The sequence below is a fragment of the Molossus molossus genome, unplaced genomic scaffold (assembly GCF_014108415.1).
Source record: "Molossus molossus isolate mMolMol1 unplaced genomic scaffold, mMolMol1.p scaffold_m16_p_19, whole genome shotgun sequence".
Classification (NCBI taxonomy): domain Eukaryota; kingdom Metazoa; phylum Chordata; class Mammalia; order Chiroptera; family Molossidae; genus Molossus; species Molossus molossus.
The window spans coordinates 5,857,548-5,926,706 of NW_023425354.1; the positions used below are offsets into that span (position 1 = coordinate 5,857,548).

The 69,159-nt window shown below is 57.6% G+C and overlaps 2 protein-coding genes across 2 annotated transcripts; both read right to left on the reverse strand.

The window, feature by feature from the left end:
- Positions 1-1,497: 1,497 nt before the first annotated feature.
- TTYH2 (tweety family member 2) lies at positions 1,498-32,801 on the reverse strand. Its single transcript, XM_036269390.1, has 14 exons — positions 32,642-32,801; positions 25,435-25,592; positions 21,262-21,373; positions 16,285-16,505; positions 13,401-13,496; positions 12,839-12,911; positions 8,967-9,036; positions 8,718-8,773; positions 8,108-8,200; positions 7,793-7,885; positions 6,331-6,494; positions 5,590-5,775; positions 5,047-5,125; positions 1,498-3,359 (listed from the first exon to the last, which is right to left on the reverse strand). Exons 1-14 carry the CDS (start codon positions 32,771-32,773, stop codon positions 3,279-3,281), a joined length of 1,614 nt encoding a protein of 537 aa, XP_036125283.1. The 5' UTR covers positions 32,774-32,801; the 3' UTR covers positions 1,498-3,278.
- A 4,602-nt stretch (positions 32,802-37,403) lies between these two features.
- RPL38 (ribosomal protein L38) lies at positions 37,404-41,113 on the reverse strand. Its single transcript, XM_036268710.1, has 5 exons — positions 41,079-41,113; positions 40,838-40,868; positions 40,645-40,705; positions 38,049-38,171; positions 37,404-37,467 (listed from the first exon to the last, which is right to left on the reverse strand). The coding sequence occupies exons 2-5, from the start codon at positions 40,838-40,840 to the stop codon at positions 37,442-37,444; spliced, it is 213 nt and encodes a 70-aa protein (XP_036124603.1). The 5' UTR covers positions 40,841-40,868; positions 41,079-41,113; the 3' UTR covers positions 37,404-37,441.
- Between the last annotated feature and the right edge of the window lie 28,046 nt (positions 41,114-69,159).

Genomic DNA, 69,159 nt, shown 5'->3' on the forward strand with positions numbered 1-69,159 from the left:
TTTTTTTTTTTAGTTTTCTATATATTTGGAATATTATTAATCCTTTACCAGACATATGATTTGTAGATATTTCCCCCCATCAGTGGGTTGCTTTTTCCTCTGTTGACAGTGTCTTTTGGTGCACAAATATTTTAAAGTTTCAGTTGTTCGGGGTCTCTGAGATTTTATATACATTTTAGAATAGGTTTTTCTATTTCTGCAAAAAAATGTCATTGGAATTTTGATAGAGATTGCATTGAATTTGTGGCTCTTTTTTTATTTTTATTTTTATAATCCTCACCTGAGGATATTTTCCCATTGATTTTTAGATACACTGGGAGGGTGGAGAGAGAGAGGCATCAATGTGAGACACATTGATTGGTTACCTCCCACCAGATCTCCAACCAGGGCTAGGGACTGACCTGCAACCAAGGTACATGCCCTTGACCGGAAATCGAACCCACAACTCTTCCATCCGTAGGCTGATGCTCTAACCACTGAACCAAGCTGGTCAGGGTGAATTTGTAGCTCTTAATCATCTACAAATTGGGTAGTATATTCATTTAATGATATTAAGTCTTCCAGTCCATGAACATGGGATGTCTTTCCACTCCAGGGGTACCCTAGTTCTGATCTTGGCTCCGAGGGACGTGCAGTTGAGCCTGGCATGTTCTGTTGCACAGAGCCCTCTGCACTCACCTCGAATGCACCCGAAGGAAGCAGAAGCAGCCCTGGCCGGTTTGGCTCAGTTGTTAGAACATCGGCCTGCGGTCCGCAGGAGGCAGAAGCTGCTCTCTTCAGGAAGCTCTTCCCGGAGCTTAGGGCCATGGGTGGAGAGTCCTGCTGAGCCAGTCCAGGCTGGCTGGGTTGCCCATCAGATAAAGGGTAGTCTGCAAAGCATGGAGAGTGCAGTGCCTCTCAGGTGCCCCTACTGGAGAGGCACCCCATGGAGGTGCAGAGTTGAGGAAGAGGGTGCAGCAAGGACCCACAGCAAAGTTGGGGGAGGCAGCCCGCTGTGTGACCACCGCCCCAACCCCATAGCGTTGCACAGAGGCGGCAGCTTGGGCTCTGGGTGGACATCTGGGCTCTGGCACTCACTCCAAGTTACCCTAAATTACCCTCTCTGTGCCTGTTGGCCTATTTGTAAAATGAGTGACCCCATAGGGTTACTATGGTTTGAGTAACAATGAACAGAAATACTCAGGACAGTCCCTGGTACATTGCAGGTGTCCAATACGTGTTATTTATCATTAGCAACATTAAGAACAATGACCTTTATGGGAACTTCGGAGAAAGACTAGAGCAGAAACAAGGTCTGAGTATGAGAGTAGCTGGGGGCCACACGAGAGGCCCCGTGACATGCATTCAGTGGCCCCGTCTTCCAACTCTCCCACTGAAATCGCTACTGAAATCCGCTTTGAAGCCCTCGGACCACAGAACCCAGCTGAAGGGACCCTTCAGTCCTTCCTTACTCCCGCAGCCAAGAAAGTTAGACACTGAGCGTGCATTTTAGTACGAGTGGTTTATTTGTCCCCCAGATGAGGGCGCACATGTACCAGGCAAGGCGTGCCACCTAGCTCCTGCAGGAATCACCCAAGGGTTCTAGTTTAGTCTACATGCATTAAGAACAGCCCTCTAGTCGCCAACAATGAGACATTAAGAAGCAAGAGCTTGACGTCACAGTTTGTATCTGCACATGACGTGGCCGCCCACAGGTGTCCTTATGGTACAGGTTCACACGGGTTAATAGTGCAGGCGAGTCCCGGCTGCCCTGTGGCCCCATTCCATCACAGGGTTGGCTGGGGGCCGAGAGCCACTCCGCTGTCAGTGTTTGGATGAAAAGGTGGCTATTCCCAAGTGGAAAGAGAGCCCTTGTCCCAAGCCGTGCCACCCCATGTCCCTGCTTTGGCAGTTGAAACCGTGGGGGCTTCAATGCTGGGCACTCCGAGTTGGCAGGATGTTGGCAGCACCAGAGACCCTAACCCTGGCTCCTCAGTGGGCAGAAAGATGGGTCATTATTTTCCTCCTGGTTAACAAGCTCCTCCCCTAGCAGGCAGTGCAGGGGCCTGGGACAACGGGGTGGTGGGCAAGACGCTTATCTTTGTATCAAGACACAGTTGTCTTTGCTAAAATCTTTACTGAGAAACTTGCTTGAAGACAGGGGAGGGGACCGCTGGCCTGGGCCCCCGGCATTCCCCTGGATGGGGCTGTCCATGCTGTTTGCCCTTCCTTCTCCCTTAGTGCCCCCCAAGTGGGATGAACCCACCTTCCCACCAAACAGCAGCTTAGGACACGATGTCTCGCTGATCTTTATTTTGTTTTAAAAAAAAAGAACCCCCCTGCACCCCCAGATCCTTAAAGACCTGACCGGGTCAGAAGATGTGAAAAGGAACGGAATACAAACCAGGGGTAAGGAGCCCCAAATCTATTGTAAAAGCTGGCTGTGTTATGAGGCTCCATTCTTTGGATAATCAAAATATCTAAAATACTGGGGGGAAAAAGAGTTAAAGTCGCTCTGTTGATACCTGAGACCGTCCCTATGGGCAGGGAAGAAGCTCACAGCATTGAGTTTGGGGTGGAGGAGGGGCGACGTTGGGTAAAGGCAGGGACGAGCGGGCTCCCACCCACATTCCCGCGGGGTGTCTGCAGAGGCTCCAGGCTGTGGTCCCAGGCCCTGCAGCCACCAGCACCGTCCCTCTGTGGCCCAGGAAGAGGCCCTCAGGCCTGGGAGACTGATTCGGACAGTCCCTGGTCTCACTGGGGACATCACCTTCCTTATGAGCATCCCCGGATCAGCTCCTCCACCTTTACCTGCAGGAAAATGCTACCATTCTGTGCAGCCAGGAGGAGACTGGCCACTCGGAGTGTCACCTGGACTTCTGGCTGTGCTTGCAGGAGGCACAGTCCTGGCAACGGACCCTGGGGCCTGGTTCGGCCCCTCCTCACTGCCATTGCCCCCTGTAGACGGTGGGGTGCAGGAGTGAGCTGACCCGGGCTCCCAGCTAAGGGACAGCCGGGCAGCTGGGGGCCATTTCCGGTGTGGAGATGAGGCCAGAGCGGGAGAGACTGGTCCAGGTCGTGGGTCCTCCGTCTGCCTTGGGCTTTGGTCAGGATCTCAGCCGAGCCCCGGCGGATGCTGCCTGCCCCTCAGCGGGTCCTCCGCGGGGACAGGAGCCTCCTGGTCCTGCCGTCGGGCAAACGGCTTCCAGAGGCCTTTGGTTTCTACTGAAGAAACGCCGCTTTCACGTGAATTAATGCCAAACCAACGTGGACCGAGGGAGCAGGAACCGCTGGGGGCGCTAGGCTGGAAGGTCATTGCCGTAGTACCGCAGGTGCTCATCCGCCACGGACAGGTAGGTGGCCCTCATGCTGGGCGAGTACTGCGGGGGAGAGGGGACAGCCGGGACGGGGTCATACATGTTACCAGTTACACGGGACCCTGCTAGCGAAGGTGCTGGGGCTTTCTGAGGGATACCGGGCCGGACACAGCAGCCACGCACCAGGTTGTGATGCCGGGGAGTCACGGGGATTGGGGGTACTAGAGCGGCCTGGGCAGGCTTCCTGTCTGGTGATGCTTCCCCATGCTGTTGGCTCTTGGGTCTCCGCGAGCCACTTGCAGTGGTGGGCAGGGGACCGGTGGGGTGGTCTCCCCAGGGCAGGGCGGTCAACACTGCCGGAGCAATCAGGGTTTCTGGGCAGGTCTTAACTCTAGGGAGGAAGGTTGGTTCTGACCTTGAGCCTTGCAAATAAGGTCAGTTCTTGATTGTCTCTGCTAATGGCAGGGAGAGTGGTCTGGATCTTTCTAAACAGAAGGTAATCCAGCCCGGGCCGGTTTGGCTCAGGGGTTAGAGCATCGCCCGTGGACCAGAGAGTCCCGGGTTCGATTCCAGCCAAGGGCACGTACCTCGGTTGCAGTTCGTCCCCGCCCCAGTTGGGGTCGTGCGGGTGGCAACCAGTCGATGTGTCTCGCTCACATCATTGTTTCTCTCTCTCCCTCCCGCCCTCCCACTCTGTCTGATAGTAAAAATGTAAATAAATAAATAAATAAAGCTGCTAAAAAAAAAAGGTAATCCGAAAATCACTTTTATCTGGTATCACGGTGCCTTGAGCGATTCATTGTCACAGCAGCAGACTTCCCCTAATTATCTGTGCTCAGATTAACGGTAAAGTCAGCCTGTGTTCCTGGGCCCACGACAGCTGGTGCCAAGGACAAGGAGCCCCGGAGGCTCCCGGTGAGAAGCCTGGCAGGGGTTGAACAGGCTTCCCCCCGCCTGGTCTGGGGGCCGCAGGACCCTGGACGTGACAGCTGACTGTGTGCCCAGTGCTCTTATCAGAGGGCGGGGGAGGGGCTCTGGGCTAACACCAGCAGGGTGGCTCACAGCAGGGAAGGACAGGCGGTGGGCGGGGGCAGCTTCTCGACCACAGTACCCGGGACACTTGGGGCCCGCATTCTTTGTGGTGGAGGTCGTAGGTGTGCCGTAGGGGGCTTAGCAGCACCCCTGGCCCCGCCCACTAGATGCCAGCAGCGACTACACCCAGATGTGACAACCAAGAATCCCAACACCTTCCTGTGAGCATCCCAATGAGGCCAAACGTCCCCGGGGCACCATTGCCCAGAGCAAGACCCACCGCTCTAAGGTACGGCTCAATGCCATCTGCGCAGGCTCAATGCCATCTGCGCAGGGGAACTTCTCCCTCCCACGGAGCAGCAGGGACAGGTCCTCCCTCCTGGTCCCCAAGTACTGCGGGGCGCTCACTACAAACAGCTTCCCTGATGCCCTCCTGCAGATGACACCCCTCCGACCGGGCTGGGCCCCGCCTCTCCTCCCCCAGGCCCAGCACTCGCTGGACACCTGAGAGCATCCCGGTCCCCGGATCCAGGCCTGTCCTTGAGTCCACGTCCTTGTGTCTCCAGTGCTTCTAGTTTACCAACTGGATGGTCCCTTCCCAGCTACCTGGATGGTCAGGGAAGCACCGTGTCCAGCCGAGTAAAGGCAGAGGCTCCTTCCCCGACAGACCTGGCTCAAGACTCTGCTGCCCACCCGCTGCGGGAGGAGCCCCGGTTACCGTGGGCGGAGGGGAGCCTCTCCCGATGAGCGGCGTGTTCTCGTAGCGCGGGTTCCCACCGAAGAGCACAGCCTGGTTCCTGGGGACCGAGAGGAGAGCTCAGGAGGGGACGGCGTGGGGAAGGGGCTCTGATTTCTAAGGAGGGTCCCGTGGGCGTGCGTATGGGAGTGAGGATGGACAGAACAGAGGGAGTGTGGGCAGGAAGACAAGAGCACTCTGGGTGGCCCAGGAAAGAAGCAGCAGACGGCTGACAGGGCCCGGGAGCGGCGTGGCCTGGAGAAATGCAGATTCTTGGCCCGAGACCCCCCCTGCAGGCTCGTGGAGAGGCCTGGCATCTACAGTGGGTTCTTCCCTCCGCACACGTGGGTACGCAGGAGTCATGTGACTAAATGCTCCCTGGGGTCTTCCTGCCAGATCCCATGGCTGCAGAGGGGACCACTGCTGACCTCTGACCCCTCCTCCCCACTTGGCTCTCTAGACCCACAGACCTATCTCCCCTCGGGATTGGAGGTACAGGGGAGCCCCCAGGAGACCATGCCGTACATGTACTCGGAGACGGGGGCATTGGAGATGGTCTGGGCCGGGGGCTGCAGGCTGGTCTGGCTGCCCAGGCCGCTGCTGTAGCTGCAGTAACTGTGCAGCTGTCCCCGAGAGGGGAAGTGGGCGGCGATGCGCCGGGCCTGGGGGTTGAAGGGGTCGTCGTCATCGATGTCGTCGTAGTCTCTGTCCCTGGAATGACATGAAGGATACGGCCCACCGTGAGGGAAGGAGGCTCCCAGGAGTGGGATCCTGGCCTGCTTCCCAGGCTTCCTCCCAGGACTCCCCCTCTGGCCACAGGTGTGTCCTTGGGTTTCCTGCAAAACATGGTCCTCTGCCCTGGCTCCCAGAGATCACTCAGCCCCTTCCCAACTCCACATCACCTCCTCCAGGCAGCCCACCATGCTGACCACGTGCACACGGAACCTCCCTAACCTGCTTCCTCTCGTCTGATCTACCATCGCATTTGTCTGTCCCCTCAATGAGGCGGCAGGTGCCCTGATAACAGTGCCACAGTCTGTGCTTCCTGGTATTCCGGGGGCACCCCTCCCAGCAGTGGAAGCTCCCCTCATTTATGTCACACCACAAAGCTCTGCGGAAGAACAAGGATGCCAGGTTGTGGTGTGACCCTGTCACCATCCTCGGACCCGGGAAGCTCTGCAGAAACCCAGGAAGCCTGTCGGGGCTGAACGCCTGGGCCCTGGGCTGCTCTCGCCTGGCAGGGTATCAGCTCCACCAGCCTCCCACCTGCTGCCCCAGGGGGCGCCCCCGGCGGTGACGTGCTCCCAGGCCAGCGGGCCTGCGCGGATCATGCAGGAGAAGGCCAGCACCACGAGCAGGGAGAAGAGGCCCAGGTAGAGCAAGCCCTCGATGCCATCGTAGCAGACGCCAGCGAGGGCGTCCAGGTAGTCCTGGAGGAGGAGAGGGACAGTCAGGGAGGAGCGGGGCGCAGCCGGGGTGCGGAGCTCCCAGAGCGGTGGGGCTTCGTGGGTCCACGCTGCTAGGCACAGGGGTCGGCTCTGCACCAGACAGGCCAGGCTGTGGGGACTTGGGGGGGTGCAGAAGACGGGGCATTTACTGGACCAGGATGGCAGGAAGGGGCGGCTGCGCCTTGGGCAGTGAGGCAGAGGTAAGCCTGGCATGTCCCCCAGGGAACGGCCAGGGGGTGAGGTGGCGCCGGGCCTCGCAGGGCAGGTGAGGAGCCTGCAGCTTATCATGTGACGGGACGACACCAGGGGGGTTGGGATAAAGGGGTGTGATCCGATTTGTTTTTAATTTAAACCACTCTGGCTGCTGGATATGAAAGGACCTGGGTGGGGAGTGGGTGGGAGAAAGCGGAGACCAGTTAGGAGGCCGGGGCTGGAGGGAGAGAGGAGCGGACAGACTCAGGACATACTCGAGAGTCTGGCTGCGGTACTGGCTGTGGGACTGGACGTGGAGGGGGGGGGAGAGAGCGTACAGGGGTGACGCCCATGCTCTCAACTCTGAAGTCAGACTGCCAGGGCTCAACACCCAGGCCTTGGCTTGCCAATTCTGGACTCTCCAGTAAATCTCTCTCTCTCTCTCTCTCTCTCTCACACACACACACACTTTCCTTATCTGTAAAATTTCCCATGAAATGCTATGCATTCCACAGTATAACTGTGAGGACTAAGTGACCTATTAATATCAAGCACACAGAACCAAGGACTCAATAAATGGCAGCCATGGCCCTAAGCATGACTATTTGCACCACATCCCCATGGGATGGGAAAGCTGTTGGCATATGTTGGCTTATTGCTTTAGTGTGTGTGTGGGGGGGTGTCACCTGCAGTCAGTGGGTCCCTGCATTGTTGTCTGGTAGTTCAGATTCCTGGAGCAGACCCGGGCAATGAGTCTGGGATGTCCACTTGCAACCCAGGGAGATGGATGGGTTGACCAGAAGGCCGGGAGTCTGGCCAATGGGGAGCAGCCTCCCTCATCTAGGCCCGGGTCCCCAGTGCTCTAGAGGTGACCCGACCTAGACCTGCCACCTTGCCCCCTGGAACTTCCACTGACTCTCCTCGTCTCAGCCCCTGGAGAGAACCAAGGAGCAGGCACTTCTTCCAGCTGCCCGTGCCCAGGCCCGCAGGCCCCCAGGCAAGCTCTCGTCCGGCCTCTCCTGGCTTCTCTGGGAAAACGTGGCCAGCTGGGGTGTCCCCCCCCCCCGCCCTCAGGGCCAGCCCAGCACCTTGTGCAGCCCTCGGCAATCCAACAGGGCTGTCAGCTGGTGGAGGCTGGACTCCGAGGAGTTTAACAGGAGCTGGATGCTGAGCAGGTCGTTCTGAAGCAGAAGGAAAGAGGAAACATGTGGACAGACAGGCAGCGGACACTGCCGGAGGGGGCGGGGCTTGTGGATAAAACCACGAACAGCAGCAGGTGCACTCAGGCCTTTACAGCCAAAGGAAGGAGCCAGACTACCGGGAGGGAACCCTCTCCACAGCCTGGCTCTCCGAAGCCCGGGGCTGCCCCGCTTCTGGCGTGGATGCTGGGGAGACGGTCTTACCTCTGCCATGGGGAAGACGGGCACAGCAAACTGCAGCAGGTCCCCCACCTGGGTCTGCATGGCGGTCAGCGAGCGCTGGAAGACGGTCAGCGCCTGGGCGAGGAGAGACCGCAGCCCACCGTGAGGTCTGTTTCCCAGGGCCTCCCAGCTTTGGACGGCCGGTTCCCCCTGCGGTCCCTCCCTCCGGCTGCATCTGCACCCCCTGACTGTGGTCCTTCCTGCCTGCAGGAAACCTTCCCCTCATCCCTCAGGCTCCTTGAGAGCGGCAGGTCCTCTTGCTTCCGGCTACTCCACGTGTGGTCCTCGGACCAGCAGCACAGGCCCTGCCTGGGAGCTCGTGAGACACGCAGACTCGGGCCCCAGCCCAGACCCTCTCACAGCATTTGCATGACAACCACACCCCTTGGTGATGGGCATCGTCCATGCTGACGTGTGAGACATGCCGATCGAGAAGCTGCTGACCAAGAGCACTGACCCTTCAGAGGACCACAGTGAAGCAAAGGACACCCGGCCACCTCCACCTGCCCGGTCAGTGCTGGGGCTGGGGTCTAGAGGGAGCATGTGACGCAGGGCACTGCGGGCAGGGTGAGGGCCGGGCTGATGGCTGTACCTGCTGGAACGGGCTGCTTACGCTCTGACTGCAGTGCAGGTAGTAACGGGTCACCTCTGCAAGGCAAGGACGACGTCAGGCAGGAGCTCACAGGGGACCGGGCCACTCCCGAGCTCCCAGAGGCAGGTTCTAAGAAACAGCCCAGGGGTCCAGCTGGTCCTGAAGTGTGGGCTTTGGGAGGGACTGGGTGACTACAGGGCTGACAGGGGTAAGCAGAGGCACAGTCTGGCTGGCCCACAAGCTCGGTACCTGTGCTGAGCTGACCCTCCGTGATGTTCAGGATGAAGCTGTCAGGAGCCGCACAGAAGTCACTGGTGCCCTAAGCCAGGGAGAGACGGGAGGGGTGGGGGAAGGTCACGACACCAGGGCCCCGGGAGAAGCCCTGTGCCCTTGGCCCCAGCCACTTGGGGCCCTCAGCTCAGTCCTGCGTGGACAAGTACCATAAGGAACCAGCCCCCCTGGGCTTGAGTCCCGGCTCTGCCCCCTCCTAGCTCCGTGACTCTGGACAAGCGACTTGTCCTTTCTGTGTCTCAGGTGTCTCATCTGTAACAGGGAGAGGAACACCGATTCACTCTAGGAGTTAATCTACATAAAGGACTCCATCTTTCCGATGCCTCTTCTGGGATGGACCTCGGCGAGCTTGGGCCAAAGGGAGCTGCAGGATGGGTGTCTGGTGGGCTATTTGCCCCACGGCCTCAATTGCTCACCTCTATTTTATTTTAGGCCGTGCTGTTATCAAGCCCCACACCCTTTGGGGGTGTCAATCTATGAAGCCGTCCCTGGACTCTCTCTAGCAGGGGTGGGGAGCGTCCAGTCCGTGGGCTGTGTAAGGCCCGTGGAATCCATGTCCGCTAACCTCACACGCCTCACCAGATGAGCCTGACCACATACAGCAGGCTCGCTTTCAGTCGATCATTCTGTATGGCCCGCGAATGATGTTATAAATATCCAAATGGCCCCTGGCCGAAAGAAGGTTCCCCACCCTTGCAAAGAACTGTGTTGGTGCCGAATCCATCCTGAGCTCTGGCTGCAGGAAGACAGAGGGGCCCGGGAGTCAGAGGACATGAGCTCCAGACTCTGCCACCGATGAGCTGGGGGCTTGGCCTGGCTGGCTGACCACCAAGGGCCCACAGGGCTGAGTGGGAGCAGCTCCAGGCCCTGGGAGAGGTGGCAGCAAGAATGTCGTCCTCTGAGCCAGGCCCTCCCCAGACCCAGCCGGGGCGCAGTGGGGCTCCGGGAAAGGGAGCCCCGCTTCTCAGAGCAGCCAGGGTTAAGCTCTGGTCCTGACTCCCAGGGTATGCTCCTGAGGAGGGGACCCCTCCCACAGCCCAGCACTGGCTGCTTCGGGGGTCCACACGGGAACAGCATTCATTCATCCAGGAAGTTGGTAAATGTTTACTGAATACCTACAGGGCGCCATGCACTGCCCCGGGCACGGGCACGGTGGCGAGCTGCCCTGTGGCACTTACTCATCTAGAAAGTGCATGTATGAGTGAGGCTGGGGACTGACACGCCCCTCTGGATACAGAGCTTCCACGGAGCCACACCCGCACACATATGTGTGCACACACGCGTGCACACGCACACGCACGCACCGCCATGCACTCAGGACCTGCGAGAAGTGCTCTATACATAAATCGCTCACATGCACCATGGCCGAGGTGCACCCCCCTTGTCACTAGAGGGGCAGAGAGAGGGCAGCCAGCCCAAGTGGGGGTGGGAAGAGAGCGAGGCTGCCATCTTGGTCTGGGTCACTTCCGAGAAGTCTGGGCCCCAAAGGGGGCAGGAGGCCCTGTCAGGGGCTCCACCAGGGACGTGGCCCCCCGGCCCCTTCCCCGCCTCGGGCCAGGCCTGCTGGTCAGGCTCCCCTGCGGACTCCCCTTTCCTGTCATCAGGACAGGGGCCTGGATGTGTGCTGGCCACGCAGTGGGGATGACGATGGGGCGGGGAGAGAAAGGGGCGCCGAGCACAGCTCGGGTGGGTGGACAAGCCACCCTGTGCCCGGCCAGGTGGTGGCTGAGCCTGCAGGCAGCCCCTGTGAGCGGAGGGGACGGTCTGCAGGAGTCAGCCTGGGACCCTCACATAACAACTGTGTGTGCCCCGTGGTGGCTGCAGCTTAGTGAGCATGGACCCCATCCTCCCACGACTAACCACCATCTCATCCCACCGCGGTGCTTTGAGGCCAGGGCTGTGATTCTCCCCATTGTACAGAGGAGCAGCCGAGGCCTGGAGAACCTGTGCCTTTCCCGGGGGCCCACTGTGGGGAGGGGTGCCCGGATCCCCAGGGAGCATCCCTCAGCCACTGCGCAGCCACAGCTCCGATGCCCCTTCCCTCCCTGGGGAGTCCTTTCTGGGGGAGGGGACAGCAGGGCGCTGGAGGATGGTGTGGGGACGCAGTGTCAGTCCTCTGGCCCCAAAACTCTCTCAAAAAAAAAGCCAGGCCTCAGAGGCTGGGCAGGGAGGCCACACAAAAGCTGCCCACAGTAGCCTCTGAGGGTCGCCTCCCTCCCCTCGGGGCTCCTCCTCACCCCCTTCCTATTAAAATGCGGCAGAATCTGCTTCCCAGCCTCGAATCAAAGGCTCATTCACAGGGGCTCTGGCACCCAGGGCCTGGCTAAACCAATTAGGAAGTGGCTCCTCGCATTCCAGAGCACCCAGCCCCGAGATTAAATCGCCTTTGGTTTCCTTGGACACTGAAGCCTGGTGAGGAGCCAGGAGGAGGCTGCCTCCCAAGGGGCAGCTTATGGGGGCAAGCTGGATGCTGCTGCTGCTTCCAGACAGCAGAGGCTGCCCAGGGGGCGGGCGAGGCCCCAGGAACACACACCGAGTGTGTGCGCTTCCCTGGCTTACACTTGCCGCCAAGGAGGGGCTGGGGGCCGCAGCCGCTCCCTGGACTGCGCACAGCCCTCCCCGCTCCCGATGATGTCAGGATGCCTTAGAGCATGACCTGCGCCATCTTCCCTGAATCTGAAGGGACCCCGCCCTTGGAACATGTGCTCACGCCTGTCTGGTTCTCCCTCCTGCCCCACGTGGACACTGCATGGCTGCGGGGAGCAAACCAAACAGGAGCCGCCTGCCTCCTCTCCCTTCTGGACAAACTCTGCCTAAAGCTGCTATGAGCCAAGCAGCACCGGGCTCCATTCATTCTTTGGGCGCCACGGGGTGGACTGCCCAAGGCCAGAGCTCCGGGCCCGCCCCGGGTCACTGGGCGAGCATGCGTGTGGGTAGTGGGTTTCCAGAAGGAGCCCCATTCTTTTCTCTCCAGTATCTCGGGCAGAACAGACGCAGGTCACTGGGACAGTTTCTGGCCCTTGAACCAGCTAAAGTTGCCTGAAACCCCCTGGTAAATCCCGTCCCCTGCGCGCGTGCACACACACACACACACACACACACACACACACACGGAGTGTACCTCCACTGCATTGACTCACACAGGCTGCAAACACCTGCCCACAAGTCCTCCTGCAGGCTGCTGCCACTTGGTCAAGAGCAAACATGGCACCTGGAGCCCTGCCACCGGGCCGCACGAAGGATGAACGAATGAACGGATGAACGAATGACGCACGCACAAAGCTTTGCTCGAACGTTAGGTCTGTTGAAGACCAAACACCTACATAGGAAGCGTGTGTGTTTGTTTTTGCCCTTCTGAGGCACTACCTCCATAAACACGCACTGCGGTGTCGGCCTGTGCGAGTCCAAGGGCGGCACCGGGACAGGTGAAGCCAATGCCACGCCCACATTTCCAGCGCCCAAGGGCTGTGCTGAAGCCAGAGGGCTCCTCCAGCCCGAGGGCCGGGCCCTGCAGGCCGCTACTTCTTCAAACCCAGAGAGGTCACCTGGTCGTCCATGCGTGTCCTCACAAGCAGTAAGCAGGGGGCTGGGAAGGGGCAGGCTTTAGATGTCTTATCTTGACTCTGACCCTAAATGCTCCATGATCGCGCGGAAGCCTCTTTCTTCCTCTGGACCTGTGTCCCCCAAGGGCGAGGGGCTGATGTGGATGAACCTTCAGTTCTAAGATTCCAGGGTCCTAGCTTAGGGACTGAGACTGGAAGCTGACCCTGCCCTGGGGGCTCTGGGCAGGACATACACACGTACCATCCATCCCCCCACCCCCAACTCACCACTGCTGCAGCCGTGTCCACGGCCAGGGACGTCCAGCTGAGGATCAGGGCCAGCAGCCCACAGCACAGCATCCTAGGAGAGAGGCAGTGAGGGGGATCCAGGCAAAGGCGGCAGACAGGGGACCCCATGACGGCTGTCACCCCACCAACTTCAGTGCCCTTCCGCGCAGCATGACCTTGCCCTCCCTGGCCCGAGCCTCGGTCCCTGCCCTGACATCGCCCTGCTGACTGCTGGGACAGGGGGATGGCACCCATCACTTGGGCTCAGGTCCCTGGGCTGGACCGTTCAGAGGGTGTTAGCTAAGCAGGAGCTGGGTGGAGATGGTGGGGGGCTCTAATGCCCGGGCAGGCCCAGGAGGGAGGGACACAGCCCTTGCTTGGCGTCCAGGTAACAAAGCGGTGGCTGCTGTTTGCTCTTTGCTGCGTGCCAAGGGTTGAAAGTGGCTTTAGGCTGTGGCCCCACATCCTTCCAGCCTGGCCCTCAGTGCCCCCTCTCGGTGGCACCGTCACCCCACGTGCTTGCCCAGACCTTTGTCCCAGACCTGCAGGCAGGGCCACTCACAAGGCCAGGAGACACCTGGAGCGCTTGGCCAGTCCCAGGCAGGCAATGAGGCAGATGAGCAGGTCCAGGACGAAGAGCAGGAGGTAGGAAAGCCACCTGGGTGGAGGACGAGGGACGGTCAAGGGCAGCAGGGCGAAACTCCCCCCGAGAGGCCTGAACGGCAGCCCCCAGGCCACTGACCCTTTGTCACAACTGCCCAGAATGGAGGCATGGGCAGAGAAGGGACTTCTCCAGTCCCCAAAGGGAAGTCTTGTGCTCATTATTTTTCCTGATGTAGGAGCCAAACACATCCGGTGACCCCTCCTCTCCTGCACTGGGAGCCTGGCCCAGAAATTCCCCGACTCCACGGGCTCCCCGCCTTCCTGCAGGGCTCCCCGCCTTCCTGCAGGGGACGAGGCCACCAGCCCCTCTGAGTCCGGGTTTCCTGTTTCAACCCGAAAGGTTTCCTGTTACTTCTCTCCCATCTGCAGGAAATGAAGTCAGGGTGGCTTCCACCTCCCTCCCCGGGGCGCGTTCCCACCCCTCGCTCTGCGGCCTCCCTCGCGTAAGGGGTTCCTGGAAACAGCTCTCCGAGGCGGTGCGCCTTCCCAGAGGAGCCGAGGGATGACCTGGGGATGCATTTTCAACCGAGAACTTGGCTCCCCAAAGCCACTGCGGCCCTCCCCCCCAGCCCCTCCCGCACCCGGCCTCTGCTGAAGCTCATGCTGGCTCAGGCCCCTCTCACGCCCCGCCCCTCTCACGCCCCTCCGAGGAGCCTCTCCGGGAGGGTGGTCTGTTCCCGTCTCTTATCACCTCTAATGCTCAGCCAGGCCTTGTATAAAAGTGCTAAAAAATGTCTGCTGAGCCCGGCCGGTGTGGCTCAGTGGTTGAGCGTCGACCCGGCACCAAGAGGTGGTGGTTCGATTCCCAGATTCCCGGTCAGGGCACATGCCCAGGTTGTGGGCCTGACCCCGGTGGGGGGCATGCAGGAGGTGGCCAGTCGATGTTCTCTCTCATCCATGTTTCTATCTCTCTCTCCCTCCCACTGCCTCTCTCTCTAAAATCAATAAAGAAAATATATTTTTAAAAAAGTTTGCTGAGCTGGATGGCTGTGCTCTAGACCCACCAGACAGCAGACGGGGGGTTGTCTGGAGGAGACCCAGGCCCAAGGCCGGGCCTCGTTCTGCAGCAGCTCAGGGGAGAGAGGGGGCGAGCAAACAGCACATGAGGCCCAGGGACAGGCCGTCGTCAGTGTCCAGGAGCCGCAGGTCCTGCCCCGCCCTGAACAAGGATGGGAGCAGGAGCGGGAGTTCTAGGGTCCCTGTCAATCACCCAGACGGAAATGGCAGGTGCTGCCCGGCCCTGAACAAGGATGGGAGCAGGGGCGGGAGTTCTAGGGTCCCTGTCAATCACCCAGAGGGAAATGGCTTCAGGGCAGCTGGCATGGCTCTCCCTCCCATTTTTAATGAAATCGCCTTAATAAGCTCCTTTTGATATATAAATGGACTCATTTCATCCTCGTCATGATCTAAAGGCCCACATTAGGCCCTGTGTGTACCTGGGCCTCTGCTCGGTCCACTCAGAGAATGGCAGGGTCAGAATGGATGCTCATGTTTACCTCCCCCAACCCCTTGTGATAAAAAGACCCCGGATGAAGGCTCAGGCAATGAATGGCCCTTACGTCACAGGACTAGTCAAAGGCCCCTGTTTTGGGTCACGGGTCAGTCTTAGAGTTGGTAGTTTCTTCGCATCACCGGGGAGAAAGGCACCTTGGAGCAGGAGTGCCCATTGGGTGGGAAGCTGAACCGAGGTCCCTTTCGGTCCAGGGTCCCTGACATCTGGGACGGCAGGGCTGGACACCCAGAGTACCAGAGTCTGTGCTTCCCCTGGGCGGGGCCCTGCTACCTCCTGCCCTGCGGAAGGCGAGACCCCAGGGCAGGGAGGTGTCTGGCCAGAGGCCACCACAAGCCTCTTCTGCAGGCTCCGTTCAGCCTGGGTTGGGACTTTCTCACAAAGGGGAAATGAATCCAGAAAACCAGGGTACATTGTGCAGTGCTGGGCTGAGGGCTCTGACCTTTGCCAGTGGCTTGGACAGGAGCCCGCACATCGTGGGGGAGGGGTCCAGAGAGCTGATCTGCTCCTGCTCCACCCTCAGGCCTCCTCCCGGCTGGCCCTGGGGGCAACGCCTGTGCCAACCTTCAGCCAGGAGACACCCAAAGCCCAGGTCACTGCCTCCTTCCTTGGCTCTCCCCAGAGTGACCTTCACTAGATCCTGCACGTAGGGGGAGGGCAGCCAGTGCCCGGTCAGCTGGCCTGTGCCCAGTATCTTCACCTGGGAAGGGTCTGAGGAATGGGGGGGGGGGCAGAGGAGACATAAATGGTCCCCAGAGGACAGATGCGTAGGCATGAGTTTGCACACCAGAGTATGGCAAAGGCAGTGTGGTGCCCACAGCCCCCAGGGGTCAGGCTGGGCATCTCTGGGCTGATAAACTGCCAACAGGGGAGGCGCTGCAGGCAAAGAGGCCACCATGTCCCTGATCCCCTGCACCCCTGCGGCGGAGTCTGTAGGTGCCGGGGGCCCTGCCCCACAAACCTTGGCAGGTGGGGAACCTGTAAACCTCTGCACTGGACCCAGCACCAGCCGGGGGAATGCTGGTCCTGGGGAGCCCCCTGCTGTGAGCCGGGAGGCGGAGACCAGGTCCAGCGCCGGGATCCGGGGCCACAGCACTGCCCTCAGCGCCTGTCTGTCTCGGGAGGCTGCCCCATATGCCCGCCGCTCGGCCCCTCAAGCTCTCGTGGCCTCTGACCTCAGGGGCTTGCTAAGACCTTGTGGCCCTTTCTTGCCTGGGCCCCAAGACGCAGGCCGGGACGAAGGCACTCGCTGCCCCTGCTGTGGGCCCCTCACCTGTAGTACTCCACGTAGCCAGTCTGGTCGGCCAGCTGGGTCAGCTGGGCTGTCACCTCCGTCCACACGGGCACCCCTGACAGCTGGGCAATGATGCTGCCGGCCATCTGCTGCAGGAACTTCAGCGCCTGGAGGTAATCGGCCCGGGCGGCGAAGATCTCACTGAGCCGGGCCAGGTGCTGTTCGAGGTCCATCTCCATCTTCTGGGTGGTTCCGGATACCTGGGGGAGTCTGGGGTCAGGAACCTGGCTCCGGGGCAGGCGGAAGCTGGAGAGGTCTAGCTCTGGACTGTGACTCCGGAGCAGGGCCGTGAGAGGCCAAGGACAGCTGCGTGCGCCTGACAAGTGCACCTCACACACACGCCCCAGCCCCGAAGGGCTCAGGGTGCTGCCCAGATGGAGGACGGAAGAGAGAGGCCCCAATAACCACCCGGCCCCCGTCTCTCCACCCAGCGGACAGGCCCCAGTCTGGCCGGAACCACGACCTGGGCCCTGCAGATTCTTGGAAAACTTCCAACACTTTGGACTGCGAATTCTTTTTTAGAGCAAGGAGTCAAACGAAGCGAAGGTCTCTCTGTTGCTACCTGACGGTTTGTTCCCACAGTAGGATTTCTAAATGCCGCAGGGGAAAGGCGAGCTGTCCACTCCGAGCTCCTGGGCTCGCGCGGAGGCAGGTAGTGGAACTTCGAACAGACAGACCCGGCCCTGCCTCGGGGACACGCGACGGGAGGAGGAAACCAGGGCCTCCGCAGGCTCGCGTCCTGCCTGCGCACCTGTCCTGCGGGCGGACGGACGGGCTCCAGTCCCTTGGCTGGGCCTTCAGAGCCCGGAGTCGAGCGGACCCTGAAGGGAGCAATTTGCTACTAAAAGGTGGGGAGGGAAGGACAATGGCAGTGACTGTCTGGTCGGACAAGGAACAGGGGCAGGGGTATCGGAAAGATGCTCAGACAGCGCAGATGTAGGGTCCCTCCCTCCGGGCCTGCTCGGGGCCAGTGTCGGCAGGAAGGGGAAGAGCTGTCCTGCTCTGAAACTGTCACACTAAACAACAAGCACACTGGCTGGAGGGGGAGTGCGGCTAATCCCAGGCCTGGGACACAGGTGAACAGGACGCTGGCAAGGGGCAGCCCCCCCCCCCACCAGCGCTCAGCAGGAGGCAGATGAGTCCCGGACCGAGGGGGTGGGGCGGCCGCTCTGTGAGTTCCTGGTCCCAGAAGAGAGAATAGCCCTCTTTGTTCCGTCCTGTCTTATGTTTCTACGTCAGCGGCTGGTTCGGCTCCCAGCTTGTGCTGGTTCTCATGAGCTGGTGGAGGACTAGGAGATACCAGAGTGCAGAGATACCTTAGGGATCGGGCAGCTTTCAGCTTCAGAGGGGTGACAACCATGTGGAAGGAAACAATAACTAAACAGCACCCTGAAAAACGGTCCTTTTTTTTTCTCTCCAAATCCTTACCCAGGGATACATTTCCACTTATCTTCAGAGAGAGTGGGGGAGACAGAAACATGGATGTGAGAGAGACACATCGACTGGTTGCCTCCCACATGACCCCGACCAGGGCCAGGACCAAACTGCAACCAAGGTACGAGCCCTTGACCGGAATCGAACCCATGACTCTTTGGACCTTGGCCGAATCTGTAACTGCTGAGCCAAACCGGCCAGGGCTGTCCTTTTTCATTCAATAACATCAATGTAACAATTGCACTGCAGCCCCAGCCCCTGGGCACTTGGTAAATGCTAACACGAGGCACAGACCTTGCTCTGTGCTCCATGTTCCCAGATTCCAGACGGCACAGCCAAGGGCTGCGAAAAGTGGTCGGCAAACGTCAGCTGTGAGCCCACAGTCTTCCCTTCCACAGCCCTACATTCCAACTTCGCTGTTTTCTGAAATACCTCCTTGAAAAAACGAAAAGCCAGGAAACACCTGCCAGGCTCTCTTTCCCCCTGGTGTCTTCTCGTAGGAAACAGAACAATGAGAAAACTGACCTACGTGCAGCACCCTCTTCTCCACGCCACCCCAGGTCCTTGGAGGGTCAGTACAGACAGGGCTCCCAGCAGGACAGAGGGGGGCGCCCCAGAAGCGGAACAGGGCTCTTCACCAGAGAGGAGCTCAGCTCAGCTCCCCAGGTGGGGGCGGGGTTACAGGCAGTTAGCAAGTGGTGGAGGCTGGAGTCCCACGGGATGAAGCAGTGGTCCAGGTCCAAGCAGCTGCAGGATGAGCGGCTGGGAACTCATTATAAATGCAAATTCTCAGCCCCACCCAGACCTACAGAATCAGAAACTCGGGTGGGGCCAGCACTCCAGGGGTTTCTGATGCAACCTCTGGGAGGGAGGAAGCTTCTCTACTTAATGGTTTTCCAGAAGGGCAGACACCCTAGGCGTTGAAGGGGCGGGGCCTCGGCAGGTTGCCTCGGAGAAGCCCCAACTCAGATCCTTGAAGGGAAGGGTGAAGACCAAACACCTGGGTTCTAGTTCTTGCTCTGAAAATATCAGCTTCCAGCCTGGGACAGGAACGCAGCCTCCCTGGGCCCGATTTCTCCACCAGAGGGCTGCCCACAGGGCTGCTGCAGGCTCACTGAGAGCCCAGAGGAAACACCAGCCCCAGAACGTGACAGATGGAGTCAGCGGCTTTCAGGGGCGGCAGAGCCCAAGGCCCTTATTTTGAGCTCAGACCCCGAGGGGTGAGAGGTGTGCCTGGTCCCCTAGGTAACTGGAGCCCAGGCCTCCTTCATTGGTGCACAGATGGGGGGCACTGGATCCAGGGAAAGGACCCAGATGACCCTTTATGACCCCCCCCCAATCAGAGCGTGTAGCTGATCCGGAACCCTGCCCACCAGCCTGGGCCTTGAGCCTTGGCCCCTCCCATCGAGGCACAAGTGTGGGGCTTCTGGTCCAGCACAGGGAACCCCGAGGGACCACGGGGCTCTGGCCCAGGTCAGTTACCTGACCTGTTCCTCAAGTCCCCGCCCTCCCAAGTCAAGCCTCCTCTGCCTTCAAGGTGACTATGGTAATAGATATAATTATAACAATTACAATACGTTAGCATAGCCATCCCAATCTGGAGGGTACTTTGTAGACGGCAGGCACTTTCCTGGACAGCAGCTCATCTAACACCATTTATCTACCTGTGTCCTTCACCCCTGTAAGTGCCCAGGCCCTGCCTGTCTGCTGGAGCCCAGCCCCAGACCTCCGGGCTCACCCAGAGGAGGCAGGAGGGGGCGTTGTTGGGATGGAAGCGGCTCCCGCTGGCCAGACCACCACAAAAGCCTGGGGTTTCTGTCCTCACTTTTGAGAAATAGCGGGAGAGGACGAGGGGCTGACCCCAGGGACACACAGAACCCCTCCCTGGGGGAACACGGGGAGATCTGGAGCATCTGCGAATGTCCCAACCTGCCCTGGAGCAATCACCCCACTGGGGTGGAAGGGCCCAGCTGAACTTGCTCCCGGCTACCTCCCTGCACAGCCCCCTCCCCTCCCCACTCCGTGGGATAAGAACTCCAGTGTTCCCATCAGGATGGTCCTGAGACCTTCTCTCTTCCTCAACCGCTGGGGGAGACAGGGCTGTTCTTGCAATGGTCAGGAGTCAGCTCTTGAAGGTCATGGCTGGGACTTCCCTGGGCAGGGGATCCCCTTTGGGGGTTGGGCTCCTTCTCCAGGGTCCTGCTGCTGGTGAGCGGAGGAAAGGGGAAGGAAGAACCCATAGGCGGTAACCACAGGGCTCCTTCCCCCTGGGGCAGAGATGAGGGCAGGGGGCCCGGAGGGTGAGCTCCCTGTGGGCCAGGTTGTACCCAGGACGCTCATGCTGGTCACCCTGCATTCAGCCCATGAGACTGCCCTCAGCTGCCCCATCCCAGACGCTTCTCCCTCACCCTACAGAGCTGCCCAAACCCAGTGCTCAGAGAGCTCTCAGTCCCCAGGGAAGGGTCCCAGGGGACACAGGTGTGGACGGACAAGCTCTGCAGGACACCTGGGCCCTGGCCAGGCATGTGACCCTCAGCTCCCCAGAAAGTTCTGAGGCTACAGCCACTGCGCCCTGCCACGCTGGGCGCTGATAAGCAGCCGTCTCTTTAAGGCCAGCCCCTCCGGGAGAGCTGAGGGATTAAGGCTCAGAGGAGCTTAGGGAGGAGGGCAATCTGCCTGCAGAACCCTCCTCCGGAGAGCGCAGGACAATGTCCAAAGGCTCGGGTTGGGGCTGCCCTTCATGACGGAGGCTGACACACGTGGCACCTGCTTAGGCCCCCCTCTGCTGGGCCAGAGGGGTCGGGAAGGGCGTATATGCCAGGACCGGTCTCTCTGAAAGCTGCCTGCAGCTGCCTGCTAGGGGCACCGGGGCTGCCTAGAAACCAGCCCATACCACCCAGGAAGGCGAGGCACTCTGGAAACCACCCTCCCAGTCCCTGTCACTCGGGTCAAAGGCTCAGCAGAGTAGCTCTTTTGTTCCCTAAAAGTCCGACATCTCCCCCGGCCGGCCCAGCACAATCCTTCACCCTGAGCCCCTAGCTGGACCCCCGGTGCCCAGGAGCAGAGCCCGGAGGACACCTGGCAGGGACCTGGGCAGTCTCCCCACCCCCACCACACAGAGTGTTTCCCTTGACACCTCCTGGACCCCACAATCCTCTACACCCAGCACCTAATGTGAACACTGAGACGCCGCGGGCTCATTTTCCAAGTGCAGGGTCTCCGTGGCCCAATGGGAAAGTGCCCGGCTGTCCTGCAGATGAAAGGGATTTGATCCCTCGGCTGTCCCTGCGCCCTGTGCCCCGACGGCTGTCCTCCTTCGGTCCTCCGTCACATCCCTGATGCCCCTCCCGCCCGGGGAGCAGAAACGGCCAGTTTGCTCCTGGCAGGACCAACTACAGCCCCAAAGGGCGTCCAGCTTCCACCCCCTCTCCGGAGCCGCGCTGGCTGGATCTGACTGGGGCCCTTGTTCTGACCACACTGACCTCAAGGCTGCCCCAGCCGGGCCAGCTGCCCGGGCCTTACCAGCGCATCGATCCCGGAGAAGGTGTGGTTCGCGTTGTCCAAGGAATAGAGGAGTTGGTACACTCCGTCGTTGGCCTCGCTGTTTCCATAGAAACCAACACCCACCGCAGCGCTATCAAGTTAGAGGAGAATTTGTTTAATGTACTATTTATTTTTGTTTAATATACTATTTTTCCCCTTTATTGATTTTAGAGAGAGAGGAAGGGAGAGGGAGAGAGAGATAGAAACATCGATGAGAGAAACCATCGACTGGCCGCCTCCTGCATGCCCCCCACTGGGGATCAGGCCCACAACCTGGGCACGTGCCCTGACCGGGAATTGAACCAGTGATAATCTTGGTGCATGGGTCGATGCTCAACCGCTGAGCCACACCGGCCGGACTAATATACTATTAAGAGTAGTTTAGGTTCGCAGAAAAATTGAATGAAAAGTTCAGTGATTCCCCATATACCTTCTGTCCCTCAATTTCCCCACCATCAACAGCCCCTGCCCGAGTGGGACATTTGTCATAGCTGGTGGACCTACATCGACACACCCTATCACTCCAAGTCCACAGTGGACATTCAGTTCACTCCTGGTGTCCATTCCATGGGTTTGGACAAGTAGAATGACATGTGTCCATTAAGTGTCACAGAGAATAGTTTCCTAAAAATCCTCTGTGTTCCGCCTGGTCATCCCTCCCACCCCCTAGCCCCACCCCCCAGCTCCCACAATGTCACATGGTAGGAATCAGCCTGCGGCCTTTCCAGATCGGCTTCCTTCATGTGCTGAGACGCACTTACGTTCCGTGGCGGTTCGGGGCTTGCTGGCTCATTTCTTTTCAGCGCTGAGTAATATTCCACTGTCCAGATGGACCACAGTTTATCCCTCATTTACTGAAGGAGGGCTCGGTGGCTTCCAGGTTTTGGTGATTATGAACAGAGTTCGTCAAATGTCCATGGAGAGTGGGTTTTCCACGTCAGCTGAGGGACTCCTTCCTGGGGGTCGGGGAGGCATGAGTCTCAAGTTCTGGCAGGCGGGGTGGGAGGTGAAGGTTCAGGGCCAGCTTGTCCCTGCCTGGCCGCCTAGCTCTTACAGCTCCTACAGTTCCTTCAGGTGGCCGGAGAACACTCCTGCCCTCCAGTCCTTCCACGCCTGCTGGCCCGGGACCCGTATCTTTGCCGGTTCCCCCGGGGACTGACACAGGTGCGCCTGGGGACCTGAGATCTCCTGAAACCACACTTGTCTCTCTCGAAACCCCCAGGAGTCGGGGACTCCCCCTCCACTATCTGTTCCTTCCCCTCCGTCCTCACGTCCCTCTGTGGCGGCCTGTCCCACTGAAAACCTCCAGCTTTAGAAAGTTCCTTCTTGTACTGAGCAGAAGCCCACCCCTTAGCCTAGGCCCCCGCGGGCTCCTGGGTATCCTCTGCAGAAGCCTGAAATAAGCCTCCAATTCTGCAAGGCACCCCGTCAGACACCTAAATGTGTCTCCATGTCACCCTTTCCCTCCTGCTCCCCAAGCCAGACACGTGTCCTGTAGACTGTCTACATCATCGCCACCCTCTAGGATCCACTCTAAGTGGTCAGCGTCGCCCTTGAATGTGGCCGCGCAGGGCGGCGCCCAAGCCCAGGCTGTCCATCCGGTTTGAGCAGAGGGTGCGGGGTGCTGATGTCCCGAGATCCTTCTCTCCCACCACTGGTCTGGTGGCCACAAACACCTGGATTTCTTCACAGGAAAGGCCGTGAAGCCCAGTCTCTCCTCCCTCCTGCAGGGTTGAATCGGTCTTTGTTTTGTTTTAACCAAAAGTAGAGCTTTAGCCCTGGCTGGTTGGGTTCAGCGGTGGGAGCGTCGGCCTGCGGGCCAGAGAGTCCTGGGTTTGGTTCCCGCTAGGGCCACGTACCAAAAAAAATAAATAAATAAGTAGAGCTTTAGATCGAGCTGTGAAATTTCATCTGGTTGGTTTTAGTCCAACATTCCAGGCTGAACAATCATCTCAAATCTTTTTTTTTTTTTTATCCTCACCCGAGGACATTTTAGCATTTATTTTCAGATAGAGCAGAGGGAGAGAAGGAGGAAGAGAGAGAGAGAAACATCGATGTGAAAGGGACACATCGAGTGGTTGCCACCCACACGACGCCAACAGAGGCCGGGGATGGACTGCAACCGAGGTACGTGCCCTTAGCGGAACCTGAACCCAGGACTCTCTGGTCTGCGGGCCGACACTCTAATCGTTGAGCCAAACCGGCCAGGGCTCATGTCAAATCTCGCCTCTGTCGTCCATCGCATGTTCCTGACCCACTCCGCTGGGGGCCACTGGACCGTCACTAGGCAGCCCCCGAGTTGGCATTCAGAACACTAATCCCGGGGGCGGGGCAGACGGAAACACATGCACACGTGTGCGCTTTACTTCCCACTCCTCTGGGTGCTGGGATGGACCCCGGAGGCCGTGGCGGAAACCTTCCCGTGCTGGGCAGCCCAGCTGTGTTCCTCAGGACGTGGTCGGAGGACCGCAGGACAGAGGGCCCCGAGTGCCGGTGCCCAGTGCAGGTCAGGGCGCCCCCTGCGCCCACGTCTTTGTGGTTGAGAGTGTGCCTTCCCCAGGACACCGGGAGCTTCGGGGATGCAGAAATGGTACCGTCACATGGGCCCCTCTCCCCGGCACACGCAGAACACCAGGGCCTCCTCCTGTGCTGCGTCTTCCTTCAACGGCAGGTGATTATCACTAGAACTGACCCTCCAGTCACTTGTACTGCTCCACAGTATTCTTCTGTCCTTTGTCCTGTTTCAAAAACTCTGAGTTCCACGCGGGCTCCCGAGTGCCAGCACTTTCTTTTCTTTTCTTTTCTTTTTTTTTTATCCTCACCCGAGGATATTTTTCCATTTTTTGTTCAGATAGAGCGGGAGGGAGAGAGAGAGAGAAACATCGACGTGAAAGGGACACATCGAGTGGCTGCCTCCCGCACGACCAACCAGGGCCGGGGACAAACTGCAACCGAAGCACGTGCCCTTAGCGGGAACCGAACCCGGGTCTCTCCGGACCGCAGGCCGACGCTCTAACCGCTGAGCCAAACTGGCCAGGGCGCCAGCACTTTCTTTCTTGTCTGTCTCATGTCCCGCGGCTCCCTCCCACCTTCTGCGCTGTCTCAGGAGAGGGCTCTCGGAGTCCGCGGTTCCGTAGAGGGGGCTCCTCTCTGTGGGGACACACGCTGGTCTTGAAACTCCAGTTCTGGGCTAGAAGTCTCTCCGTTAAGTCTGGGACGGAGCCCCGGCCGCCTGTCTCGGCTGCCCGGGTCCTGCGCTGTGCTCACTGTGCGTCAGCCCTGCGCTGCGGCAGGCAGGACAGGGGCGAACACGCCCTCGTGGAGAAACCAGTGGCGAGGTGAGCCTGCTGGGATGAGAGCCCCGCGTCCTCACCCCAGGCTCGCGGTGTCCCGTCTGCCTGCCCTCCTGCTGGGGTCACTCTGCTGTGGGTTCCCAGGTGCAGCGGACACCAAGCAACAAGGGCTCTCCCCCCGGAGGTCTCAGGGGGGACTGGAGGCTTTTGGAAAAACCTCTGTAGATTCGAAAACAAGGAAAATGCAACAAGGCACAGCAGGGCCAGCGTGCGCGTGGACACGGCCCGGGCAGTGCTGGCTCCTGCCTGCACTCAGAAATCCCCGCTTCTCCATCCAAAGCCAAGAAGCCCGCTGATGCACTAAGAGCTATTGATCTTGCGAGGAGGTGGAATCGATCTGGGCTGGAGTCAGACTTCCTCTGACCTCACAGACCCCAGGCAGCAGCGGGGAGGGGACAGGGGCTCAGAGCAGAGACGCTCAGGGGGCAACCTGTGGGGTTGCCAGGCACAGCCCTGCCAGGCTGCACAGGCTCACAGCTGGGCAGGGGACGGGGCACACTAGAGGGGCCCCCATCACCACTCCGGGCATCTGATTCCCATCGCCTGGCAAGAAAAGGGTCCACGCTCACCCTAGGGGCAGGCTGTCGGATCGAGGACATCAGTCAGGAGAAGGTGGCCCGAAGCTGATACTCCAACCACTTGGGGTTTGTTGGGGGGCTGGTGGCAGAGGGTGAGGAGGGGTGCCATGGTCATGGGTTAACCACGGGCAAGGCACAGGTGCGCGGGCCCACTTTCCATCCCGAGCCCCTTGCTCTCTTGTACCCCGAGAACCCTGAGCCCAGCGCAGAGGGACACTCACCAGCAGACGAGCCCGGCCACCACAGCTGACCAGATGACACAGCAGGACTTGTGCCGCTTGGTCTGTCTGCGGCAGCACGCGCAGACCAGGTAGGCCAGAAGGAAGACGAGGTTCAGGCCCAGGCAGACGGCGGCCACCAGCCCCGGGAACAGCAGTGACTGCGGGGAGAGGTGTGGTGTCAGCACTGGTCCCGTGGGCGGGGAAGGTCTGGGAAGTGCCCTGCCTTCAGGCCCGGAGCTCCCACGGGGCTATGGTGTAGGAACCAGGACCGAGTGGGGTGTCTGCCGGCCGTCCTCCAGACTGAGTGAACGGTTCTCCCCTGTGGTCCTCTGAGGGGCAGGTGAGGGACGAGGAGCAGCTGAAGGCCAGCCCCAGGAGCGTGGCTGACGCCTCTGGATGAAGACACGGACTAGGCCCTGCCCAGCGAGATGCTCAGAACCACACATGGCAGGCGGCGTCCGCTGGCGTGAGGGCTGTGGTGACGAGTGTGACGAGGGAGACAGACAGGAGAGGGACATCTCTGAGGACCAGAGCATCGAGGCTCCTAGACATGTCAGAAGCTCCGTGGGACCTGGCCCAGGCAGGAGGGGATGGCCGGGTGCATCTGCTTCCTCCGAGCTTATCCCAGGTGTTGGTCCATCCAGAGAAACAAGAAGCCAGCCACTGTGCTAAGGGTGGGCAGGTGTCAGGTCATGTACCTATGGAGTTCCTTTCACCACGTCCTCAACAGGACAGCAACCCCCAGGTCCTTGACCCCCAATGCTGGCAGCAAAGCCCAGAACCCTGAAGAGGGTAGAGGTGCTGTCTCAGGTCCAGTGGGGACCTCAGGTGCTGTAAAGGGAGCTGCTGTCTGTCAGGAGGCCTGTGCCCCACTCCATGCCCTCCAGTCTCTGTTCAGCCAGATGGCACCAGATGGCACCAGGATTGGTGGCTACCAGCCAGGACTGGACCTGGCTGTAAGTCAGGCTCCTGCCTCACTCAGCTGCCCATGTGCCCCGAGTGGGTGCTGGTACAGGACCCCCAGCACTCCGGTCTGGGCTATCAGAGCGGGAGCCTGTTTCGGGGACCCCCATGCTGGTGGTGGCAATCAGCAGAGTGGGGGAGATGCCAGGACCCTTCAGGTCTAAGGGGGAGACAAGCCTTGTGTAGGAGGCAACCAGGAGAAAAACACCAGGGGGCAGTTCTGAAAAATCAGAGGCTGGGGCTGCAGTCCTGGGGCCCGGGCCATTCTCCGGGGTGAGGACAACTGCCTGGCAACTCCCTTCCTGGGCCTGCTCAGCTGCTCAGCTGCTCAGCTGCTCGGCCCTGGGAAGGCTCCGCTGGCCTTCGGGTCCTTGACTCGACCTACTCTGCTGGTCACCAAACCAAAGGCTTCTGAGCTCTGGGGACAGATGGCCACACTGGTGGGGACAGCCCAGAGGACGACAGGAGAGATGGCTCAGTCAGAGTGGGGGTGAATGTGACTTCAGGTTGAGGTGTCCACCTTCACCTGGGATGTCACTGGTGTGACCAGAACTCGCCTCCCCACTCCCCGCTGTGGACAATAAGCCTCCTCGCGGCGATGAGAAGGCCCAGCGGACCAGACCGTGTCACCCTGCTGAAGTCCTCACGGCACGGGAGGGTGTGGCCCTCGCCTGGACTACCAGGCCTGTTCACGGAGGCCCTTGTCCCGTGAGACAGTTCAAAGGAGCGGTCACCCCCTGCCTCCAGCCTGTGGCCCTCACTAGAGGGCCGTGTAGCCCTAGACCAAGGGAAGGGGACCACGTACACGGTGGGATTTGGAGCCTGGCTGCTCAAAGGCAAGGTCAGCAACCCACGAGCCCGGCACCAGAATGCACTCTTGTTGGCGATGCAGACCCAATGGATCAGAGCTGTCTGGGGACACCCGGGAGGCTCGTGCCCCATTCCAGTCTGGGGAGCACTGGTTAGTCCAACAGACCTCCTCGAACTTTCCCAGGCAGCTCAACCGTTTCTTCAGACAGTCGTGCGGCAGAGCCCTGACCTACGGCCAGCTCCCTCCGAGGGCACGGAATGCCATGCTTGGCCCTGGCCACCCCTCTGCAGGCTTCTGAGGCCCTTCTGCTGAACCCCAGGGATTCCGTTAGCATTTCACAAACCACCGCGCAATGTGCATACCCCACGACCCACCCAGCAACCCCCTTCCGAATGTTCACCTTACAGAAAGAAGGGTTCTGTCCCCCACAGGGTTCCACACACGAATGTCCACGGCAGCTTAATACAGTGGTCAGAACAAACACTGAGAACAACCCCAAATGTCCACAAGAGAAGAGATACAGACAATGGGCTAGAGCCATGAAGTGGAATACTACACAGCCACGAAGAGTAAACTGTAGCTCCACATGACCATGTGGATGGATCTCACAGAGTTAATGCTGGAGGAAACAAACCAGACCAAACAGCAGAGACGTTATGTTTTGACTGATAAGAAACGCAGTCAGAGAACTGCATCTGAGTGAGAGGTGGGACTAGCCGCTACCTTCGGGTGGGTATTAACTGGGAGGGAGCCTCCTGGGGATCAGAACTAGGCTGTGGCTGGGAAGATGTCATGCACACATTGGGGTGCACACCTGTGTTCACTTTCTTGTAAATTGCTCCTAGAGAGGAAACAAAGTAACAAACCCAGACAAACCTTTTGTATAGATTAGAGAATAGTTAACATCCAGACTTCCTTCCAGCTACCTTGACTTCTAGCATGCCTCTCAATGTATCCCAAACAGGAAAATCCACGGACTCGACCATGTGTCCCCACCCCGCAAGGAAGGGCCTCTAAGGAATGCCAAGGGTGGGTTGTGCCATTTCAGTCTGTCTCCAGCACAGCCATGCCCACCTGCTGAGTCCCTGTGCTGGCTCTTATTTCCTGCTGGGAACCCAGTCCGGGGTGCGGCTGGCAGGGCCTCTAGGAGCTGGGCAGCTGGCCTCAATTAGGTCACGGATAATGCAATCCGGCCCCGGGGAGGCCATGCTGAGGTCTCCCTGTTAGCAGTTTGCCTCTGGAACTCTCCCAGGTACTGGGATGACAGGGTGGGACAGGGCAGAGGGGCTGGGAGGGGAAGAGGAAGGGAGGAAGGTGGGGGAGGAGGGAGAGGGGACAGGGGAGGAGAAGGGGTGCAGGGGGGAGGGCAGTAGAGGGCTAACCAGCAGAACCATCCCCACAGCCACCTGTCGCCTCTAACAGGCGATTATTTTCCTGCTTCTAATGAGCACTGCCAGCCCAGGTGCACGGGTGTAGGCAGGTGGGACAGCCTCCCGCTGAGGCAGCCAGTTCTGCTCACACTGTCCTGCTCTGCCCGAGCCTGGAGAGGACATCTGCCATGTCACCCCCCGTCCTACTCAACACCTTGCCCACTGCCCCACCTCAGGGCTCAGTCCCAGCCTCTCTCCTCATCAGAGTGACTTCGCTCAGTTCTGGGTTGAGAAACCCAGAGCAGAAACCCAGGACCCAAGCTGGGGGCAGCAGTGACTGATTTGCATTCTGGGAATGCTAAGGCTCGGACTGGACCCAAGGGGCTTTGGTACTTGGTGGGGGAGGGGTGACAGCCTGAGCTTCCTTTGCCCCCAAACCCCAGGAGACAGAATGAGCCAGCCCAGGGGTGAGGCCAGGGGGAGGGGAGCAGGAGCCCACGGGTTGGGAAGGGTTAAGCACCACCACCCAGCTCCCCCTTTCACCGTGTCCCCCCAGGGTGGAGGCGGGTGGGGTGCGGCGTGATTGTCCGATGACCATGACTCAATGTTTAGACTGGATGAATGGAGCTTCCTTATCCCAACCGTGGCTCCTCTCAAATCCTTCCTGGGGGCCTCCTGCCCGCCTTTCCTCCTGAGACAGCCCCCCAGTCAGGGAGGGGTGGGGGAGCCCCCACTCTGTCCCCTCCCCTGGCCTGGGGGAACACACTTGGCACTCTCTGGGGAGTCTATAAACAGAACCACCGAAAGTTCAGACATGAAAATACATGCCTAAATATAAAAGGTTAAGAACGCTGCTTCTTCATGCACGTCCTGTAAGCCTGTCGGTTAGGAGGGAGCTCAGGAAGCGCATGGTGACAGCGGCGGAGTGAACATGTGCACAGCATTCCGGAGCTCACGGAGCCTGCACATTTCAAGTACATGGCTCAGCGTCTGGGCTCCCCGTGAGCAGGGGCAGTGAGTGGTGGCTGGCAGCTGAAGGAGGCAAGTGGAGGGCTCGTTCTGGGACACAGCTGGAGGAAGGTGCCTTTTCTGTTGTCCCCCACTCTGCCCCGTAGACCCTGGCCAGCTGGGGTCCTCTCCTTGCCAAGAGGTGCCTGTGGCTATTTATGATGAGCCAGGCCCTGGCCACACGCTTCATATTCCCTGACTTATGGGGCCTTTCTGCAGCAGGAAGCGGCTGCACCTCCACTCCCGGCCTGGGAAAGGGAGGAGACAGGCTGGGAGCTCCAGCTGCTTTCCCTCGGGACATGCAGCCCAACAGAGAGCGAGGCTTGGGCTCAGGGGGGCCGGGCTCCCTCCGCCACCCTGCTCAGCTTGCCTGCTGGTTCCGGTGGTGCCACCTCCCCACGACCTGAGCGAGGACTCAAGGTCAAGTCCGCTGAGGCGGAGGGGTGCAAGGACACTGTCAGGGGGCTTCCATTGCTCCCCAAGACCCCAGAAAGTGAGTAGGAGCCCCTGCTTCCTCAGGGAGGTGTGGAAAGTGAGTTGCATTTACCAGGAGACCTGCTTGTCAGGCACCTCTACTCTTTTAAGACCCGCCCCCCTTGCCTTCTGGGGCCTGCACAGCTCATCTCCCAGCCCTCCTCCAGGCCTGCTCCTGCCCGCTTCCATCGGCACTTAGTCTTCGGTGTGTACGCGCGCACACACACACACACACACTCCCTGCACGATAAGCCAGAGCTGTTCGTTTTCGCCTGTGATGTTCAGTCCTCTCTGGTGTTTGTAGATTTCTTCCGTCTCCCCTGTGGGGTGTGCACTTGAGCACGTTGCTGAACCTCAGCGTCAGTCGGAGTAATGATTCCAAGCACTCGGCCCTACTACGTGCTATGGGACTCTCTATGTACTAAGCATGTTACATGGGACATCTCGTTTCCTTCTTGCAGGTGAGGGAAGTGAGGCTCAGAGAGGTACAGACACTTGCCATGGTCACACAGCAAGTGATGAAACTGGGATTCCAGCCCAGGCAGCCAGATGGCGGAGCCCCAGCCCCCGGCCCGGGCTGCTTTGGTCATCATGTCACCGCAGTCTGGTGGAGACCTCGCTTCCAATCGGTCTGCTGAGCACTGAGGTGACCGACAGCAGAGGACGCCTGACCGTGGCATTCCCCGGCCTGCGGCCTGCCTGGCTGACTGCTGCTGGGGGAAAGGGGGTGTCTGGGAAAGACAATGGTCAGACAGGGGAACTTACCACAATAGGACTGACCTTCAATAACACCCAGAGCCACACTTCCCATCCTGGCCTAGCTCATCGAACTCATCTCCTCTGTGTCCTCAGGAGGCCTAAGTGGGACAAGGACCGTGGGTGTGGGCTGGGTGTCCAGCTGCCCAGGAGCAGTGGCCCATAAGGAGGGGATGCCCTCTGGAGTCATCTGATACCCCGCAGTGTGCCGGGCTCCAAGCCCTGGTAGGAGCAGGGCGGAGCTGTGAGTGGGTCCTCCTGGCTCCGACGCCACCTCTCTAAGGGAGGATGAGGCAGGCTTGGGCGGTGCTAGCCACGCTGCTGGACAGACAGGTGGTCCCTGGGGGCCTGCGGGGCGGGGAGTGCCCCACCGCCCCTGCCCACGTCTGGAGGTCTGTCTGACCCAGAGAGAAGATTAGATTTCCTCGTGCTCAGAGGAGAAACTGATGCTTGGAGATCCCGGATGCAGGGCCTGGGGCGCAGAGTTTGGGACACACACACACACACACACACACTCATGCGTGCACAACACAGCTGTCTGAAATCATATCCGCCTCTCTTCACGCGCTCCTGGGAGCGGAAGATTGCCGGGAGGTCCCCAGGCAGTGGCGTTCTCTGGGACAAGACTTCCACAGGCAGGGCTCTGGGAGAGGGAGGGGCAGGCGGAGGTTAGGCCAGCCCTCCCAACTGCCCTCTGCACCCCCAGGCAGGGAGGGTCCTGATTCTCCCACCTTCTGGAAGGGTGGCACCATCTGCCTGGGGCCTGAGAGCGACAGGGGTTATTATTAGACTCCCCGTCACCTTACACTGCACCCCACCCCATCAGGATGCCCAGCCCGGGCCTGCAGAAGGGCCTGGCGCGGAAGAGGTGAACAGCTGTGATTCCAGGCTCAGCCTCCGCATGCCTGACTCCCCACACAGGGAAATGGTGCTCTGAGAAGCCGACACTGCAGGCAGAGGCCCACGGGGGTCAAAGTCCTGGAATGGGCCCCGTCTGGGCTGCCCAGACTGGATCTTTGCCCCGCAGAGAAATGACCTGGGCCGGGCTAGACCTGAGAAGCTGGAAGATTCTGTGACTGCCAGGGCAGGGAGGTCTAGGGAGCACCCCTCCCCCCACGGGGTGCAGAGATCACAGAGGGAAGGACCAGCAGAGCAGGGAAATAGCAGAAGCGCAAGGGGGAGGGAAGTGGCTGGCCAAGACCCTGAAAATCCAGGGCCTAGAAGGTGGGGGCAGGAGGGTGACGCTGGTGAGATTGGGCTGACCCGGGGCCACCTTCCTTCCCGCAAATATCCCGCGTGGCTGTGGGTTGTCAATGCACCAGAGGGAAGGCACCCTCATCACCGCCCAAGCCCTGCAGCCATCCAGGAGGGGCCCAGGAAGTGCTGGCTGCGGCTCCCACTCGGCTGGGGAGGAGGGGTACTGCTGGCCGAACTTGGGGGAACAGTTTCCCTGTAAACTTCTTCCAAGCCGCCCAGCCCGGGGAAGACAGCGCTCGTCTGGAAACCGCAGAAGGAAAACTCCGGGAGCCCCAAGCGGGAATTACCCGGGTGCAGGCACGAACACCCTCACCCCGCCCCTGGCGGCCCGCCCTCTGTGCGCTCGGCCCCACCCCCCAGGCCGCCTGTGCCCGAGCAACTCCTATCCTTCCAGTCTGCCCGGCCCACGAGGTTCCCGGGCCCGAGGGCCGAGGGCTGCGGGTCCTGGGGGAGGAGGAGAGGGGTGAAGGGAAGGGCCCGCAGTGGAGGGGGGCAGATCTGAGAAGCTTGTAGCGGGGTGGGCTGGGGAGGAGGACGGGTGGCCCGGGGCCGTGGCCGGCGGACTCACCTCCTGGTAGTTCTCATCGCGGGGGCTGAAGGTGCTGTTCACCCACTGCAGGCGCAGGCCCAAGTGCGGGACTCTGTGCAGCCACACCACCCACCAGGGCGCGACATACTCCACGCGCGCGGCGGCCGGCATGTCTCAGCCCCGAGAGCCTGCTGGCCGCGGCCGCCGCTGCCGCCACCGGCCGGGAAGCGCCTGCCCCCGGCCCCGCCCCACGCTTCGCCCCGCCCCGGGCCCGCCCCACACCTCGCCCCGCCCAGGTCCCCGGCCCGCCCTAGTATTGGCCCCGCCCCCGGGGCGCCCAAAAGCTGCTGGACAAGACGCTCAAGAATCTTTGTGTGGCCTGGGATCTGTCCTGGCCCCAGGAGCGAAAGAGGTGGAAGTGGAAACAGCCCCAGAACGCTCTTAAATCTATTTTTTATATACATCTTTAAAAAACTGTTTTTTTTTTTTAATCCTCACCCGAGGACATTTTTCCATTTTTTGTTCAGGTAGAGTGGGAGGGAGAGAGAGGAACAGAGAGAGAGAGAGAGAAACATCAACGCGAAAGGGACACATCGAGTGGCTGCCACCCGCACAACCGACCAGGGCCGGGGACAAACTGCAACCGAGGTACGTGCCCTTAGCGGGAACCGAACCCGGGTCTCTCAGGACCGCAGGCCGACATTCTAACCGCTGAGCCAAACCGGCCAGGGCTAAAAAACTGTTTTTTAAATGATTTTTTTAGAGAGAGGAAGGGAGAGAGCAATATCCTTGCGAAAGAGAAACATGGATCGATTGGCTGCCTGCTGCACTCCCCCCACTGGGGATCCAGCCCGAAACCTGGGCATGTGCCCCACGTGGTAATCGAGCCGGGACCTCTCAGTGCTGTGCAGAGGCCCCAGGCAGGAAGGGCTGCGGTTCTGCTGTTGAGAACCGCGTGGTGTGACCGGAGGACGCTGCACAGGCAGGGAGGGCGACGCTGAGCCAGGTGGAGGGCAGGGCAGAGGGCTGCTTCGGGTTGGGAGATGGGGAGAGTTAGGGGTGGTGAGGGGTGGGGCTGGGGCCCTGGTAGCCAGTCTAAGGGGTGGCAGTGATGGGCTGACGCTGGTGACACAGGAGACCCGGCAGAGACTCCCAGGGTCCCAGCTCCAGGAACTACGTGGGTGAGGGTCTGGAAATGCCTGCAAACCCCCAGCAGCAGCCCACAGCTGCCCCATGCTGTCGGAGCCCCAGGGGCCGGGAGAGGGAGTCCTACTGTGTCAGGGCCTCTCCTCCCGGTTGTCAGTCTTGGGTCAGTTCTCTGAGCCTGACTGGGGCCATGCCCCAAACTGGGGCACTCGGGCCCAGTAGGCTGGAGACGACTGTTCTCGCATAGGGGTTTTCTTTCATTCAAGAAATGTTGAGCACCATGTCTGTTCTAGGGGGTACAGTGATGAATAAAACATACCAGTTCCTGTCTGCATGAGGTCTAGAGTCTAATAGGTGAGGGGGGCAGCCTCTGATCCCACACAGAGTTCCTGTTGGTGTGTAAAAGGGGGATGGAGTCTGGGGGGCAGGGGGTTGCCAGGGATGTTTCCTGAAGAATGACACAGGTGAGAGCTGAAGGGTGATGGAGAGATGACCCAGAGGTTTCGGAGCAGGGGGCAGTAACTATGACATCAGGGGCCACGGTGGGCAGAGGGTTGAAGGGGAATCTCATGGTGCAAACCGGAGTCAGGGGAGTGACAAGAAGAGACGGGAAAACTGCAGAGAACCATCAGGGGCTGGGGTGCAGGAGGACTTTTTGAGGTGATAGAAACACTCGTTTGCAGCGGTGGTCACACAACGGTAAATATCAAAATTCACAGAACTGTATACCGAAAAGGGTGAATGTCACTGTAAATTATATCCCAATGAGCCTTACTTTAAAATAACAGCCAAAGCCTGCCCTGTCCCTGGAGCCTCCGTGACAGGCACAGCCTGGTGCCACGGACACCGGTCCCCTCTCCCTCCATGTCAACAGCACAGAAGGCAACAGCTGCGGGTCCTCGCCAAGGCTCCCGAAGGACTGGTAAGTTAGTTACCGGGGCTTAGCATTCCTCTCGGACGGAAGATTAGAGTCACAACTGGGAACTGCCAGTTCTTTACGAGGGAAAGGAGGACAAGAGACCAGGGACCCCGAGTGGGAGGGGTCTGCCTCCTGGTAAGTGGGAGGGTGTCATGCCTTTAGGATTGACCTTGAATGTGGTGCAGGGCAGCCTTTCCAGTGCAGGACCAGGTCCCAGAGAGGGAGTGGGCGGGGAGGGGAGCCTGCACACTTGAAGACTCAGCAGCAGAAGCTAGCAGGGCCACCAGCACAGCCACCCCGGTGCAGTGGGATACCCAAACCCAAACCTGCTTGGCCGGTCTGCACTCAGCTCCACAGCGCACTCTAGCGGCCTCCCCAGTGGCCTGCGGGCTCAGACAGGTGAGTGGTGGAGCAGAGGCGGGACCAGAGCTGACCTCACAGGGACTTGCTAGGAGGTGAAGTGAGACCAGCACCCCTGCCCTTTCCAAACGTGCCCGGTGGCCTACCCGGCACAGCCAGAACAAGCCCGCCCATGCGGGCAAGCGGACTTCAGCGAGGCGGGGGTTGGCCCTGGCCACCGCAGGGTTTAAAGACATACTGCGCCTCAAGCCAGCTTGACCGTACTCTCTGGACTCAGCCTTGGCCACCATGGCAAATTTTATTTCCTATTGTATTTATTTTTTAATCCTCACCTGAGGATATTTTCCCATTATTTTCAGGTACAGTGGGAGAGAGAAACATCGATGAGACACATTCATTGGTTGCCTCCTGCATGAACCCAACAAGCACCGGGGATCAAACCACAATCAACGTACGTGCCCTCGACTGGAATTGAACCCACAACTCTTTGGCTGAGGCTCTCACCACTGAGCCAAACCAGCCACGGTCACCATGGCAAATGTTTGGTGTCCCAGATGACTCCAAGGCACAAGCCAGGGCCGAGAAGCGTGGCCTGAAAGGACGCATTCTCTAGACACGGAGGGCTGTCTCCTAGGAGCTGGGGCGTCTCGGGGACAATGTGACCGGACAAGGGGAGCCCAGCGGGCACACCTTCCCTCCTGGGAATCGGCGTTAGAAAAATGGGGGACTAAAGCCACTGACAGTGCCCATTCGGGGGCTGTCAAGTCACTGAGTACCCGAAGGAAACAAAATCACGTCTCTCCCACCCTTAACTGTCACAGAAAAACCGCCGCAGGCACTTAGCTACTTGGAGTGGATCGTAAACCATTTCCACGCTGACCTGGATGACTGCTCATTTGGAGTTTGTCTCCACCTTGTGGTCAATGCCGACATGACCCCATCTCCGGCTCCCAAATTTGCTCAATGCCAGGAGCACTTTTGAAACTTGGTATGTATTACTACACTTAACCCTTAAAATAAACTACTGAAATAAGTATTAATATAGGTACTTGCCGTAACAACCTGGAGAGTGAGTAGTGTTGGGAAAGGCAGCCTGGCCACCCCCACCAGTGCTGTCGCGCCTTGTCCCTTATGCGGGAGCAGCCTAGTTCAGGCTCACCAAGCGTGTTCCCGTCAGGGTGCTCAGAGGTGAGGTCATCTGTCAAGTAAGGTTAGTAAGTGGTAGCACCAGGACTCGGGCCTGGTTGGGAGCTTAACTGCCTCACACTGGGATCCGGGCCTCCATGCCCCAGTTCTAGTGCATGACCCCCCCCACGACCTCCACTGCCCGGAGGCCCAGCTGGATTTCATAGATGGTCTTGCGGCTGCGAGGTCTCCGCTCCTGCTTCCTTGGGATGCTCGGCCCTGTCGCCAAATGCACTCGTCTGTTCTCAGCCATCAAGGTCCCCTCTCCAAGCCCGGTCCCCGATTGTCCTTCCACCCTCACTGCCGTCATCACACCCCATACCCCACACCATACCTGGACTCCTTCACTGTGAGCAGCACTTGGGAAACGCATCTCAGTAGCACCACACTCCAAGGATGAAGGCTTAGCTCGGGCCCTTCCCCAAGCGGCTAATCAACTGCTTAACTATCGTAGGGTTGGGGGTTTGGTAGAGGAACAAATGTAACCTTGAGGTCTGCATTCTTCTGACCTGGTCAGCCAAGGATCAAAGTCCGCCTGTGGACAAGGTTTGCCTGGAGGGTTGGACCGCCACCTAGACTCAATGTATTGAATGTGAATACATAAGGTTTGCATGTCAAAAGTTGGAACAGTGCCCAAGAGAAACAATGGATGATATGCTCAGGTGCGGATGGGTTTGTTTTGATGTATCTCCACTGAAAAAAGCCAGGGGCAGGTAATATACTAGGCTTGGTGGTCAGCAGAGGGGCCATCTCAAGGAAATAATTACCTAAAACACCATGTAACCTGGGGAACCACTTTGCAAATAAACTGGGCTGCACCCAGAGGTGTGGAGCGTTTGCTCTCTTGTGCGGCCCCTCCTCACTCCTAGCAGTGTCTGCTTGTAGTCCATTGTGTCGCAGCGACCTCCAGAGAGCCGGCAACTATCATTCTGGACCAGGCAGCTCATTTTACTCAAGTGACTTTTAAATCTCCCGAGTACACACTGGCTCACTTCCAAAAACATCGGGCTCTTCTGCCTATTGCCATCTATTAATTTTCGCACTTCGGCTAAAACAAGAACGGCTTTACTTGTCCACTGGGACCACAGCCCAGGATGAGGGGCGCAAAGAGGCTGCCACCAGGACCTCCATCCCGTCCCCCGCAGAAGCCAGCACCGCGGAACACTGCCCTCCAAAGACAAAACACGTGGAGAATTTTCAACATTTTAATACAGATCAGCGCGTCTGGTTCACTTCAGCTCCTTCACGGCCAAGCCTAGAGCAAAAGAGCAAAAGCACAAGTGAGCCGCCAGGAGACACTGCCGCCGGTCTGGGCTTTGTACTGAATTAGGTGGAAGACGGCTCTAAAACCTCAGAAACCAAGCCCACCCGGAGGTCTTGTTTAAAATAGTGTTTAATTAAAAAAAAAAAAAAAAAAGCGCCTGTCGGCCTCGATAAAGAGTCCCAGCGAGCTCCCACAGGCCGAGCGGTATGGTACTGGCTGTACTGGTTAACTTCTCGCCGTGGGAGGCGGCCTGTGTGCCCCAGGGCAGCTTCCTCCAAAGCGCCCAGCCCACCCCCACCGCCGGAGCTCATCCATTTCCCACCTGTGAAAATGGGGACCATCAAAAGCCAGGAGCTGCCCAGTGAGGACCAAACGAGCATCACACAGAGTAAGTGAGAGTCACCACTCTGCCTCAGAAAGCAGGAAGGAGAGCGAAATCGAGTTGCCTTTGGTCAGGGAACCAGTTCTTGGTACCGCTGCAACCCCCAGGACCATCCCTGGCACCAACAGCAAGGGCAGATGCGCAGCCCACAGGACTGTCCTCCGCTTGGGCCCGGCTCCGGCTCACTCACCCGGGGGCAGGGACTGCTTCAGCTTCTCGGCCTTCTCTTTGTCCGTGATGACCAAGGTATAGAGGTATCTGCTGCACCGGACTTTAAACTTCACGTTGTCCTTATTTTTCTTGATCTTGACAGCTACCAAACAGACCAGAATCAACACTTTAATTGCATCAAGACACCCCAGGTTCACCCGCCTTCTACACATGCAAAGTGGCACTCGTGACCGCAACCGTGGACGAGCTGTGCTTGTCCCCGTCCTGCTCCTCCGCTGAAATAAAAACAAGATTCCCCGTGACCCCAGTATTTAAAGTGTCAGAAATCTGTATCTCCTATATGTTAACACTCAAGACCCCAGGGGCTTAACCTTAATTGGCTTGTTTATGTATCTGGTACACTGAACACATCCCAGGACATATGTCTCCATCTTACTCTTCGAAGGAACAGAAGCAGTTTACAAAGTAGGGAGAGGGGGTATCTGCTGGGGTCTGCATTGGGGCAACGGGAGCACAGTGAGCGTGCGCGGGCCTTCTCCTGGCTCTTCACTGCCACCCAATTCTACCTCAGGACCACGCTCGGACCACGAAGAGCCCCAAGTGTGGCCCCAATCCTGCAGCGCAGGGTTTGAAATGCACGAGTCCGGTTGGGGTCAAGTGTCAAGGCTTCTCCCGCTGCTGGAAGACTGCTTCCCGGGGGCCAGTCACTTCAGAGCCCACCAAACCCCACATTCCAACTTCCTTACAAAGGCAGGAACCCGGCACTATGGAAACCAGTCAGGTGGCTACGAACTGAGCAGGGGCCCTGGCGCCTCAGCCCAAGCCCGCAACCATTCCCACGGCACAGCAGCAGCACGGGCTCACTTGTACCCACAGCCCCACTTCCGCCAATGGTTGCTAAAGGGACAGGGCACGCACCAGGACGCTGAAGCACGTGGCTCCGAGCCCGCACGCGGCACTGGCGCCTTGGCTCATGTTTGAATAAATCCAGTAACCTGGACATTCATTCAAACCAACCCATTTTGCTACCGTCACACGCCCCCTAAAGCTAAGAATGCTGCACCCGCATAAACACTTGTGAGGCTGATGCCTTAGTTGCACTTCCAGTAGACGCAAGAGCCGAAGGCAGGGACAAGCAGCGCTGTCTGCACACCAGTGTCCACAGGACATCGTTCACCGAAAGGTGCAAAGCCCTGAAATGTCCACAGCAGCACGGATGGCTAAGCAAGACGTGGTCTACCCGCAGCACGGGTTCTACTGCCCTGAGGGCACTGTGCTCCTCGAGAGCGCCAGTCACGAAAGCACACTGCCGGGCCTCACTTCAGAGGGTCCTAGGAGAGTCAAACCGACAGAGAAGATGCACCTGGTGGTCGCCAGGGGTGGAGGGAGAGAATGGAGAGTTACTGTTTAATGGTCCAGAGTTTCAGCTTGCAAGATCAAGAGTTTTGGAGATGCAATGGGAATGTACTAATTCCAGCAAAACATACACTTAAAACGGTACATTTGCCCTGGCTGGTTTGGCTCAGCGGTTAGAGCATCAGCCTGGGGACTGCAGGAACATGGGTTCGATTCCCTGCCCTGGTGGGGGTCGTGAAGGACAACCAATTGATGTCTCCCTCAAATCGATGTTTCTCTCTCTTCCACTCTACCTGGAAAGCAATGGAAAAACATCAAGTGAGGATAAAAAGCAGATAAATTTATATATGCACATTTTAGAATTAAATGATCTCTACCTTCGTAGGACAAACCGTCTAAGATCAGGCTCCCATGCCATTAAAATGCAAATGAACAGAAAGGACTCAGTGTTTCTTCAATGCACTAAGGTCTCTACGGGGTCACCTGCCGAGATCCTTGCACCAACCCCGTGAGACACACAAGACTGTCGCCCCCTCAACACAAGGACTCGGTGTCTGTTAACTGTTGACAGCAACCTACTTATAGTGCTGAGATCTGAACCGGGCAGTGACCCCAAATTCCCTGGTCGGAACCAAGACTGACAGGAAGATCACCTCCCGTCTACTGCATGACCCCAGACCCCTCGGCCACACTGGCTCCTGCGGTCCCCACAGCTGGTCCCCATTCCACACATGTCACCGGAGGGCCGAAGGCAACAGCCTGTTTCAGGTCCCAGGGACACAAACGCGCCCTCCGCCGCCCCCGTGAACCCGCTGGAAGGCCCTCCCCACATCCCTTCATCCCACGGCCGACGAGGAGCATCAGGAGGGTCGGGGCTCGGCCCCACACCGCTCTACTCCTACCAAATGACCTGACTCGCCCTTTGGGACAATTCTCCGTGGAAAAGGAAGATCTGACGTAGCAGAAAACAAGGTGACCCCGCGTTCACACAACGCAAGACGCCCCTGGTACTAAGCACAAGCCCCCAGACCTGCTTCCGCCACAGCAGCGGAACCCCTCCCACGGCGGGGGCAGCAACGAGCACGCGGGGCACCGGCCCAACACAAGGGCGCACGAAGGCGCTCGGACGGGTTTCTAGACGTTGACGACGGAAGCGCCTCCCGCCTGACGTTTGGGGAAGACGCTCCAGGGTGGGGACCGGCCCCCCGCAAGCGCGATCTCTCCCCTGCCCCACCCCGCGCCCCCCGCCGATCACTTACACTTGGCATCCTTCCGCCTGGCTGTGAGCAGAAAGTCCTTGATTTCCTCAATTTTGCGAGGCTGCAACACAGACAGCGGGGAATGAGCTGCGGCTCAGGCATCTTCTGGGGGCGCTCAAGTCCGCCAGCCCCTTCCGGGCCTCGGAGACCCTCGCGAAAGCGCTCCCGCCCCCGCCCCGGGGCCCGCACTCACCATGGCTGCGAGGAGAGCGTGCGGCCGGCACCTGCGGGCAGACAGACGGTAGCGTCAACCCGGCGGGGACCAACAGTGACCCCGCTTTCCCTTCCCGACCCCCCGAAATGCCGGCCCTAGAGCACTCCACCCTCCTTTCTCGCACCCTCCACCCGGGCCAGGGGTCCGCAAATTTCACCCGGCCGTGGATTACCGCGGATTGTCCCCCCTACTCCCCGATTACCGCCCAACCGGCACTTACAGCAGCGGCAAGAAGCGAGGAGGAAGAAAAAGAACGAAACTTCCGTTTCCGGGCGCTTAAACCCTCCTCCGGAGGAAACTGGATACGGTGCCTGCAAAGGGTCAAGAATTATAAAGGCGTTCGCCCTTCCCATTGCAGCACCTCTGCCCCCTTCTGGCCTAGATTAGTCGTGCAGCTCCACGAAAGCAATGGGCCGCCTCCCTCCTCCACTCCCTTCCCCTTTCTACTCCCAACCCACCGCCTCCAACCCTTAGCTTTGCTAGATTTCATTGTGGATCCAGTTTGAAGACAGAACACTTATATCTACTACTGTCATTAGCCCCTGCTTTGGGCATCTACACAGAGATTTTTCTCATTAAGTGAAGGGACCTTCTTCTGTATATTTTAGAGCCTCTTTCTAGGGGTTCCTTTTCCGCGGACATCTAATCTGTCACAGCAGGGCCCTCTTTTCCATTTAAGGGAGTTTTTCCTCGTGCCACTTCCAACTCTTGTAAGAACTGGTGCCCGGTGAAAGCAAGCATACGCTTCCAATAGCAAGGTTGTCCTTACCCGTGGGGAGAAGAAGGCTTGTCGGAGCTGGAAGAGGAGTCAGGCTTGAGCCCACGCTGCTTGGATCCCCAGCCCAGGCTGCTGAAGACTTGGCTGTGCACCCCAGTCTGGCAGCTCCGGGAGGGCACCGTTTCCTCTGCCCGTCGTTCCTGCCCGCCTCCAGCCCACGCTGATGCTGTTTGCTTGGCACATAACGACTGACTCTCAGCTCTTACATAACGTCTCTTCAGGCGGGCTCTGGGAAACCCATGGTGATCCATTTTATTTTTATCCTCCGCTTTTATTTCATTTTTAACCTCTCTACAAATGTCTGTGTTTTATTATATTTGTTTCTTGCAAATTTAATAACTGCGCGACAGAATGTAATTGCCTTGTGCGTTTATTACACTTGAAGAGAGAGTCCTTTACTGTGAACTTGACCATGAACTCACCCATCTCCCTTGGGTTAGACAAGCCCAGGCAGAGCATCTTCCTGGGGTGCTGGGATACAGGGAAGAATAAACCAACAGGGATAGCCGTAAATTCCTCACTGTACTAGAGAGCCTTTTAAAAGAAGCCAAACTGTTTCTGTAACTATGGATGCGACTGGGTGTTTACAGTGGGAAAAGTGAATTGATAGGGGCTTCCTTTTAGATTGTCTGAAGGTTGGGGTCCAGGCTGAGAATAATGGGTGCCTCAGTCCTGAGCTGAGAAGGACATTCCTAAGCCCTCCGCCTGGCTTTGCCCGCCCTCCTCCATTTCAGACCGATGCCTCTCTGGTCTGCTCTGCTCACCACGGGCAGCGTCCTTTGGGCCCAAGCTGCTGGCCTCCCAGTGCGCTGGGCTCTGACTCCAGGAGCCAGCCTGTGCTGTCCCTCTGTGCTGTTCCTCTGATGCTCACCTGCCAGGGCTCAGCTCCCACCTGTCCTTCAGGCACGACCCTGCACCCCCGGCTCTGGACACTCGGCACTTGCTCAGTAGTTGCTCACACACACCTCTCGACAGACTGCAGCAGTGTTAACGTTTCATATGTCTGTGCTGGCTTTTCTTTGAAGGCGAGAATGGTGTTTCACAATCCGTGGAAAGCTCTTGAAATGCAGCACACACACACACACACACACACACGTGTGTGTGTGTGTGTGTGTGTGTGTGTGTGTATGGTTGGTGCTCAATGCTGACCTGTAGGATTCTCAAGCTGGACACAGCATCAGAGATCACTAACTCTATGAAGGGTGAATTGATTGACGAAGGGATGGAGAGATGGGGAGGGAAAGAAAGAGGGATGGATGGAGGAAGGGAGGGAGGAATGGAGGGTTAAATTGGACAAAGCCGTGCCCCACACATGGTAGGTCCACAAAAATATGTGGTGAGTGAATGCCTGGTGCTTCTCCCCACTGCAGGACCCTAGGACAGGGACAGGGAACAGCGGGAGGGGCTGCACCTCGCTTTTGGCAGAGACTCCAGAGAGACAGATGTTCACCCTTTTGCATTGCATAATAAGAGAACATAGATGTGTAGTAGCAAAACACAAAGGAGAATTTGTTCAAGTACCAAAGGTTTTCTCCAGGGGGGATGAATTGCAAAATAAACGGCAGCTACTGAAAGGCAAGGAGCCTGGAGGGGACGCCTCCCACGCTTCAGGGCAAGATGAGCCCCAGAGGCCATGGTGCGGCAGCCACGCTGGCAACCAGGGGACCAAAGCCCTGGCCTCGGTGACTGGAGCCCAGGAGGCTGCATTTGACAGAAACGTCCCTGGTGATGCTGCTACACACACAGCGTGGAAAACTCTAGAAGGGGCCAGGGTGGACCCTGCAGGATGGGAAGGCCCCGGATTTGAGAGCAGGGCATAGCATGGGCCAGTTTGCCTGTTACAGGGCCCTCGGCTGTGAAGTGTGGGGGATGGGTTGGAATATCCCAGCCTGGTGGCCATGGGAATGGTGAGGGCTGTTGTCACTATCCAAGGACCAGGGAGGAGGGTCTCCACCAGGGGGGCAGCAGTGGTGTCAGAGAGCTGGGAATGGACAGAGGGCATGTCTGGTCTGTGGGAAGCATCCAGTTCTCGCCTTTTCCTTCTGTTACCTGCGGGCCCAGGGCCCCTGGCTGGGTCAGGCACACAGCCTCCTCCTCCCCCAGCAGGCACCGCCCTGGCCGCCCATGCAGGCGAAATCCGCATGTTTTCAGGGCACCAGGATGGCCGAAGAATTAGCACTCGACTTCACAGGGGGACAGGGGCAGTAGGGTAGGTGGCATTGGGATGGGGCTGGGAAGATCTCCCCAGCCTCCGCGGGTGGGGGGCAGGAGTAGAGGGTGGGCACCCTAAGTTGCCTCCCCCACTTTCCACCGCTCTGTGTGAGTCTGCCTGGGTACCCGTGGCTGGCCCACTGCAGGGGTCATCGCACAATAGCCCGCGGCTGCTTCCAGTCTCGCCTTCTTCACTTACTGGCTTCTAAAAGCGAGGTGTGTGGGGTTATGCTACCTCCTCTCCTTCCTCACTGGGCTGCTGTGAAACCCCAGTGGGATCATTTAAAAAGCCAAAGTCGGTGCCATCCTGACTTCCCCCAGGTCTGGAGTAACGCCCCTGCCCTGGGTGTGATGTCCCAGCGTGGCCACACGGGGGCGCCAGGGCCATGACTGGAAATGGAGAGCAAGCGGCCCCTTTCTGCCTTGAATTCCAAAATCTCAGGCTGTGACTACTTATATAAATTAGAGGTAATGTTTGTAGAGCATTTCATACCTGACAGGGTGCTTTCATATCTACCATCTCATTTAATCTCCAAGAGGCCCCCGAGGGGCCCATGCATTTGGCTGCCGGCAGGGCTGGCCTTTAATCATCTCGGGTGGGAGTTGTTTATTAAATCTTGAAGGTTTTCAGCAGGGGGAGAGCCTGGAGTCCTTCTTGCTGAGCTGGGCTACTTGGGAAAGGATGAGGAGGAAGGGAAGAAGGCAGGTGTGCACACTGGGGCTGGCGATTGTTTGGGGAGCCCACGATGGCGAGACTAAAGGAAGGCCGGTTACCCCCTCCTCCAGCCCCCTGAGGGCCACCCGCAGCTGCTGACCTAGAGCTACAAAGCTGGCACCGGAGCCGGACTTCTCGGACTGGGCACCGTTGACCTCTGGATGGGTGGGGCTGTTCGGAACATTGCAGGACAGTTAGCAATTTCTGGGCTCTTCCCACCAGACGCCAGACCCTCACACGTCCCCTGGGGCAGAGTGGCTTCTTGTGGAGAGCCACGGGACCAGAAGGGCCAAGCCCCAGAGGTATTCATCGCATTGGGTGTCTGTTCCGTGACTGTGGCCAGGCTGCCCAGTGTCTTTGCACCCCATGTCACCTCTCACCTCCGTGCCTCGCCCTTTCTCCGCGACGCAAAGGGTCAGCGTCCTCTGCTGTGTCTGCCTGGGCTCCGGCTGGCTGGCAAGGTGCGGCGCGGGCGGGGGTCACGAGGAGAAGCCTGAACTTTAGGAAGAGCACTGTCCTCCTCTGTCGGTCGGAGCCCCCTTTCCAGCAGGAGACTGTGTGCAGGGGCTGGGGGAGGGTGGAGCAGGAGAAAAGGTGCAGTGGCCCCCTGCCCCCATTAAGGGGCCTGTAGCCTGGCCGGTGTGCTCAGTGGTTAGAGCATCAGCTCACGCACCGAAGGGTCGAGGGCTGCATTTCCAGTCAACGGCACACACTGGGTTGCAGGTTCCATCCCTGGCCAGATCCGGGGGTGTGTGTGGGAGGCAACGGATCGATGTGCCTCTCTCACATCGATGTTTCTCTCTCTCGTCCCTCTCTCGTTCCCTCCCTCCCTCCATTTCACACTCTCTAGAGATCAATGGAAAACATCCTTGGGTTAAGATTAACAACAACAACAACGAAAATGGGGGTGCTGTAACCGGCAAACGCCCACCTGCCCAGACGGCTCGTTGACTGATTAAATGGATTCACCCGATTTTGGAGAGCTCCTAGTCAACCAGGCACTTGCTAGGTCTGCTCCCTGTCACAGCGATGTCCTTTGACGCACCTTTGTGTCGCTCTGGCTTTGTGCCAGCCCCTGGGCAGGTGGTGAGGATGCAGAACTATGATCCTGTCGGGTCTCCGGCTCCCTCTCAGGGAGCTCCCAGATCACAAGGGAGGCAGTGGGAAGGCAGGGCCATGTGTACACTGTGGGGCCAGATGGGGGTTCTGGGGGTGGGGTGGGCCCAGGGAAATCCTGCAGGAGTAAGTAACAGTGATGCTGATTCACGAGGGAGAGAACCCACCCAACACGCTCAGAGCGGCCTGCCTGGAGGTGAAAACCCTCGCAGCATATACGTTCCAGGGGGGCCGGAACGAAGAGGCAAACAGACTGGGTGGCATCAATCCAGGGGGTCTTCCTGGAGGAGGCATTGTGGTAGGATGGGAAGACAACTGTTCCTGGAGACAGTCAGTCTTGGGGTCAATTCCTGTGTCTCGCTGGGAGAACTTGACAGTCTCCTGGTGTCTCTGAACCTCAGCCTCTATTGAGAGGTACTGATCCCCCCTTCCACACCGTCCGTGCCAAGTGCGGGCAGCTGCTCGCCTGTCTGAGGCTGCCCTGCTTTTGAGAAACTAGGAGACAGGAGGAACAGAAAGTGCTGAGCCCAGCAGCTGGCTCCGTGGCTGCGAACTGAACATGTGTCCCAGGCGAGAGTTGCCGGTGGATTTGGAGGACTTCCACCTGGAGAACAGGAGGTGAGCTGCAGTCACCCCATCCCCTTCCCAGAGCTTGGTGACACAGGCAGGGGGGACTCCCCCACCCCCAGAAAGCCTGTCTTTGACAAATGACACCGTCTCAACACCCTTGCTCCCCTCTGTGGCCCCTCTCACCCCATCAACTGCCGCCACGGTGCCCCCGCTGTACCTAGGAGACGCGTCCACCCGCCCGAGGAGAACCACCGCAGGGCAGGCAGGGGGAATCCCGCCGGGGCGAGGGACACGCGCCCCTCCTCCACGTCAGCCTGTGCCAGGGTGAGGGGACATTCGCGTGAGAAGGGAAAAGGGCACAGTCCCTCAAAGTCCGGGCAGGGCCGGCCTGTGGGCTTGTGCACTGCTTGCATTATGCAGGGAGGAGAGGAAATCAATAGCGCTGTCAGAGGTCTAGTGCATTTGCCATTGCAGATGGCCCCATCCCAGGATGCTCCAGACGGATGCTTCAAATTAAAAGCCAGGGGAGGGGGACAGGGGCCGAGGGGGTGGGAGATAAACGCCCGGCAGACCAGAGGGAAGGAAGGGACACCACTGAGGCTGCGGGAAAATTAAAGTCCATAAATCATGAGGCTGGGAGAGCATCCTGGGTGTGAGAGACAGGGGACCCTTATGGGCAGCAGTGTCCCCGTCCCGGGCTCTCTGCGGGCAGCGGACAGGCAGGGAGGGGGAGAGAGGGCAGGCCTGTTGTATGAAGTGTCAGTGCCCGCGGGGTGGGGGTGGGTGGGGCAAGATGAAGTGAATGAAACCTCACAGCCTGCGATGGGGGGCACTTTGCTCCCTATTACCTGCTTCCTCCCCCCCCCCCCCGTGTCCCTGCCCCCACTCGGCCCCACAGACAGTCTCTCAGCCCGGGCTGGGTCTCCTCCAGCAGGGCCTCGCCTGCCTTCCCTCCCTGTCTGTCCGTCTGTCCGCTCCTGTTTCCCCGGCTGTCCACTCTGTGAGTCGCTCCTGCTGTCTCCGGGCTCAGGAGACACTGCCCGGGGGCGGAGGGGCTCTGGGCAGGCGTCCTGCGCACGGGTGACTCCCAGGGACAAGGGGTGGTCTGCGGTGTTACATCGCCCGGGACGAGTCCTGCTGATTGAACTGGTGACCGAGCTTCCCAAAGCGATTATCGATTATCGCCGCGATGCTCCCACGGCAGGAGATGGCAGGGAGCTCGTGCTGCGGCCTCCGTGGGCTGCCGCGTGGGAGGCGCCGCCTGCCCGCGTGGACCTGCCTTCGGGCGCATGCGCACTCGGAGTGAGCGGCCCCGCGGTGGAGACAGCCACCAGGAGCACCGCCGGGGGGCCAGCACCCCGAGCTTCCCGCGCCCCGCCGGGTCCTCTGGCGTGTGCGGGCGGGAGAGGCTCGTCCTGGGGGAGAGGGGAGGAGGAGCAAACCGGCAGGGGCCCGCGGGGTCCCAGGGGTCGCAGAGGGTCGTGGGCAGCCTCCCCGCTCCCTGTCTGGACATCGCAGCATCTTGGAGAAGGAGGGACGGAGGTGGAGTGGCCCCCACCGGCCTCCTGCCTGGCTGAGCCTCCGGAAGGGGGATCTCCACCGGGGAGGGGCCTGGATGCTCCCCACAGTCCGCCCTGCCACGTGGAGGCTAATCCTCAACCGCACTGCCCTCTGGAGCACCTGGCCAGGGGACAGGGGACAGGGGCTGGTCCCTTTGTCTGTCGTTCCTCCCCTTGGATGTGGCCCGTGGCTTCTGGAGTCAGCCGCAGGGGCTGAGGGCAGGAAGCCAGAGAAGGTGGGGTGGGGGCGGAGGGCAGGCTGTCCTCGCGGGCGTGCCCAGCTCCTACCCCCTCCGCCTCACCTTCCTGCTCCCAGTGTCCCTCAGCTGCCTGCCTGGCTGGTCTGCTGGCGATGGGGCAGGGCACAGGCAGTTGGCCTGTTAACTGCAGCAGATGAAGTCTTCAGCTCCGCTCTCCCAGGGCGGGAGGAGGGCTGCGGTCACTGTCCAGCCGGGTCCCCTTGGCTGAGCCCCCTGAGAGCAGGGGCCTGTGGGACTGGAGGAGCACCCCTGTGAGGCCGACCGGAGTCACAGCAGGCCTGGAGAGGGAGCTGCTGAGCAGTGAGGGCCCGTGCTGTGGCTTCAGGGTAGAGTGGGGACCAAAGCTACCCCTGGGTCAGCTGCCTACCCTGTGTCGGGGGCCACACCAACTTCTCCATGAAGGTCATCTCCTGCAGTCCTCACAACAGCCCTAAATTAGGCAAGGTCACAATCCCCATTTTACTGATGAGGTCCCCAAAGCACAGAGAGATTAACCTGCTTGCCCAAGGTCACACAGCCAGTAGCTGGAGGAAGAGGATGCCTCATTACTTGGCAGGAAGTATTTCCTCACGGGCGTCCTCAAAGCCTTTTGCCTTCCTTTCTAGGGACCAACTGGGTCACAGGTTGCCGAGAGAAGGACCCAAACTTCCGGGTGATCCACCTACGATATTTATCAATCTCCTCCTCTGTGCCAGGACTGGGGGTCCAGAGATGTACGGACATGGTTTCTGTCCTCATGGAGCTTGCTCTCCAGCCCGGGGGGTGGGTCAGCTCTGCCTACCCCCCTCCAGAGCCAGCCCCAGAGCTCCTGCTGAGCAGACAGTGGCTGTGACCCCCCCATGACCTGTCACCTAACCCAGGGACAGGGGCTCAGCTGCTGTCTCAGGCACTAGGACATCATCCAACTGCTCTCTTCCTCGGGGCCACCTTGTCTCTGACCTCTGCTTACTCACCACCATTGTGGGGTCCCTCAAAAAGGTACCCTTAGCCCTAGTTTGTGTGAAATCCCGGACCAATTAGCCCCACACCAGAGCCTCTGAGTTCCGGTTCCAAACCCAGGGTTGTTCCAGATTAGTCCAATCGCCTGAGGCCATGGTACTGTGAGGTCCCCACCCCCCCACTTCCTGCCTTTTCCTGCAGCTGGTTTGAATTGGTTTTCATTTTTAGAAGCAAAATGATCTCTGAGGTAGAAGTCTGATTCCCACAGTGCAGGACACAGAAGAGGGGACTGGGCTCCTTCCGGGACCTCAACAGATGACTGGGGTTCCACTAGGCAGAGAAGAGAGACAGAGGAGGCATGTCAGGGGGCAGGAGGAGAACCTGACAGAGGGAACACACATTCAGAAATGGGGAGCTACCCAGGTGTGTGACAGTCTCTGGAACCTTCAGACAGGAGTGTGCTGGCAAATGGTTAAAATTTGGCTTTCTTAAAAAACAAAACCAAACCCAAAATCCTTCCTTTGTAGCATTGGCTGAATCCTGTGGTGTAAATACCCCCACCATGGCCAACTCCGCGCTGCCCAGGGATGGCAGCTTTTGATGATGTAACAAGCAGCTCTCACAGGCTGGCACGGGCCAGTCCCAGCAGGCCACTCAACAGGTCATCTGCCATTGTCCCTGTGCAGGGGACAGGTGGGAGGAGAGGAGAGAGGGCTGAGACATGGCTGGGCAGGGTTCTGAATGTCACAGTCAGAGTTTGAGATTCAGTATGAAGTGGCAGAAGCCTAGGCAGAAGGGTGACTTTGGTGTGTGTATGTGTGTGTGTGTGTGTGTGTGTGTGTGTGTGTATCAGCAGCTGTGTTTGTTGTCTACTGTGGCCTGGCCTCCCGTTAAGTTGGTCCCCCTGAATTCCCTCCAGGGTCTGTTCGAGCCTGGCATTGGACCTGGAGAGGGGTGCACAGGATGGGAGCTGCATTATTTTCTAATTAAGAGGAAGAAAAGGAGTTCTAACTCACCCTCAGCCAGCTGCACCTTGGGGCCATCCCTCATCTTAATGAGCTCATCCAAATCTCGTTTGCTAATGAGGAGTTTAATGGTCACAGTCTGACAAGGAAGACTGAGAGGGGAGATGAGAAGGTCGTTACAAAAATGAATTGTGTAGCTGAATGCCACACACTGCCCTCCCACCTGCCCGCCCAGAGTGCCAGCCCAGAGTGGGTGAGAGGGGCGAATAGGGACTCCTGCCCAGGCCTGTGGGTCAGCACCATGGACAGGGACGGGCAGCTGTGTGTCCCCATCGTCTGGAGTGTTCTTTCTGTGTCTTTTGCTCCCTGTTCAAGTTTGTTTTTCCAAGACTCAGATGGGACCTCACTCCCCCTTGGGGACCTTGGGTGCAGCCCCAGGTGCGTTAGGGTTCCCGGTGTCTGTGTGGCAACCTTTGCGCGTTCCTGGAGCACCCATGTCAGGGCGCTAAAATGCTGCGTTTCCTGGGCGCTTTCCCCCCAGTAGTTTGTAAGCAACTTGAGGTCTGTGTTATCTTCTCCATGTCCCAGATGCTGGCCACATGCAAGGCAAAGGGATAGAATTTGTTGAGAAATGAACGAACGAATGAACCAGCGAACACACGAGTAGATAGAGGAGTGAGGGACACGATTTGTGAATAATGTATTTGATGAAACAATGTTGAATATAGAATCATGGCCAGGCTATGGGTAAGGATTTGGATACAAAAGAACTATCCCGCCCATTAGGCTGTATACCCAAGACGGTCAGGGAAGTTAGAACAGAGATTTCCAGAAATCCCCACCTCTAGTCTCTGATTCTTCCATGATATAGCGCTACCTGGAATAAAAATGACACCTGTCAGCATTCCTTGCTGTTATCTATGGCCATGTGGCTAACTTACAGCCAATGGGGTGTAAGGAGAAGTAACATAAAAGGGGGGTCTACCCTGCTCCTTTCCCTCTTCCTCCTTGTTGGCTGAACTGTGGGTGTGATGGCTGGAGCAGGAGCAGCCATCTTAGACTTGGAAGCCAGCCAGCTTGTAGCAATGTGATAGAAAAAGAATGAGTCTTTAAGAACTGCAGAACAGAGCTTCTAGACCAGCCCTGGGCTGCTAACATCCAGGCTGCAATGAGAGCGATAAATTAACCTCTAACATTGTTTTTTCATTGTAGGTCTCAATGCTCAGCTGAACCTCATCCTAAGTAGCATACGCACCCTCATTAAAGGGAGACTCAAACATCAGAGTGAAGAGCACATCAGTACAAGGCAAACCCTGGAAGCTAGCACTGAGCAGGGTTGCCTCGGGTGAACCCAGGGTGACATCTAACTAGGTCTTGAAGGAGGGAGGAGGTGCTTGAGGAGCAGTATGGTGGGGCAATTGTTAGAAGGGCAACTGGGCTCCCAAATTCTGGGCTTGTCCCCTCATCCAGCCTGGAGGAGCTGCTTGCATCAGGCCCTGTGCTCCGCGCCCTGGGAAGAAGGAAGGTTAAGGCTGCTGGGTCAGGGCAGCCAGGAGTCCTTGCTGGAACTGGGACACAGAAGGCTAGAGACCAGTGAGCACGTGCCTGACCCGGAGAAAACAGCACTGGCCAGGGAGTCAGATTGTGTCAGATCTTTGGTTGTTTCCTCTCCCCTGTGAGAAGGCTCTCCCGGCTGCTGGGCTGTTTGGGGGGCAGTCTATCAGGCTGTGGTGGGGAGGCCTGTGGAGGTGAGGCAGGCTCAGAAAGGGACCCCCAAGGTTGGTTCTGGGAATTTGGGTGGGAGAGCTGGCAGAGTGAGCTCTGCTGGGCCCAGCAAGCAGGATTCTGACCTGCACGGACCCACACCCTTGCATAACCCCCTTGAGTGTAGGTGGGACCCGTGACTGGCTTCTCAACCACAGAACATGGCAAAGGCGAAGGGATCGTGCAGATGTAATTAAGGTCCCTAAACAGTTAACTTTAACTGAATCACCAGAGAAAGGATCTTGGTGGGCCCGGCCTAATCAGGGGCGCTCTTTGTAAGAGGGGCTGGAGACCAGACACTCTCTCCTGCTGGCCTGGAAGGAGCCAGCTGCCAGGATCCCGCAGCTGTAAGGAAAGAGACCCTGCCAAGAACCACAGGTGTTTGGGGGAGAGCCCTGAGCCTCGGAGAAGACCCCAGTCCCTTGAGGGCAGCCTGGTGCGGCCCTGCGCGGAGCCCCGGATAAGCCGTGAGCGGACTCCCAACCCATGGAAGCCGCAAGAGAATAAAAGTGTGTTGTGCGAAGCCACTAAGTTTGCGGTAATTTGTTTTGCAGCAGTGAAAACTTCACGTGGAGGGTTAGGATGCGCCTGGACGGAGCCTGCCTCATTCAGTGGCCGGCATCGCGCGAGCTGGGAGCCAGGCCCGGACCCCCGGGGGTGGCGACGTGACAATGGAAGAGAAAATTAAAATCCCAGACGGAGCGATTCAAACACTGTAATCTTGGCAAATGGTGGCATTCAGATCCCCATTATCGATCCCCTCGGCCGATATGCTCCAATCTCATAATTACAGGACGACTTTTTCAATTTGGGCTGAATTGCCTCCCCTCCCCCCAGGCTCCTCCTTGATTTCTTGAAAGTCACAACAATGCAGTTGATCATATGCCACTGTGGAGTCTAAGGACACGGTCTTCCGCTTATCTCCCGGGAGCAGAGGGCAAATTCTGCCCCACCCACCCCCCCCCCCCTCAAATTCCCAGGTTCCCTGTGTTTGCTGGGAGACGCTGACCGCTGACTGGTGCTGGGACCTCATGGGCTAAACCTGATCCTCCTGCCTCCAGGCACAATTTAAGCTGGTCTCTGCAGGGACCCCCTGGGAGGGTGCCCAACCTTTATTCACTGCTCTTGTTGGCCTCCTGGCTGGTCTCCTTAGCAGCTAACCCCTGGTTCTCCATGAGGGGGTGGGCAGGCCTGTCCCCTCCGCCCGAAACATTGGGCAATGACTGGGGACATTTTTGGGTGTTACATCTACGTGGTAGAGGCCAGGGTTGCGCCTAAACACGCTGTAGTGCCCAGGATGGGTCCTGCCCCAGAATCGTCTGGACCAAAATGTCAGTAGTGTGGAGGGTGAGACACCCCGAGCAACCGAAGTCCTTTCGAATTCATTGGTTTTGTAGAGCAGAGGGAAGATCAGCAGCCAGAGGTGAGAGGTTTGGAACCAGCGAGCACACACACACACACACACACCCCTTCCTCCACCTCTGCCTTCACTGTTCAACCCAGAGTGTGGCTCAGATATCACCTCCACCTCCTCCTGAGTCTTCTCCACGCCACGGGCTGTGTGACACGTCCCTCCAGACCCCTACGTGCGCAGGGTTCCCTTTGCGTTTATCATTCGGATAAAATCGAGGTATTCGGGCAAAACATGATGATGACAAAGTTCCGGACAATGGTCAGCTTTGGGAAGGGCGGTGACAGGAACGGACAAAAGGGGTCTTAACGGGCTCCTGGCAGGGGGTGTCTACAAAGCACCTGGTCTGGTCCCCTCTGCCCTTGACTGCAACCTCCTCTAGGCAGACAGTGTCTTATTTACCCCTCTGTCTCTGTATCTTTAATCTGGATTCCTTGGCCCCCCCCGGGGCCACGGCTCTCTCTTTGTAAGGAGATAACAATCACAGCTGCTACACGCGTCGAACATGTTTTGTATTCAGTGATGCCCGTGTTCCCCAGCACAGCGCTGCGCAAGCTCCACCTGATGGCTGGTAGCTGCCTACTTCAGGCTTCCTGGATGACCCAATAATCTAGCCCAAAGCAATCACACATCCCTGCCCTGGCTGCCCGCCATTTATCATCAGATAGAGTGTGTGTCGGGGGGGGGGGGGAGGGGGGAGAGGGGGAGAGAGAGACATCGATGTGAGAGAGACACCTCGACTGGCTGCCTCCCGCAGGACCCCGACCAGGGCTGAGGACGAACGGCAACCGCAACCGAGGTACATGACCTTGACCAGAATCGAACCTGAGACGCGTTGGTCCTCGGACCGAGGCTCTAACCGCTGAGCCAAACCGGCCGGGCTCTCATCGCTCTTTTCTCCGGGTTTCAGCAGGGAAAGGGAACCCTGGCCGGCGGGCTCCCTCCAGCCCGTGAGAAGCCAAGAATCTCTGGCTTCCAGGCAACGGAAAGGGCTGTGGTCTGAGGCTGGGTCGTTTCCCCAGGGCTCCGGGTCTCACCAGGCCGGGCGCCGGCGGCACAGGGACCGACAACTCGGCTCCGGCCCACAGCCTGAGACTAACGTGCGGAATCCACTCAGGTGCCCCACGCTCCCCACGGCTCTGGAAACTCGGTCGTGATGGTTGGAACCCGGCGCCAACATCCCAGACAAAAGCTACGGTGTAGATAAGACTCGAGGAAGGTCACGTGCCAGGAGGCAGGGCTCGGCGGGGCTGCTCGGAGGGGGACACATCCCACGCCTAGAGCAGGGGCCAGGAGCAGGATGACCTGACCCAGGGCCTCTGAGCGAGGCGCCCGTCGCTCCAGCCCCAAGGGTGTCTGGTGTCTTTCTTCCCCGGGTCTGGTCCGCGGGTCCTCCCTGTGAGACCTGTGGAGGCTGGGGTGGGGGAGGGCCTTCCAGGACATTCCACCATCACCTGACTTCCATCGGGGACTCCATGGCATCACTCATGCCAGTGCAGATCATAAACATTACAATTGATGTTTCAATTAGTTATAATTTACAGAGCGATTATATTTAATTTCTCTTTTATTATATTTTAATGGCTTCAAATTTCTTGTTGATGAGATTCAGCCCCATGTTCTGAAGCCAGGGCCAGAGGGCGAGGAGGGGGCTGGGGTTCTCCACGGGGCGGGTGGGCGAGTTATCTCTCTGGCCCCTGCTACTGGGTCTCCCCCTGTGGCCCAGCAGCCGCCCAGCCGACACCAGCCTTTGCATTCTGCAGTGGGGGGCGGGGAGTGAGGGGAGGAGGCTGGGGCCCCGGCTCTGTGGGCCTCTGCTGGAATTACCCGGATGAAGCAGGAGCTTTGGTCTGTGTATAACTGAGGATCTGGGGGAGTGAGGTAGGAACAAAGGGAGGGGACGGTTCGGAGCCGGGGACCCGAGCCAGAGCCTGGACGTGGCAGAAGGAAGGAGCTGTTCCCTTCACCAGGCTGCAGGAACCGGAGACCACCTGGGGCAGGGGCTCCCTGAGCTGAAAGTCCCGGAGGGGAGATGGGGAGGGCGGAGGCTGTCCCTTCACCCCATCTGCGGCTTCGGCTCCGCTCGGGGCCGTGGTCACCACCCAGCGTGACGTCAGAGCGGCAGCCTGGTTCTTGGCCTCATGCTCCAGGGCTGCTGGGGACCCCTCAGAGCAGTTCTCTTTGAAGCTCAGTTACTTGGAGGAGGTTCCCTGAATGGGCTGCCTCTCTTCTCCCTGCTCTGGAGGGGTACGGCTGGAGGGGTGGCCCTGGGGTCTCCCGAATGTGCTTTCCTGAACCGGTCTCAGCCTGGCTTTGTCCCCGGGGCACTGACCTATGCTTGTGTCCTGGGGCTGGGCGATTGGAGGTGGCCCAGGAGTAAAGGGCCTCGTTGCCCCTTGGTGACGCTGGCTTTGAGGAGGCTTCAGAGTGTTTCCCAGGGAGGCCCACAAATTGCCTGAAAAGCAGCCTGGACTCTGCCAAGCCTGAGGGCAAGGGGAGAGGCAGGTCTGCGGGCTCCCCTCTCAGCTTCTCAGGTGGGAGGTGGGGGTCAGCACATCAAAGTCTGAAGTCCGGGAACTGGGAGCAGATCGGAGGTTCCGTGGGCCTGTGGTTGCTCCTGGCTCCAGGTTCTAAACCTCTGCTTACTTAGGGTGTGCCTGGTGGGAGGGGCCTGGGGGAGGGGCCTGGAGGGCCCGGATACTGCTGGGGGCCAGGGCAGAGCCCAGCTTGATAAACCGCCTTCCCGTGGCTCCTGGGGCTAGCCTGTGGGGGTTCCGGAACCCTGAGCAAGGGAAGAAGGATGTGTTGAGGAATGGAAATCTCAGGCTGGAGAATAAAAGACCACAGGGTGACTGCCTCTCGTTTCCCAACAATTAAATTAAATGAGGAGGGGAAGACACAGCAGGCCTGAGGTCCTCCTGACCCTGACATCATTTCAGGCCAGAAAGGAGGCAGCTGTATCTCCAGGGCTTCCCTCGTTCCCGCCAGCTTCCTGACAACTCCGGTGTTCTCAGCAATGGCTGCTGAACGCTTCCGTCTTCCTAATTAATCAGATTAAGAAAGAGAACAGAATCATTTATCAGTTCTACTGAAGGATCTCTGCTTTTATTCAGAAATCCTTGAAACTGTCTGAACGTGGGCAGGCTGGGGATCCTCCCTGGGCCTCCGTTGACTCATCCGGGGTGGTGGTGATGGGGGGCATCAAGCTAGAGAACCTCCAGGACCCTTCAGGCTCTGCTGTGTCACACATGCGAACATGCCAGCAACATGCCAGCAACGCACCGCTGAAGACAGGCTGCTGGACCTGCGGTTCCAGCAGCAGAACCACAATCTGTGGGTGTGGCTTTGGGAGGGGCCTGGGCTCTTCAGCAGGGGCTGGCCAGCCCCACCCAACAGATGGGGGCGGGCAGCTCTCTTGGTCTTGCTTTCTGTATTGTTCAACTCCCTAGGGCAGCTATAACAAATGATCACAAACTGGGTGGCTTGAAACAGACACAGATTCTCCCCCAGAGGCCCCGCCCCCTCGAACGCTGGAGGGAAGAATCCTTCCTGGCCCCTTTGGCTCTGGAAGCTCCCGGCATCCCTCGGCTTGTGGCTGCATCACTCCAATCTCTGCCTCTGTCATCACAAGGCCTCCTTCCTTCTGCATCTGTGTGTGTCCTTTTCTGCCTCTTGGAAGGATGATCTCACTGGCTTTGGGACCCACCGGATCTAGTGTGATCTCATCTCAATTCCTACCTTAAGTATATTTGCAAAGACCCTCTTTCCAAATAAGATTACATTCTGAGCCCGGCCGGCCGGCCAGTGTGGCTCAGTGGCTGAGCATTGACACATGCACCAAGAGGACGTGGGCCAAACCCCCAGGAGGGGGCATGCAGGAGGTGGCCAATCGATCTTATTGATGTTTCTCTCTCTCTCTCCCCCTCTCCCTTCCTCTCTCTCTCTCTAAAAAAAAAAGATTACATTCTGAGGTTCTGGGTGGCCACAATGTTTTGGGGGACACTGTTCAACTCACTGCACCTCCACAGCATCTCTCCCTCCCCTTCCTGGTAATGCACCCCTCTTCATCTGGGCAACTCTGCCCCTGCCATTGCACATGCTTCCCGTGGTGTCCTTCCCCATCTGCCTGGCCACAACGGCCGTTGTGTGACCCCTGGGCAACTGTTCCCATCTCCCAGGCTGTGGGAGAGGGTCTGGGGAACAAGGGGTCTGAGTGGGCACGATCACAGCCACCCCTGAGCTCTCAGTATCCCGCACACGTTCACTGGAAGAGGGGGAGCAGGCCCTCCGACACCTCCCGGCCTCCTGCTGCCTGGAGGAAGCCAGGATGTGGAGGGGCGGGCCCAGGCCAGCAACTGTAAGAAGAGAGCCCGGAGGTGGGGAGGTGACGCTCAGGGCCGAGAAAGACAGGATGAGAGAGACGGGGACCCACAGGAGCCGTCATCCTGGAACCAGACCTGCCCACACCCAACGGCACCTTTTCTTTCTCCGGGGGGCACTAACGCCCCTTCATTTCTGTCACTTGCCACAGAGCCCTGACCGAGGAACAGCACCTGAAATAGTGAGTGGGCGTCGAGGAAGGCAGGTGAGAAACCATCAGTGACATCCTCAGAAGGGGTTCCGCGCTGGGTCGCGGGCTGGACTGGATTAATGGTTTCAATAAGCACATGTTAGGCGCCTCTGTGTGCCTGGAGACACAGAGCTGAAAGCCCACAGGGAGTTGCCTGGCATCTATGTAAAGTAGGTCAATTAGAGGATGGGAGGGAGGGGGCGACAGGCTCAGGGAGCTGTAGGTGGCAGGGTGGGGGGAGCCTCCTGCAGCTTGCGAGGTGCACAGCAGGTGTTTGGGAAGTATTTGTTGAAGAAATGAGTTTAGATGATTTTATGGCTCATCTGCTTATGTCTGCTAGTGATTCACGCTGTGTACCTCCTCCCCTTCCTTTGCACACCTGCCCCCCAGCCCACATGCATGTGTGCACACACGCACACGCACACACTGTCAGCTGCCTGGATGGTGCTGGGCACCTGGAAGTGCTGAATAAGCACCTGTGGTCCACATGCCCCGGTGGCTGGCAGACTAATGATCGGCAGGAAGCCGCCTCCATTCCTCTTGCTGTCTGTGGCCCTCCCGTGGTGGCAGTGGGGACGGGGCCCTGTGTGGCTGCTGGGCTTGTGCTCAGTTCCTCTGATTCGCTTTGTGGATGATCCCTGGCGTGTTTTATCCGAGGTCTCTCCCCGGGCCTCCCACGATGCTTCTGGATGTCCTTAGCAAGAATCCGTACCCACGGTCCTTTCGATAGTGGCTCCTGACTCCCAGGCTGTCTAGGGGCTTGGGGCTAGTTCAGGGGGACAGGGAGGGAAATTGCAGAGGGAAGGATGGGATGGGGGGTCTTCCTGTTTCTTGGAGGGTGAGCCCGGGCTGCAGGCCCCTCACGGTACCACTAGATGTCGGCGTTTCTTAATGAATGGAAAGTGGGGTCTGGGGAAGGGATGATGGAGAGGGAACTTCTGGATCTTCTAGGCAGATAGAAGTTTCCAGGTTGTGCCCATTGTAGAGGTGGGAACAATGAGATCTGGGAGCATAGCTAAAGCGCGGTTCCGATTCCCCTGGATAGTAACTCATTGAAGCGAATCCGTTGAAGGAGCCTGGGCCTCTGACCCCCAGTCCCCAGCTCAGCCTCTCCTGCAGACAGGTGAGTGGGAAGGAGCCGGAGGGCTAGGGAGGCCCTGGTGACCCCGGCAGGGGCGGGGTGATGCTGAGAGAGGCGGGGTTCCTCCTGGCTGCATTCCTTCTCCCCCTCCCGCCCTGGGCCTCCTCTGCGGTCTGAGGGCAGCAGGAGAGAGGAGCCAGCCAGGCCGAGGCCTGCTTTTCAAAGGCACGGCCACGGACACCAAACTGGGGTGCAAGCTGCTCTTTGGTGGTCACCCTTCCATGCCTTCTGCGCCTGTGTCCCTCACACTTGGCATAGTGTCAGGTGACCAAGAGGCCAGCTGGGTAGAGGTCATGGGGACTGAGCTCTGGAGGAGGGGCAGAGGGTGGCCAAGAACAGGAGAGGGAGCCCCAGGGCATGGGCAGACCAGGGGATACCAGGGCAGGAGGCAGGGATTGGCCCTGAGGCCCCAGTACAGCGACAACGCGACACCTCTTAGGGTGGTGCTGGCCACAGCCTCTGCTCACCTCCTGGAGGGTGGGGGGTGAGGGGACTGGGCACCTTGGCAGGCCGAGATGGATGCTGACGTGGTTTAACCCGAGATAAGAACAGTTATCTGCTGCCCACAGCATGTTCCTGTGAGCCTGACGCTCCAGCTCCATCACCAGAGACTGTTATTCGGGTTGCGCCAGGACCCCCCTCGGAGTTTTACATTGTTTCCTGCATGTCATGGACAGGTCAGTAAAGATTTGTCACCCCCTCTCTGTGAAAAGGAGAGCACCCCGAGGAGGGATAAAACACTTCTCGCTAATACCCCACTTTGAATTAGTCGCCACGCTAACCAGTGTCCTAAGGAGCTTTCCGAGGGGAAGGGCCTGGCACAGGGATGCTCGGAGGAGGAGGCGCCTGGGGACACAGGACACAGGGCGGTTTGGAATGCGGGCAAGTGCCTGGGAAGATGTGGCTTTGACAAAAGCAACACCCCCCAACTCTGTGCTCAAGGTCAGCACAAGGGCATCTTGGCAAATACGATCGTGCCCCTCTGCTGGAAACTCCTTAATGATCTCCATGGTCCTCAGGAAAGTGTCTCAACTCTTCACCACAGTTACAAAGGTCCTGCCTGATCTGACCTCTCACCCCTCAGCCTCCGGCCTCAACACCCTTGATGCTCCAGCCAGAGTCTGCCTTGAGAGTAAAGTGTGGAATGAGGTGCTCCTGCCTCCTTCCTCTGCACTTGCTAGTTATTCTCCATGCCTGGCTCGCTGTCGCGCATGCTGTGCCCGGTTAATCTCAACTAATCACTCCAATTCAGCTTCGATGCCCCTTCCTCCAGGAAGCCCTCCATGCGCAGGACTGGAAGAGGTTAATGAGAAGCGGTACACGTTCAGAGTTACAAAGTTCCCATTGAACAGGAGGCTTGTCACAAAACATGGCGGCGATTTGCCTGCATCAGTCCAAGTCCGGTCAGGAACATGGAAACCGCATCAGTTATTTGAATAGAGAGAATTTAATGAGGAGCGTGGGCTAAACATGGACTGAAAAGGCAAACAGAGAGCACCGCAGCGGCGTGGTTACAACAGCTGCAGAAAGACGCCATCGCTTCCCACACAGCAGAATAAAGGGACAGGTTGGGGTAGCCTGACCCTGGAAACGTGAAGGAGAGCCCACCTGGAGCTGGGCCCGTCCTCTGCTTAGGGCCCTGGCTGACCAGTGCTGATACACTCGAAGGAGCGTGGTGATGTCGTGACATAAAAACCGGGGCATTGGCGTGAGCTGTACCTCTAGGGTGGAGGTAAAATAGACAAGAAGGCCGTGTCCCTCTCTCCTCCAGCCTCCCAGTTTCTCTCCAGTCCTGTTTCCCACAGAACCTAACAGGGAGCCAGCTGGCCAAGAGGGAATAAGATTGCAGAGCCCAGCCCCAGATCACAAAACAGAGTTCAGCAGGATGGACGTGGAGCTGAGAGATAATAACTTAATAACCGACACAGTCCACCCCTTTGGCCACGCAGCCTCCGTACGCATCCTTCAACACATATCTGAACTCCATCGAATGGTAACAGCAACAGTTTCATGCGTTTACTCTACAAGGTGCAACTCTCTTTGTACAAACACCCTCACCTTATTCTCAAAAACAGGAAACACAACATCCCAACAGCCATTGTATCCATCTTTGAGTGATAGTCATGGTATCCATTTCTGGGGGATATTAGTCAGATTTAGTCACAGTCCCATCTGAATAGTCTATAACTTAAAGGTCAGACTCTAGAGTTAACCACTGCCTTCCTTACATAAAATCAAAGAGGAAGGAGAGAGAAATGAGTGAATACACACAAATGCATATACGCATACATCTGTAACAAGCAAAGGAGGCCACATTCCTGGTTTCCACAGTCCTTGTTGCTTCGAGGACATCATCGATCCTTGTCACTTTCTTCTTTCTGCCTCTGCCCATCGCACATTCATAGTACTTCTCTTGCACACGGAAGTACTAAGTAGTTCACTAGAGAGTTCCTGGTCTCCCTGTCCCCCTCGTGTAGCAGCAACCCAGCTTCTCCCCGGTAATTAGGAGAGTAACTGTCCTTTGCCTGCTTGCCCAGTGGCACACTGAATCAGAAATGACCGGATGTGAGTCTCTGGTGGAAGCCTCCCCCCTTGGTTCCTAAGACCTTGGAACCAGCAGAGTTAGACGTTGAGGGGACAGGGAGCAAAGACTCTGGGAGAGTTGTTAGATAAGCCTGAGAGGAGTCAACTTCACCTTTTTCTCCCTGGCCTGTGTGTTTTGGTACTGAAAAAGAATCACCATATGTGTGGGTCACTGATTTATAGCACGTACTGCATCCGGTAGAACCAGCCTCTGGGGATATTGTTGTCCTACCTGCATCATGAGTGAGTTTTCAGCCAGCCACTTCCCCGTTCTATCAGACCAGCTGCTCCCGGGGCTCGGGGCGTGTGGGAAGACCACCGAGCAACATGGGCCCGGGCCATCGCCTCACTTCTGCACAATGGGCTCCGTGATCAGAGCATCGCTGTGTAGATATCACGACGGTGGATGAGACACTCCGGGAGTTCATGGTTGGTGGAGCTGGCAGGAGCTTTGCAGGCAGGGAAGGCAAATCTAGATCCATATTTTTCTAGGGAGAGAAAGTTCTTGCTCCTCCAATACAATCAACCCGCCATCAGGTGTCTGGCTGGTCCTCCTGGGCAACTCCCTGTTGTTCAGCTCACATAGAGACTCCATCTCTGCTACCATGGTCATTTTGTACAGAGCTTGACTGAGCAACCACTGGGATGGCTGGGGAAGTAGGCAGATGGACATCCAAAAACGATGTCATCTTGTCCAGGGGATTATTGAAAACCTCCCCTCGAGGCACTGCCTTTTGACGAGCATTCAGAAAGCATGTAATACATCTGTACTCTGCGCTCACTCCAAGTTCACCCACAGACACCTTCCCTGGATCTTGTCACCATCTTCCAATCTTGTTCTTTCCAAATCCTTGACCATCTAGTAAAACTATCACCCACAGCCCACAGGTTAACACGGATCCTTATTTCTGACTATCTCTCAGTTCAGCCAAAGTGGACAACCAAAGACACGCGTGAACTTCTGCCCTTGACCACTCTTTCGAAGACGCCGTGTTGACCGGGGTTGTCATGTAGCAGCTCACTTCTGGTTGGTGACAATGTATCGTGCAGAACCACATGTAACCCTTTCAGTCCTCTGCTCACAAAGAACTCCCTGCGAATCCACACGTGGCGTTCTGTCCTTCGAAGGCCACTGCCACCTTCTGTTTTCCGTGGTCTTTGGTGGTCTCCAATATCGTTATATCTTCATTTCTTGATTTTTTCATTTGAGACCTTATACTGATTCCCTACGGTCAAAGATGAAGATTGAGCTTACACCCTCATCTATATCATCCTATTTTTGGTAATTACATTATATTTATTTTTTTCATACTAGTTACCTTAGCAATTTCAAACAATGTACTGAAAACACTCAATGCTTAGTCCCTTAAGATGAGACAGTAATTTCCAGGTGTTTACTCTGTAAGGTGAGACCATCACTAAACCTCACAATTTTCCCTTCACCTCTCTTCTTCCCACCCCTTTTAACTTCCCAGCATCTGCCAGCTTTATCGTTACTTTTACATTGTCAAAGTTGATGACGTTTCATTCTTTCTTTAACCGCCTGCAAGTCACCCTGTTTTCTCCATAGATTGATCCTAGAAGTTGAAATCCAATCAACAGCCTTGACATTTTGATAATGATGGAAATTGTTTTCCCCAGTGAACCAGGTAGTCTAGAGGGCTTGTGTTTGCTTCTCTCTCAATCTTGTATCACAAGCCTTGAATAGAGATGGAGAGAAAACTCACATCAAAATCTAACAGATTATCTTTCTGTAGTTTCCATCATTTGTTCAAACTTTTGCTTATATTTAGATCATGGTTGTTTGGTACATTTTTTTCCTTGGATTTTTAAGTACGCATTTTTATTATGTCTGAGAGAGAAGAATCGTCTTCCTCATCATTTGAAAATACCTTGTTTCTTACTAAGTCTACCCATTACTTAGACTACACCGAGGTCCTCTGAAAGATCTTGTCTTTGACTTCCTGTCTTAAGCAGCTGCTCTCCTGGGATTTGCTTTTCACTGGGCGTTCTGCTTTTTCTTTCATTCAAGCGTCTCTCTTTCTCGGTACTGTGTTCATTATGTTGGAGTACCTCCTCCAGTAATTTCCTTAGAGAGGATGCTCAGGAGGTAAATTTTCTGAGTTTTTGGGTACCCAAGACTTTGATTTTCTTTCACTGATAGTTTGGCTGGCCATAGATTTATAGTTTCAAAATAGTTTTCTCTTGGAATGTTGAATGCATTTTTCACTGTCTTACGAATCCATTACTGCTGATGAGAAATCATGGGCCATTTCTCATTCCTTTGGAGGAAACTTTTCCTCATCGCTCTGGAAAATTTCAAGGTCTTCACTTTATCCTCAGTGGACTAAAGTTTCCCCATAATGAGTCTTATTGTCTTTTTAAAATTCACTTTAGTCAAAAGGCCCTTTTAGCTTCTTTCTGCCTTGAATTCTGAAAACAATTCTCTCAATAGTTTACTGTTTCTGTTTGTTTTTTCTTACTTCTCTTTCTAGAGTGCTATTAATCAGATGTTGGAACTTCTGGGCAAGTCTGCTGTGTCTCTCATTTCTTTTCTCAAGAATGTTTTTCTTTTACTCCACATTTTGGATATTTCCCAAACTTTATCTTCTAACTCTTCCATTGCATTTATATTTCAGCCACCAGACTATTTTAATTCTGAGAACATCTAAACATTCTCTAACGGCTCCTTTTTCATTGCAGTCTGTTCTCTTTTCATGGATGCAATATCTTTCCACGTTTCTTAGGTGATCCAGCTGGGTTGCTGTTCATTTTCTTTTTGAATCTTAGCATTTCTCTTATTTGCTGCACATACAGTGAGTCTCAGTGTCGGTTCCTATTTAAGAATGATGGACGGTGGTAATTATTCTAGGAGTTTCTTATTTGGTCCATGGTATTTAGTTCTCCCATTGGATATCTTCCCTGTATGGGAATGCTACCCAGGAGCTCTGGGCTCATGCACAGGGTCTGCGTGCTGTCTGGCTTTGCTTTAGGAGAAGTGGTGAGGAAGCTGGCTGTGTAGCTGGGCCGTGGGGAGGCACAAATGGCAGAATGAGATGAGCTTCCCTCCAGGACACCAACATCCCCCCTTGCACCCTCCATTCTCCACAGGCATTTCATTTATTTACCCAGGAGTCTTCTCCGGTTTTCCTGTGTGTCTATAGCTCTGTTGGAGTGTGGTGAGTGACACATTTGTCCCATACATTTTCAATTAATGCTTAATTTTTTTTTTTTTTTTTTTTTTTAGCACCACCTGTCCATTTTCCTTCCCACTGCAGGCTGTATCTGGCCACAGCAAGTCTGGTGTCTCTAGGGCCCTTAGTGTAGAAGCAGCAGCTGACTCAACTCAGCCCCTCTGTGCGTATCCTGGCCGCTGCTTCCTCCCTCTGCCCGCCCATCAGTACACTTCCTTTGCCTCTACCTTCCCGATACTTGTACTCGCTCATCTACTGCTGACCTTACTGCCTTCCTTTTTAAAAAAATACTCGCCCAAAGATAGGTTTTTATTAATTTTTAGAGAGGGGAGAAGGAGAGGGGGAGGGGGAGAGAGAGAGAAAGAGAGAGAGAGAGAGAGAGAGAGAGAGAGAAACATCAATCAGTTATCTTCAGTATGTGCCCCCACCAGGGATTGAACCTGCATCTTGGGTATGTGCCCAGAATGGAAATCAAACCTGCAACCTTTTGGTGTACAGGACGCTGCTCCAACCAACTGAACCACCCGGCCAGAGCTGACCCTTCCTTTTTTTTTTTCTTTATTGATATTAGAGAGAGAGAGAGAGAAAGGGAGAGGGAGAGATAGAAACATCGATGAGAGAGAACACTGATTGGCCGCCTCCTGCATGCCCTCCACTGGGGATCAGCACCCAACCTGGGCATGTGCCCTGACCAGGAATCGAACCGGCAACCTCCTGGTGCATGGGTCAAAGCTCAACCACTGAACCACACCAGCCGGGCATGACCTTCCTTTCTTTATACAAGACTAGTTATTACTCCTTCTGACCCTTTATTATTTTATATTTATTAAATGCTAACTATGTGACAAGACATAGACAGAAGAAGAAATGCAAGAGACAAAGTCCTTCCTCTCATAAAGATGACATTTTGGTGAGAGAGAGAATGTAGTACCAATGGTGATGAATTCTGTGCAGAGAACTAAATAGGTGATGGGCATGAAGCAATGAGTAGCTTCTTGAGACAGAGCAGTCAGGGAGGGCTTGCTGGAGGAGGTGGCTTTTCAGCCACAAGCTGAAACGCAAGAGGAAGACAGGGTTGGAGTGTATGCAGGATGGGAGGGGAGCAGTCCAGGCGCAGAAAGCAGTTGGGGCAAAGGCAGAGTAAGCTTGGGGTATTAGAGAAACAGAAAGGAGCCAGGAGCAGCGTGGGTGAGGGGAGAATGGTGTGCAGTAACGGGACACTGGCGTGGCCAGATCGTGTAGGGCCTTACAGGTCGGAGTAAGGCGTTTCGCACATGTTTCTGGTGTCAAAGACATTTAAGCAGCTTTGACTGGTCCAGGAGTAACCAGTAAAGGAGACAGAGAAATACAGGCCAGGAGCCCAGGGCCAAACTGGGAGAAGGTAGGATCACCAAGGCCCATGAAGCAAGGATTTCAAGGACAAAGTGTGGTTATGTCGAATGCTGTCAGGAGCTACTGTGGGAACAGAACAGAAGGGTTACCTTTGACTTTGGCCATGTGGGGAAGCACAAGGGCTTTGATGAGCACAGTCTCCAAGGTGTGATTTCAGTCCTCGTGAAGCGGTCAGCAGAGACGTGGAGGGGAGGCAGTGACCGTGGACAGTTCTGAGCAGCTTTGCTGGAGGAGCAGCTTTGCAGGAGGAGCAGCTTTGCAGGAGGAGCAGTTTTGCAGGAGGAGCAGCTTTGCTGGAGGAGCAGCTTTGCAGGAGGAGCAGATACACAGCATCCTGGGTATGGTGCTGCTGCTGTGGGCCCTTCACGAACATGACCTGTCTCTGGGATTAGGTTGTGTGGCAGGCACCTATTGGTTCACTGCCCAGCCCCCACCAGAGTGGGCTTCTGCGGTCAGTCAGCACATCACAAGCTCACCGGGATTGTAATTTCTTGGTCCAGGCTAATCCGAGTCAGCTGAGTCACCCAGGCTTCCTTCTCCAGAGGGCAAGGCCTTAACCACAGCTGATAGGTCCACAAGAGTCACCTGACCTGCTCGGGCCAGATGCCTCCTGGGGATTTGGGATTGGGGGTGGGGAGAGGGCAGCCAGAGCCTGGAAAGCAGGCGCTGTCTCCACGGTGGGCTCTCTGCGGCCTGGCTGGGAGAAGATGCTGGTCTGGGGAGACAGAGCGAGGGGAGGAACGGGCCCTGCTCTTCCCGTTCTTTCCGGAAGCCAGCCCAGACCTGCCCCTCGTGTTCCATGAGCACCGTGCCCTCTTTATTCGGGACCAGTTCGCGCGTGTTTCTGTTCCTTGTGACCCAGAGTCCTAACACGTTTTGTATTGATGTCTCATTGTCCCCAGCGCAGGAAGTGAGTGTGAGGTTAAGTACGTGCCCGTGGCCATTCCGCGAGTGGAGGTGGACCTTGGAGAGAAGCCAGGAGCTGGGCTGCGAGCTCGCCCCAAGGTGCTCGGAGCCGGGGGCCACCCAGGCCGAGGGCGGTGGTCCCCAGTGGCCCGGCATTTACATTGAGCCGCAGCCGTGTCTAACATTCGTCCGAGAACTCAGCCCCAGCTCCAACACGGCCCGTCACCCCGCCAGTGCGGCTGAACTTCTCAGACCTTTGTCCCGAACAGGCTCAGAAAATATGGTCACCGTCACTCCGCAGCGTTGGGTTATTGCTCCACTTGTCACTGTCTCGTTACCTGAAGGCGAAGGCTGGGGGATGCAGTGGGAGGGTGACAGGTCGGGGAGCACGGAGAGAAAGGGACAGGCGGGCACCGAAGTGGAGAAGAGCCAGGTTAAGGGAAGAAGAGAAGGGAAGGAAGGAACAAACCACCCAGAGAGAAAGAGACTCAAAGGTTTAGAAGAAAAGAACGTGGCAGTGACCTCGTTTGGGTCCTTGTCCAAAAGGCAAACTTGGTCATGTGAATTCCCTTGACTCAACACCCTGATGGCTTCCCACCTCCTCGGGACGAGGTCCAAATTCTGGCCTTGCCCAGAAGGCCCTGCTCGGGCGGCTCTCCTCCTCACTGACCAGGCTCCGGTCTTGCTGACCTTCGCTCCCTAAGCGCACCCGGTCCCGCCCACCCCCCAGTCTCTGTCCCCACTGCGCATGCCTTTGTCTCCTGTCATCCTTCGTGACAGCAGGTGATTAATTGGGAATGTGGCCCTTGGAGCGGGAGTGAGGAAGACAGGATGAAATGGGGAAGGAGGAGCCAATCAGAGAGGCTGGTCACAGCCACAGGCCCTGGAGTGCGAGTCCCTGGGACCGTAGCACGTGTCTCAGACCCGTGCACCCAGGGATGCAGGGGGAAGCACTTACCCATCAGCCCCTGGGACTGTACAGGAGTGAGGGTCCTTTGGTGTCCCCTCTATAGTGATGAGGAGCCTTGGACAAGGAAGCTGGGAGTTACAGCACAGGCTGGGGCCAGGCACCGCCGTGTCGCACCTGCAAGAGGCTGGTCTGTGCAGAACCGGCTGCTGCAGCAGGTGATGGAAGAGCAGGTGGACCAAAGTGGCGTATGGCAGGTGCCAGAAACACCTTCCCGCCGCCTGTCTGCAGGTGGCCCCCGTGATGAGCCACCCTTTCAGCACCTCATTTGTTTCCCACGTAATGCTGAACCGGCTTGTGTTTACGTCACGTTTGCTCACTGATGCTTCTTTTCTCTCCCCGCTCACACTGGCTGTTTGAGAGGCTGGCGCTGGCTGCCGCGTGCAGAGCAGACTTCGGGTGGAAGGGGACCCGTGGGACACAGGCAGGGCCCTGTGAGGCCAGGCCACAGATGGCGGGTCTGGGGTCGTGGGTGGACACGGAGGGATGAGCCAGATTCAGGATGGCTTTTGGGGTGGACTTGATGAGACGTGCTCATGGATTAGACGTGGGAGTGAGGGGCAGGGGGATGAAGGAAGACTTGGGGGTTGGCTTGGGACATTGGTGGACTTGGGTTTCCTCTTACGGACTGAGCGCTCACGAATCAGGGCTCGGCCAGCCACAGCCCCAAGGCCTGGTGTATAGAAGGGTCTCAGCTCATGTTTGTTAAACGAATGAATGAAAGGAAAAAGAACCCAGAGAGAGAGGACTGCCAAAGGCCGGTGGCCGATCTTCGGGACAAGGCCGCGTCGAGTGTTTGCAGACTGGGCTCTGGGTCAATAGGCCTGAGGTGGGGGATGGCGAGGTCCTAAATAAAGCCCGAGTCGCGTTGTTTCCGGTCGTCCGATCACCGGGTGCTTAGACTGCAGTTACCGTCAGCGGGGACGAGCTGTAATTGCAGGCGTTTTCCATGGTTATTTTTGCCCCTGGGAAATAAATGGATACCTGTGATTTCCCCCAGAGGTGCTCCCAGCTACCGCCCCGAGGCAAAGCTTGGCCCGCCTTCCTCATCCCATCACCACGCTTCCCTTTGCCCTTCTTGGTGACAGGTGGGCTGGGGCGGGGGATTCTGCCACCGCCTTGCTGGATGATTCTGGACCTCGGCTTGCCCATGTGGGAAGTGGGCACTGTGCTGGGGCTTGAGGAGGTAAGGTGGGCGGGGACCTCGAAGGAGGGGCTGTCAGGAGCTGGGAGCGGAGCAAGGCGGGGGATCCAGGAGGC

What these genes read in the sequence shown, in the direction of transcription:
- TTYH2 (XM_036269390.1), bottom strand. Translation starts at nt 32,773, where the DNA reads ATGCCGGCCGCCGCGCGCGTGGAGTATGTCGCGCCCTGGTGGGTGGTG. An exon ending in TGGACACGGCTGCAGCAGTG is followed by an intron (nt 9,037 to 12,838) that starts GTGAGTTGGGGG and finishes TCCCTGGCTTAG; the next exon opens with GGCACCAGTGACTTCTGTGC. An exon ending in GGAGGGTCAGCTCAGCACAG is followed by an intron (nt 8,774 to 8,966) that starts GTACCGAGCTTG and finishes CTTGCCTTGCAG; the next exon opens with AGGTGACCCGTTACTACCTG.
- RPL38 (XM_036268710.1), bottom strand. An exon ending in CAGGCGGAAGGATGCCAAGT is followed by an intron (nt 38,172 to 40,644) that starts GTAAGTGATCGG and finishes TCTGTTTGGTAG; the next exon opens with CTGTCAAGATCAAGAAAAAT. An exon ending in GAAGCAGTCCCTGCCCCCGG is followed by an intron (nt 37,468 to 38,048) that starts GTGAGTGAGCCG and finishes CTTTTGCTCTAG; the next exon opens with GCTTGGCCGTGAAGGAGCTG.